Source organism: Bufo bufo, chromosome 2, assembly GCF_905171765.1.
Source record: "Bufo bufo chromosome 2, aBufBuf1.1, whole genome shotgun sequence".
In the NCBI taxonomy this organism is placed as follows: Eukaryota; Metazoa; Chordata; class Amphibia; order Anura; family Bufonidae; genus Bufo; species Bufo bufo.
The window spans coordinates 22,006,604-22,078,692 of NC_053390.1; the positions used below are offsets into that span (position 1 = coordinate 22,006,604).

At 46.1% G+C, this 72,089-nt stretch overlaps 1 protein-coding gene and 1 long non-coding RNA gene across 2 annotated transcripts; both read left to right on the forward strand.

Annotated features, from left to right (window-relative positions):
- The first annotated feature begins 3,876 nt into the window (after positions 1-3,876).
- Positions 3,877-27,561, forward strand: LOC120991204. The gene is made up of 3 exons (XR_005776557.1): positions 3,877-3,934; positions 27,092-27,200; positions 27,506-27,561. It is a non-coding gene; the product is annotated as an uncharacterized LOC120991204 (long non-coding RNA).
- A 277-nt stretch (positions 27,562-27,838) lies between these two features.
- Positions 27,839-58,879, forward strand: LOC120991159 (gastrula zinc finger protein XlCGF17.1-like). The gene is made up of 2 exons (XM_040420069.1): positions 27,839-27,892; positions 57,596-58,879. The coding sequence occupies exons 1-2, from the start codon at positions 27,859-27,861 to the stop codon at positions 58,651-58,653; spliced, it is 1,092 nt and encodes a 363-aa protein (XP_040276003.1). The 5' UTR covers positions 27,839-27,858; the 3' UTR covers positions 58,654-58,879.
- Positions 58,880-72,089: the final 13,210 nt, after the last annotated feature.

Sequence of the window (72,089 nt, forward strand, 5' to 3'; positions counted from 1 at the left end):
GCCCCTCCCAGCAGTGCTGCTCCACCCCCCCCACTCCTCTCTGTATCCTCCCACTGCCCCTCCCAGCAGTGCTGCTCCACCCCCCCACTCCTCTCTCTATCCTCCCACTGCCCCTCCCAGCAGTGCTGCGCCACCCCCCCCCCCCCACTCCTCTCTGTATCCTCCCACTGCCCCTCCCGGCAGTGCTGCTCCACCCCCCCATTCCTCTCTGTATCCTCCCACTGCCCCTCCCAGCAGTGCTGCTCCCCCCCCCCACTCCGCTCTGTATCCTCCCACTGCCCCTCCCAGCAGTGCTGCTCCACACCCACCACTCCTCTCTGTATCCTCCCACTGCCCCTCCCGGCAGTGCTGCTCCACACCCACCACTCCTCTCTGTATCCTCCCACTGCCCCTCCCGGCAGTGCTGCTCCACCCCCCCATTCCTCTCTGTATCCTCCCACTGCCCCTCCCAGCAGTGCTGCTCCACCCCCCCACTCCGCTCTGTATCCTCCCACTGCCCCTCCCAGCAGTGCTGCTCCACACCCACCACTCCTCTCTGTATCCTCCCACTGCCCCTCCCGGCAGTGCTGCTCCACCCCCCCATTCCTCTCTGTATCCTCCCACTGCCCCTCCCAGCAGTGCTGCTCCACCCCCCCACTCCTCTCTGTATCCTCCCACTGCCCCTCCCAGCAGTGCTGCTCCACCCCCCCACTCCTCTCTCTATCCTCCCACTGCCCCTCCCAGCAGTGCTGCGCCACCCCCCCCCCCCCCCACTCCTCTCTGTATCCTCCCACTGCCCCTCCCGGCAGTGCTGCTCCCCCCCCCCATTCCTCTCTGTATCCTCCCACTGCCCCTCCCAGCAGTGCTGCGCCACCCCCCCCCCCCCCCACTCCTCTCTGTATCCTCCCACTGCCCCTCCCGGCAGTGCTGCTCCACCCCCCCATTCCTCTCTGTATCCTCCCACTGCCCCTCCCAGCAGTGCTGCTCCACCCCCCCACTCCGCTCTGTATCCTCCCACTGCCCCTCCCAGCAGTGCTGCTCCACACCCACCACTCCTCTCTGTATCCTCCCACTGCCCCTCCCGGCAGTGCTGCTCCACACCCACCACTCCTCTCTGTATCCTCCCACTGCCCCTGCAGGCAGTGCTGCTCCACACCCACCACTCCTCTTTCTCTTCTTCCTCCCCACCCACTACTCCAGCTCAGTATAATAGCTACACCTATGACATAATCATTCAGAGCCCAGTACTCCAAGGAGCATGCTCAGTTTGTTTCCATATACTAGACCAGGCATGGCTAACCTGAGGCTCTCCAGCTGTTGCAAAACTACAACTCCCATGCTTAGACTGTCTACAGCTATCAGCCTGCAGCAGGGAATGGTGGGAGTTGTAGTTTTACAACAGCTGGAGAGCCGCAGGTTGGCCATTCCTGTACTAGACAGTACACTTCCTTCTTGCCAGTACTCTAGCTGTGTTTTTCACCTCCTCCAGAGCTGTATTCCAGTGATACACAGAGCACTATTCCACTCACAGACATGGTAATCATCATTATGTTAGCAGATATTTCCTATTTTCACTAGTAAGGCTTTTGATCCCCAGCAATGCATAGTAATATAGAGTTATGAAGTAAATTATATATGCACATATGTTATACGGACTATATATGTGTATATGCATTTTATATACCTTATTATACGTCAGATACACACTTGTCTCCGGGATAGCGGTGTTTCCCCGGCTATATGTCAGATACACACTTGTCTCCGGTATAGCGGTGTTTCCCCGGCTATATGTCAGATACACACTTGTCTCCGGGATAGCGGCGTTCCCCGGCTATATGTCAGATACACACTTGTCTCTGGGACAGCGGTGTTTCCCCGGCTATATGTCAGATACACACTTGTCTCCGGGATAGCGGTGTTTCCCCGGCTATATGTCAGATACACATTTATATCCGGGATAGTGGTGTTTCCCCGGCCATATGTCAGATACACACTTGTCTCCGGGATAGCGGTGTTTCCCCGGCTATATGTCAGCTACACACTTGTCTCCGGGATAGCGGTGTTTCCCCGGCTATATGTCAGCTACACACTTGTCTCCGGGATAGTGGTGTTTCCCCGGCTATATGTCAGCTACACACTTGTCTCCGGGATAGTGGTGTTTCCCCGGCTATATGTCAGATACACACTTGTCTCCGGGATAGCGGTGTTTCCCCGGCCATATGTCAGATACACACTTGTCTCCGGGATAGCGGTGTTTCCCCGGCTATATGTCAGATACACACTTGTCTCCGGGATAGCGGTGTTTCCCCGGCTATATGTCAGCTACACACTTGTCTCCGGGATAGCGGTGTTTCCCCGGCTATATGTCAGCTACACACTTGTCTCCGGGATAGCGGTGTTTCCCCGGCTATATGTCAGATACACACTTGTCTCCGGGATAGCGGTGTTTCCCCGGCTATATGTCAGCTACACACTTGTCTCCGGGATAGTGGTGTTTCCCCGGCTATATGTCAGATACACACTTGTCTCCGGGATAGCGGTGTTTCCCCGGCTATATGTCAGATACACACTTGTCTCCGGGATAGCGGTGTTTCCCCGGCCATATGTCAGATACACACTTGTCTCCGGGATAGTGGTGTTTCCCCGGCTATATGTCAGCTACACACTTGTCTCCGGGATAGTGGTGTTTCCCCGGCTATATGTCAGCTACACACTTGTCTCCGGGGAAACACCTCAAACTGTTTTTTTTTATTACAGATAATTTAAGTGCAAGTGCAACCAAGTACAATCATACCCAGTGTCACCCATAGCCAGTCTCCTGCCCCCCTTAATCATACCCATTGTGACCCTTATCCAGTCCCCTGCCCCCTTAATCATACCCAGTGTCACCCTTATCCAGTCCCCTGCCCCCATTTAATGAAAGATATTTGGTAAAAAAACAACAATAAGAACAGGTCCTCCTCACTATTTGAAGTCTTCTGCTCCCTCCCTGTCTGCAGAGCACCAGCCGCAGCCCTCACACATTGAGCGGATCCTTCCGCGGCTCTCTGTGATGGCGCAGCACTTGGACGCTGCGCCTGCGCCCCTAAGCTCCGGAACCTGACCTGGCAGCTGCAGTGGCTCAGCTCGCCATGGCGCCCTGTACAGCCGCACAGCTCGTACACCCCAAAGGCCGGCCCTGGGTAGGTAGATTTTACAGCACAAAATGTTCCATCAGATCTCCCTACCCCTGAGTGCGCGTACGCACAAATCATCAGGAGCAGTTCATCCTTACCAGGGACATCTGATGGAATATTTTGCGCTGGAAAATCTACCTACCCCTAAGTGTGCACGTGCGGTGTACGGTTTCGCGCATGCGCATAAAGTCCTTCTCCCGTGGCGCTGCAATGATTTTTTTTGTTAATCAAGTGGATGTGCGCTTGCGCAGTGCAAACCCTCCTCCAGCTGATTCCGGTGCAGCCGTGTCACTACCGGTATAGAGTTTTCGAAAGGTATAGAAATCTGGCAGAACACTGGCCCTGCACTGATCACATGACAATGATGTCATCACAGGTCTTTCACCACCTCTTATCCTCTCCACTGCTAAGCCCCGCCCCCTGCACTAATCACATGACGGTCATGTCACTCCAGGTCCTCCAGGTCTGGCAGTGCAGCAGATACTGGGCAGGTCCTTCACCACCTCTTATACTCACAACTGCCTAGCCCCGCCCCCTGCACTGATCACATGACGGTGACATCATCCCAGGTCCTTTACCACCTCCTATCCCCACTGTTGAGCCCCGCTCCCTGCACTGATCACATGACGGTGACGTCACCCCAGGTCCTTCAGCTCTGGCAGTGCAGCAGATACTGGGCAGGTCCTTCAGCTCTGGCAGTGCAGCAGATACTGGGCAGGTCCTGGTCGGTAGTCAGGGCTCTTGTTCTCTCTGGTATCAGCCATTCCTCCAGCCTGCAGGTAAGATGAGCTGTGAGGAGACAGTTCCTGACTTGGTACTTTTATTCTCTGGGTCACTGCGATTACAACGAAATCACATATGTATCGTTTTTTAAATTTTTAATACTGAAAAAAATATTAAAGGGGTTCTACAGTTTGTTTTAACTGATGATCGATCCTTTGGTTTGATCATCAGCATCTGACCGGCGGGGGTCCCGGGTGTCGGACCCCCGCCGATCAGCTGTTTGAGAAGGCCGCCGGATAGATCATCAGTTAAAACAAAGTGCAGAACCTCTTTAAAAAGTGAAATGAATGTTTCCTTTGTATTTCCATGTTCTGAGCCACACAAGTTTTTTATTTTTATGTGTACTGAGCTGTGTGGGGCTCATTTTTGGTGAAACGATCTGTATTTTTCATTGATCCCATTCTGGGTTGTGTAAGACTTTTACATCACTTTTTGTTTCATTTTTTGTGGTAGGTAAAGCGACCCAAAAATGTAAAATCGGCCATTTTTACCTTTCTTCAGTTTTGCCGATAGTTTTACATTTGAATTGGCGATGTCCATGATGTTATTTTTTTTGATATTTTTATTTTAATTTCGGGGATGTTTTAATCGTTTCCCTAGGGAACTATAACAAGTAATTAGCAATGGAGTCCATTAGAAATACACTATGGGGAGATTTATCAAACTGGTGTAAAGTAGAACTGGCTTAGTTGCCCATAGCAACCAGATTCCACCTTTCATTTTTCACAGCTCATTTAGAAAATGAAAGGTGGAATCTGATTGGTTGCTATGGGCAACTAAGCCAGTTCTACTTTACACCAGTTGTGGAGCCTCACGTAGGCTCTCCATAGTAACTTGTGTGCAGCAGTCTGAGTACAAGAGCTGCGCACACCGCTTCCTGCTCCCCGATCCTCGCCGAGGGGAGCCCAGAGCACGGCTGGGAGAAAATGCTCCCAGTTTTTACCTGCACAAATGACCACAATTGACCATGGCATCTGAAGGCTTAACCCGTCGGATACCAGAGCCTTAACTATAAGGCAATGGGACCTGTGTCTTAAATCCCACTGCCATACAGCTATCAGCGGCAGGGGTCCGGCAGTCACTGATAGCCCGACCCCTGCTGTATGCATCGGTGCCGGCGCATTATCCTTTGCAATGCCACGGTCTGCACTGACCACGGCATGTGTGGTATCCGTATCGGGTCCCCGCGCTGTTATGACGGGGACCTGATGGCTGGGACGGCAGCCCGATGCCTTCCTTAGGCTTATTGCACACGAACATGTGCGCTCCGTGGCCGTATTGTGGACCGCGTTTGCGGATCCGCAATATACGGGCGCCGTTTCGTGTGCATTCCGCATCACGGATGCGGACCCATTCACTTCAATGGGTCCGCAAATCCAGAGATGCGGAATGGAAGCACGGAACGGAACCCTCCAGAAGCACTACGGAGTGCTTCCGTGGGGTTTCGTCCTAAACTTCCATTCCGCACAAAGATAGAACATGTCCTATCTTTTTACAGAACGGACGGACTTCAATGGGTCCGTGATCCGCTGCAGCTGCCCCACTGTGGGTGTTCGCGCATTGCGGCCTGCAGCACGGCCACGGGGCGCACACGTTTGTGTGTAAGAGGCCTTAGACATCATGCCCGTGAGACCCAGCCCCCTGTATTACACAGAGTAATACACTTGCAGCCAATGCATTACAGTACAGATGTATTGTAATGCATTGTACTGGGGATCAGACCCCCAAAAGTTTAAGTTGAAGAGTGGGACAAATAATTAGTAAAAAAAAGTTTTACACAATAAAAATTTAAAGTTTCAAGAAAAAAAAAGTGTTCTTTTCCCAAAATTAAGTTAAATAAAATTTTTAAAAATATGCCTTGTGACCATAGAGCAGTTTACCACCATATATGTAAACTGCAGAATCAGAGTAATGTATATTGAGGTTTATTTTGCAGTTAACCCTTGCTGTGTTGCAAGAAAAAATTGACTAACAAAAAATCTACAAAAAAAATGAAATTGTAAAATTTCCCTTCCATTTTCCTTTAATTCTTGTGGAACACCTCAAGGGTTAATAAAGTTTGTAACATCGGTTTTCAATAATTTGAGGGGTGTAGTTTCTAAAATAGGGTAATTCATGGTTAGTCTCTATCATGTAAGTCCCTCAAAAATCACTTTATAACTTAAAGGGCTTCTGTCAGCCCACTAAAGCGTTTTTTTTTTTTTTGCTTAATAATAACCCCTACACTGCGATTTATCCATACATAAGTAAAATAATAATTTTGGTTCAGTAGAATTTGCTAAAACCCTATTTTTATAATATGTAAATTACCTTGCTACCAGCAAGTAGGGCGGCTACTTGCTGGTAGCAGCCGCATCCTCCGATGGTAATGACGCCCCCTCCGCTTGTTGATTGACAGGGCCAGCGGACGGGATCTTTCTCCGCTGGCCCTGCCTGTTTTCATTCAATATCTGGCGCCTGCGCCGCGGCCGTACCTATCTTCAATCGGCGCAGGCGCACTGAGAGGCGGCCACTCACTCGGCCGCTTCATCCTCAATGCGCCTGCGCCGATGACGTCACATCTACACCCGGCGCAGGCGCATTGAGGATGAAGCGGCCGAGTGAGTGAAGATAGGTACGGGCGCGGCGCAGGCGCCAGATATTGAATGAAAACAGGCAGGGCCAGCGGAGTAAGATCCCATCCGCTGGCCCTGTCAATCAACAAGCGGAGGGGGCGTCATAACCATCGGAGGATGCGGCTGCTACCAGCAAGTAACCGTCCTACTTGCTGGTAGCAAGGTAATTTACATATTATAAAAATAGGGTTTTAGCAAATTCTACTGACCCAAAATTCTTATTTTACTTATGTATGGATAAATCGCAGTGTAGGGGTTATTATTAAGCAAAAAAAAAAAAAACGGTTTAGTGGGCTGACAGAAGCCCTTTGGTGCTTAAAATTTAGAAAAATTGCTTCTAAAATTCTAAGGGTACTTTAACACTAGCGGCAAGGAACTACGGCAGGCTGTTCCGGCGGGTGAACAGCCTGTCGTATCCGTGCATACGTGCCCCCGGACTACCGCTCCGGCCCCATTGACTATAATGGGGGCTTGACGGAGTTCTAGAGGCAGCACGGCAAACATGCCGAGAGGCGGCTGGACTAAAAGTACGACATGTACATAATGATGCCAACATAAAACAGACATATGGGGAATGTTGATTGACAATAATTGAATAATGGGAAAACCTTAAAACAATCTTTAATTCATCGTATGTTAAAATGATAGGCCCAGTAATTAATCAAACAAAACTACCTAAAGAGGTAGTCATTTACTGCCAACCAGAGTGATATGGTGGAGAGTATAAGCAGCCACAAGGGGCGCTCACTGGCTTACTCAGAGGGTGAGTGCGGGAACAAAGGGAGACAGATACTGGGTCTCTTCCCCTAAAACATCCCTTAATCCTCACTCATGAACAAAAACACCCCTCTCTGTCTGTCCCTTGGTGTCCCTTATAGGCAATATAGTGACTGCCCAGCTTCGTCAGAGTTTAAAGACCAATCACACCCTGGGGCAGACAAACAAACATATATCGTATATACTGTCCCGACGCGTTTTCACTGGCAATGGGCCAGGTCATCAGGGGACCAATGAATATCAAGAAATCAGTAAATACACATAGTGGGCGCTCCTCCAGCATCAGACACTACCAAATATGCCGGCGCCAGCAAGTAAAGAACAATGCTATTAGTGAATAGAGAGTACTTAGCTCGCCATGTGTATAGGATTCCTGGGTCCGCTCCTCTCCTGCGTATGGCAGTGGGGAGCGATTACTCGTGCTGGCGTTCTTTTTAAGACAGCGCAGGTTTAACTCACAGTATAAGAAGATATATATAATGTAGGAATAAAAAACTGTATGTCACTGAATAGTTGTCCTACTAAAACTTAACTTTTAGTTATTAGCATTTAAAATAAGTCCCACATAGGTGTATAGATGACGGCATATGTAAGATACACGGGCTTATGCACATAAAGGCACCGGGTATACAAACAGGAATAGAGAGCACAATTTGGACTAGATAGTCCCCACTCACGGTTTGATGATTTTTCTGTTATGGAGATAGATCGTACCACAGCAGGATGTTCGTGTTTGGGGTAGAAAGGTCCACAGGAACGGTATGGATAGGTGTTCGCTGCAGATATCACAAAAAAGATGTTGTAGTCAACGGCTCTTCTAATGCAGGACGGATGGGTAACTGGGAAGATAGTATCCCTAGCCGACTAGTGAGGCCCTGCCTACAAGCGGAGAGGTCTCCCGCCTAGATGCGGGAGAATCACCCCCAAGGGAGCGACCCCACTTATCGACGGCTATCCCTATTGTCCTGTCCCTAAAAGTGATTTCTCCCAGTGTCAGTGCAGCCAAAAAGAGTAATAGGATGGAGTAATCCCAGCGCAGGTTTAATTGAGTCCGCCCCTAAGATCACGTGATCAGTCACGTAACTGTCAAAAAATAAGGAAGGTCACGGCACTCCAGAAGCAAATCCAATGTGTTTTAATCCACCAGATATTCAGCAGCAACGTTTCGACATCCGTCTTTATCAAGCTACATACACAAAGACGGTTGTCGAAACGTTGCTGCTGAATATCTGGTGGATTAAAACACATTGGATTTGCTTCTGGAGTGCCGTGACCTTCCTTATTTTTTGATGGTCTATTGGGGGTCTCTGAGGCCGAGACCTGACGCCACGAGCACCGCCGCATAGTTGCTTGAGTGTATCCAAGTAAGTGGTGCTGTCCTATCTTACATTTTTGTGTGATCAGTCACGTAACTGGTCACAAGGTACCCGCGTCACAGCTCAGAGTCACATGATCGGGATCGGCACCAACTATGTGTCAGTACTATATACTGCATACTTTGGGTGTTATATACTATATACTATATACTGTGGGGTGTTATATACAATATACTGTGGGGTGTTACATACTATATACTGTGGGGTGTTATATACTGTATACTGTGGGGTGTTATATACTATATACTGCATACTGTGGGGTGTTATATACTATATACTGCATACTGTGGGGTGTTATATACTGCATACTGTGGGGTGTTATATACTATATACTGCATACTGTGGGGTGTTATATACTATATACTGCATACTGTGGGGTGTTATATACTATATACTGCATACTGTGGGGTGTTATATACTATATACTGCATACTGTGGGGTGTTATATACTGTATACTGTGGGGTGTTATTTACTGTATACTGCATACTGTGGGGTGTTATTTACTGTATACTGCATACTGTGGGGTGTTATATACTATATACTGCACACTGTGTGGTGTTATATACTGCATACTGTGGGGTGTTATATACTATATACTGCATACTGTGAGGTGTTATATACTATATACTGCATACTGTGAGGTGTTATATACTATATACTGCATACTGTGAGGTGTTATATACTATATACTGCATACTGTGAGGTGTTATATACTGCATACTGTGAGGTGTTATATACTATATTCTGCATACTGTGAGGTGTTATATACTATATACTGTGGGGTGTTATATACTGCATACTGTGGGGTGTTATACTATATACTGTGGGGTGTTATATACTATATACTGCATACTGTGAGGTGTTATATACTATATACTGCACACTGTGTGGTGTTATATACTATATACTGCATACTGTGGTGTGTTATATACTGTGGGGTGTTATATACTGCATACTGTGGGGTGTTATATACTATATACTGCATACTGTGGGGTGTTATATACTGCATACTGTGGGGTGTTATATACTATATACTGCATACTGTGGGGTGTTATATACTATATACTGCATACTGTGGGGTGTTATATACTATATACTGCATACTGTGGGGTGTTATATACTATATACTGCATACTGTGGGGTGTTATATACTGCATACTGTGGGGTGTTATTTACTGTATACTGCATACTGTGGGGTGTTATATACTATATACTGCATACTGTGGGGTGTTATATACTATATACTGCATACTGTGGGGTGTTATATACTATATACTGCATACTGTGGGGTGTTATATACTGCATACTGTGGGGTGTTATATACTGTGGGGTGTTATATACTATATACTGCATACTGTGGGGTGTTATATACTATATACTGCATACTGTGAGGTGTTATATACTATATACTGCATACTGTGGGGTGTTATACGTTGTGCATTTTCATAAGTACACAGTATTATCTAATGATATTATAGCCAGTATGAATGCTCATTGCCTTTAAGAGTAAAATCAGCTTGAGCCAAAGTTCTGTTATGTGGCTGAAGAGGCCAAGATGAGTTCATGGCAAGAAAACACTAAGGTTTTCTACTAATAGAAGTTTCTCAGAAAAGCTAATGTTATTCCAGGCGTCATTACTCAATAGCTTGGACAGTTAGATATACAAACCCACGGTGCAAGTGTAAGGACCATTGTATTTCTTATCAAGCCCATAAATTCAAGAGTCTGGGAGAATCATGATGGTCCCAGTAAGTCTGGAAAAATTACTTCAGAAATATCCCTCCTCTTTGATATACGTTGAAGAAAGGTTAAAGGGCAGATAATAAAATAAAGCCACATCATATAAGTTTTCACTTAAAAGTCTGATGTTACAACAGTGCCATCTGGAGGCAGATGGACAATATTATATTATTTTACCATTTGTTTTATACCATATCAAGGGTTAATATGACATCATTGTGTTATTAGCATACGAATACACCCACCTTACCTGATTGGTAATCCCTAATCCAGAAGGGGATGATTATTAGATAAGGTGGGGAATAAATACTCGTGTGCAGAGCATCAGCCGACTCAAGTAAACTGTCTCACAAACCAAAAGAAAATCTCACAAAGGAAACTGATCACAAGAAATATACCAAAAGAAACTTGGATTATTTTTTTTGACTACGAAGAAAGTTCTTGAGAACTGGTCCCATCTGAAACTCTGTCTACCTCTGACCCGGTAACGTATATTGTGCTTACTGCTCGTGATATTAATAAGATATTTCTCTCAGTATATAGCCAAAAGTCCCCATACTGTGGGAATATATAGTGTTTGGCGCCTCCATAATGCTGATTATTCTCTTAGCAAAGATGCATATTGTTAATGGAAGATCTGACATTATTTGAAAAGAGGACTAAACCCTTGGAAGTTATATTACGTAGTCTGATTGCCGAGCTGGACATTTTATCATATTAATATCATATATTTTTGATTGGTCATAGGGAAACAGAGTCAAGGGATAACATTTATTTTTCTTATATTAATCCGTGTTTTATTGTTATGGCCTGTTTGGTAAACAGAAGATCCTAAGTTTCTCCTAGTATATAAATCATTGGCCTGCTTGTTAAAAGTTAGATACATTTTAAGGGGTTCTGCAGTTTGTTTAAACGGATGATCTATCCTCTGGATAGATCATCAGCATTTGACCGGCGGGGGTCTGACACCCGGGACCCCCGCCGATCAGCTGTTTGAGAAGGCAGTGGCGCTTCAGCAGCGCCGTGGCCTTCTCACTGTTTACCGCTGGCCCAGTGATGTCACGACTTAGCCCCACCCAGGCAAGTTGATACTAGTCGTGACGTCACTGGGCCGGCGGAGCGCCACTGCCTTCTCAAACGCTGATGATCTAACCAAAGGATAGATCATTAGTTTAAACAAACTGCAGAACCTCTTTAAGTTGTACTGTGCTGGTGGTGTATTTTGGGTATTATTTTACAGCTTCATTGTTTTGTCTTTGCAATCGTATAGTAGAAAATTGGTACCTGGAATTTTACTTTCCTCGAGTCCGAAGGCAGCACAGAATGGGTTAACGTTGACCTCTTTAGTTTCATAGGACCGCCCACCTAGATTTAAACAATCAAACAATTAGTCAATCACATAATCAATACGCCTATAAGGTCTGGTGAATTGCAACTGCCCCTTGTATTAAAAAATAGATCCACACAGTTGCAGAACAAAAAATATAATTTATTAGGGAGGGTAAGCCTGTGCTGCCTTCGGACTCAAGGAAAGTAAAATTCCAGGTACCAATTTTCTACTTTCCCTTATCGTCCTCGGCAGCACAGAATGGGATTTTTATAGATTCCAAAGGGGGGGATTATACTGAAGCTGAACTTAGAATGCCTGTGCCAAAGGCTGAGCTCCTGGACTCGATGTCAAGGCGATAATGCTTTGCGAAGGTGGAAGGAGTGGACCAGGAGGCTGCGCTGCAGATTTCTTGTATAGACACCTGCCCATATTCCGCCCAAGAGGCTGCTGTCGACCTCGTGGAATGAGCCTTGATGGAAAGTGGTGGAGTTTCCCCCTCTAACAAGTAGGTTTCTGTGATGGTGTTCTTTATCCACCAGGCGAGTGAATCCTTGGATGGCGTTCGCCCTCTTCTCGGTCCAGAATAAAGCAGAAAAAGACTTTCGTCTAAACGGAACTCTTCCGTTCTTCGCAAATATGTTTCTACTACTCTTTTCACATCCAGCATATGTAATTGCTCCTGTTCTTCATCCGCCGGATTTGGGAAGAATGTAGGCAAGAAGGTTTCCCTATTAATATTCATAGTGGAAGGAACCTTTGGTTGAAAGGAAGGTATGGTTCTAATCAATATCCCATCAGGAAGGATTCGTATATATGGATGTCTGGAAGATAACGCTCGTAGTTCCCCCAATCTTTTCGCCGAAGTAATGGCTACAAGAAACAGAACTTTGCAGGAGAGATATCTGATGTCCACTTGTTCCAGCGGTTCAAAGGGTGGTCTTGTGAGTCCCCTTAGTACTAGGGATAAGTCCCACACAGGAAAGGGTTCGTGAATCACCGGTCTTAGCCTCTTCAAGGCCTTGAAGAATCTGACTATCAGAGGATGGAACAGATATTTATTCTCTGTCAAGATATTAATGGCAGTCATCTGGGATTTTAAGGTATTCGGCTTCAAGCCCATATCAAATCCTTCTTGAAGGAACTGAAGAATACTGGAGATGTTTATTTCCGTATATCCCTTTCCCGACAACCAAGACCGGAATTTTCCTAATACTTTGGCATATTTCACATTGGTAGAACGCTTGCGGGAATTCATTAATGTGTCAATGACCGAAGCTGGTAGGCCCTCTTCCTCTAATCTGCTTCTCTCAACATCCAGGCCGTGAGGTGCAACCTGTCTAGGTTCTGATGGAATAGACCCTGCTGGAGGAGAAGGTCGGGGGCACATGGAAGCTTCCAATAGTTCCCTTCGGACAGTTGGAGAAGAAGAGGAAACCATGACCTCCGGGGCCAAAATGGTGCTATTAGTATTACTTTGGGTCTTTCTACCGCAATCTTCTGTAGAACCCTCGGTATGAGGGGTACTGGTGGAAATAGGTAGACAAATAGGCGACTCCAAGACATCGAGAAGGCATCTACCACTGTTGGCCCGTCGTGTTTGCTCAGGGAACAGAACTTCTGGAGTTTCCGATTTTGTCTGGAGGCCATCAGATCCCAGGTTGGACAACCCCATCTGGCTATGATTTGCTTGAAGTAAATCGGATTCAAACCCCACTCGCTCGGACTGACTGTCATCCGACTCAGACGATCTGCTTCTATATTGTAACAGCCTCTTATATGAATCGCTCTTAATTGCGAAAGATGTGATTCTGCCCAGGTGAAAATCCGTTTGCATAATTTCATCAAGGACGGGCTCCTCGTTCCTCCTTGTTTGTTCAGATAGAACACCGTGGAGAGGTTGTCTAAGCGAACCAGCACCGATTTTCCTTCCAGGAGGGTTTGAAAATGGACTAGTGATTCCAGAACAGCCTTCATTTCCTTGAAGTTCGAGAACTGTCGCATATCCTGGGGAGACCATTTCCCTTGGATCCATCTGTTCTGCACGTGAGCTCCCCAGCCTCTGGCTGAGGCATCCGTGGTCATTATTATCGGTGACAGATACTGAAATGATTTCCCTACTGTGAGCTTCTCCGTCTGTAACCACCAGTTCAGACTCTGAATAACGGAAGGCCTCAGGCTGATTCTTCTTTCCAAATCGCAATGACTGGTGCGTCTTGCCTGTATCATATTCCATTGAAGGTCTCGCATATGGATCTTCGCCCAGGGGACCGCATCTATGGTAGAAGTCAGATGACCCAAGGTCTTCATCACTGCGTACGGATGGCTTGTGAATGGATCTCAAGGTTCTCACTTCCTCTCTGATCTTCTGACCCTTGTCTGAAGGAAGGAACACTTTCATGCAGCGGGTGTCTATCACCATCCCCAAGAATCTTTTCGACGTCGTTGGGGAGAGCTGAGATTTCTTCCAACTCATTATGAAACCGAGGGACTGGAGAAGCGAGATGACTGTACGGAGATGAAGTTGTAACTGTTCCTCCGTTGCTGCTGCCACTAGCCAGTCGTCGAGGTAAGGATAGACTTGAATGGCCTGTAAGCGTAGATGCACTGCTGCCACCACTGATATTTTGGTAAAAATCCTGGGTGCGGACGTCAGCCCGAAGGGCAACGCTCTGAATTGAAAGTGCAGGATTCTCCCTGCTCTTCTGACGGCCACTCTTAGGAACTTCCTTGAGGAAGATCTTATGGGCACATGCAGGTAGGCGTCCTCCAAGTCCAGGGAGGCCATGAACTGATCTCGCTGAAGAGTGGACACCACCGATCTTAATGTTTCCATCTTGAAATGGATTTTTCTCAGAAAATGATTTAAGTATCTGAGGTCTATAACGAGACGCCAATCCCCGCTTGCTTTTGGGACTAAAAACAACCTGGAGTAGACTCCCTTTTTTTCTTGACCTCTTGGTACCCGTTCTAAAGCTCCTTTCTTTAGAAATTGCTCCACCAGGTGATCTATACGAGGGTCTTCTCTTTGAAACAGAAATCTGCTTCTTGGCTGATGAAGAAACTCTAGCGAGTATCCGTCCCTTATTAGATCCAGAACCCATTTGTCTGTAGTGATTCTCTCCCAGTTGTTGTAGAAGTGGGATAAGCGACCTCCTACAGACTGGCTTTCGACGTCAGAAATCAGCCTTGGAGTTTTTACTGATGTCTTCCTTTCCTCTTGCTTTTTCAGCAGAACTGGGAAGGACTCTTCTGTCTGACCGGCCTCTGCTAGATCGCCCACGATAGCCTGTTCTGCGGTAAGGCTGCCTACCAAAGGGACGAAAATTCCTTGGACGGTTCTTGGTTTTAAACTGAGGGAACTTCAGAGATTTTTCATCCGAATTGGCTTCTAACAGCTTGTCTAGCTGAGAGCCGAACAGTCTCCCAGGCTCAAAGGGTAGAGCGCAGAGGTTGGTCTTTGAGGCAACATCTCCTGCCCATAGCTTGAGCCACAAGGTCCTTCTTATTGAATTTGAGAGGGCCATATCTTTAGCCAGGAATCTCAGCGAATCCACTGGAAAGTCGCACAAAAACTCAGCGGCCACTCCGTCCTCGATGTCCCTTCCTAGGTGACTTAGCCAGATTCTGAGGGCTCGAGCCACTGGTACTGCTGCCATGGCTGCCTTACTTAACGTGGCCAAGTAAGAATGCAGTCTCTTTAGCAAGTTATCTGCCTTTCTGTCCATCGGGTCCCTCAGCAGCGCGGAGTCATCTGCGGGAAAGAAGGACCTTTTAGCCAGCCTTGTTACCGCAGGATCAACTCTAGCGGGGACTTCCCAGCTTGAGGACTCAGCGGAGTCAATCTTATAAATGGAACGGAATCTTGAGCCCGGATCTATTTTCCTCAGGGGACATTTACATTCCTTCTGGAATATGGAGTCCAGAACTGGATGGCTTGGAAGGACTGAAGCTTTTTTCTTTGGGAAATAGAAGAGACTCTCCTTGTCCTGTGCGGCAACAGGGTCTTCCTTAGTCTCCATTATTCCCTTTACGTCCTTGATTGAGCGATTTGCATTTTTCTTATCAAAAAGGAAATTCTCCTCCATATTAGAGACTTCCCAATCCGAGCCTGAGTCTTCGCTCTCAGACGTCAGAGGATGAGGAGATAGGATCGCGCTTTCTCTTTTTGGCTTTCTGTTTCTGCTTTGTCAAAAAGGACTTAAAGAGGCTCATTAGTTTTCTGGACTCTGTGTCAGACTCGTCTTCAGGCTGAGTGCAGGAAGCGCAGATATTGGAGCGTGAATCCTCCGGTAAGGGCTGAATACAGGAGATGCAGCGGGATTGCTTCTTCCTAGACTTTTTTGAACCAGCAGAAGATCTATGAGAATGGACAGAATCCGCTGCCATACAGTTGTCACAGTAGTCCTCTCGCTGTTCATCAGGTAGGGGCTGCTCACATGACAGGCAATATCTGTGTCTGTGCTTCTTAGACCTCTTTCTCACTGAACCAGGAAGCCCAGACATCTGGAGCAGAGAAAAAAGACATACAATGAGCAAAACCAGCAAGGTGATCTTAGTCAGAAGGGCCCCCAGCTGACACAATACCTTAAATTCACAGGAGCTCGGCTGCCAGGCACTTATGGCAGCTTGCTCCAGCCTGCATCCACCTTAAATATTTGAATTTGGCGCCCTGGACGCCGCCTGGTGACGTCAGCCGCTCCTGAGGCTTCCTATTGGCCCAAGAGGGCGCGCTGACTGATGACGTCAGACGCTGCCCGAACCCGGAAGTGCGGCGGCCTCCGATCCTAGGAGAGGCATGCTGGGGATGTCAAATGCCGGGAGCGTCGGGCGCACACTGCGCGAACCATCGGCAGGGCAGCGGCTATCAGACCGCAACGGATCCCTCCTGCCGGTGCGCACATTGTGGATGCGGCATAGTGCCAGCGCCAAGGACACACCCGTGGCACTGCTGGACACTTGGCCTGGAGCCTGGGACACACCCCACGGCATAGGTGGCCGATCTTCACCACACCAGACAGGTGGGCAGATTCCTCAGAAATGAGGACATAAAAAAAAATACAAGGGGCAGTTGCAATTCACCAGACCTTATAGGCGTATTGATTATGTGATTGACTAATTGTTTGATTGTTTAAATCTAGGTGGGCGGTCCTATGAAACTAAAGAGGTCAACGTTAACCCATTCTGTGCTGCCGAGGACGATAAGGGAAAGAAACATAGAAACATAGAATGTGTCGGCAGATAAGAACCATTTGGCCCATCTAGTCTGCCCAATATACTGAGTACTATGGATAGCCCCCGGCCCTATCTTATATGAAGGATGGCCTTATGCCTATCCCATGCATGCTTAAACCCCTTCACTGTATTTGCAGCTACCACTTCTGCAGGAAGGCTATTCCATGCATCCACTACTCTCTCAGTAAAGTAATACTTCCTTATATTACTTTTAAACCTTTGCCCCTCTAATTTAAAACTGTGTCCTCTTGTGGTAGTTTTTCTTCTTTTAAATATGCTCTCTTCCTTTACCGAGTTGATTCCCTTTATGTATTTAAAAGTTTCTATCATATCCCCTCTGTCTCTTCTTTCTTCCAAGCTATACATATTAAGGTCCTTTAACCTTTCCTGGTAAGTTTTATCCTGCAATCCATGTACTAGTTTAGTAGCTCTTCTCTGAACTCTCTCTAGAGTATCTATATCCTTCTGGAGATATGGCCTCCAGTACTGCGCACAATACTCCAAGTGAGGTCTCACCAGTGTTCTGTACAGTGGCATAAGCACTTCACTCTTTCTACTGCTTATACCTCTCCCTATACATCCAAGCATTCTGCTGGCATTTCGTGCTGCTCTATTACATTGTCTTCCCACCTTTAAGTCTTCTGAAATAATTACTCCTAAATCCCTTTCCTCAGATACTGAGGTCAGGACTGTGTCAAATATTCTATATTCTGCCCTTGGGTTTTTACGCCCCAGGTGCATTATCTTGCACTTATCCACATTAAATTTCAGTTTCCAGAGTTCTGACCATTCTTCTAGTTTTCCTAAATCCTTTTCCATTTGGCGTTTCCCTCCAGGAACATCAACCCTGTTACATATCTTTGTGTCATCAGCAAAAAGACAAACCTTACCAGCGAGGCCTTTTGCAATATCACTTATGAAGATATTAAACAAAATCGGTCCCAGTACAGATCCCTGTGGAACCCCACTGGTAACATTACCTTGTTTTGAATGTTCTCCATTGACTACAACCCTCTGCTGTCTGTCACTCAGCCACTGCCTAATCCACTCAACAATATGGGAGTCCATGCTCAATGACTGCAGTTTATTGATAAGTCTTCTATGTGGGACAGTGTCAAAAGCCTTACTAAAATCTAGATATGCGATGTCTACTGCACCTCCACCGTCTATTATTTTATTCACCCAGTCAAAAAAATCTATAAGATTTGTTTGACATGATCTCCCTGAAGTAAACCCATGTTGTTTTTCATCTTGCAATCCATGGGATTTTAGATGTTCCACAATCCTATCCTTTAATAGGGTTTCCATTAATTTGCCTACTATTGATGTCAGACTCACTGGTCTATAGTTGCTCGATTCCTCCCTACTACCTTTCTTGTGAATGGGCACGACATTTGCCAATTTCCAATCTTCCGGGACGACTCCTGTTACTAATGATTGGTTAAATAAATCTGTTAACGGTTTTGCCAGCTCACCACTAAGCTCTTTTAATAATTTTGGGTGTATCTCATCAGGCCCCTGTGACTTATCCGTCTTCACCGTATTCTTGATTTGTATCGTGTATAATAAATTACATATATATTTTTGCATAGACAATTGTCCCCTTATTCACTGCTTGCACAAATCAAATTAAGATACTCGATAAAAGAACTTGGAGGCGATTATGTCCGCCTGAAGGATCATATAATTTTTATATATATTTTTTAAATCCTTTCTTTTATATGAAGATTCTTTTTATATATCAGATATTCAACATATATACTATATACTGTGAGGTGTTATATACTATATTCTGTATACTGTGGGGTGTTATATACTGCATACTGTGCGGTGTTGTATACCTTGGGGTGTTATATACTGTGTGGTGTTATATACTATATACTGCATACTGTGAGGTGTTATATACTATATACTGTGAGGTGTTATATACTGTATACTGTGGGGTGTTATATACTATATACTGTGAGGTGTTATATACTATATTCTGTATACTGTGGGGTGTTATATACTGCATACTGTGCGGTGTTGTATACCTTGGGGTGTTATATACTGTGTGGTGTTATATACTATATACTGCATACTGTGGGGTGTTATCTCATATATATATATATAAAAATGAGTTTCTGTCTGTCTGTCTGGACGTTCTTTATGCCCGACCAAACGACTGGACCGATCTTCACCAAATTTGGCACACAGGTACATCAGGTGTCCGGGAAGGTTTTAGGTCTCAGCTCTATAGGACGTACCGTTCCTAAGATATTCCCAAAAAATTATCCACATTAGCCAATACAAGCCTGCAAGTCTTTCTCTTCAACTGCCATAAACACAGTTTTACTCCAGGTTTCCATAACAACCCAGCCATTTTTCTTTACTGCTTAAAGGGGCAGGCACTGTGGAGGTCACTGTTATTAAATGGGCGGGCACTGTGGAGGTCACTGTTATTAAATGGGCGGGCACTGTGGAGGTCACTGTTGTTAAAGGGGCGGGTGCTATGAAGGTCCCTGTTAAAGGGGCGGTCACTGTGAAAGTCACTGTTAAAGGGGTGGTCACTGTTAAAGGGGCAGTCATTGTGAAAGTCACTGTTAAAGGGATGGCCACTGTTAAAGGGGTCGTCAGTGTGAAAGTCACAGTTAAAGGTGCGGTCACTGTAAAAGTCACTGTTAAAGGGGCGGTCACTGTTAAAAGGGCGGCCACTATGAAGGTCACTGTTAAGGGGGTGGTCAATGTGAAAGGGGCAAGCACTGTGGAGGTCACTGTTAAAGGGGCAGGCACTGATAAAGGGGCAGGCACTGTGAAGGTCATTGTTAAAGAGGCGGGCACTGTGGAGGTCAATGTTAAAGGGGCGGGCACTGTGGAGGTCACTGTTATATGGGAAATTGTCGATATCGTTTTACGACACACGGAAACATAAAATGAAATAGATGAAATATACCTGTGCGAAGCCGGGTCCTTCTGCTAGTATACTATATACTGCATTCTGTGAGGTGTTATATACTGCATACTGTTCGGTGTTATATACTGTATAATGTGAGGTGTTATATAATATATACTGCACACTGTGCGGTGTTATATACTATATACTGCATACTGTGGGGTGTTATATACTCTATATTGTATACTGTGTGGTGTTATATACTATATACTGCATACTGTGGGGTGTTATATACTATATACTGTGGGGTGTTATATACTATATACTGTGAGGTTTTATATACTATATACTGCATACTGTGAGGTGTTATATACTATATACTGTGGGGTGTTATATACTATATACTGCATACTGTGAGGTGTTATATACTATATACTGCACACTGTGAGGTGTTATATACTATATACTGTGGGGTGTTATATACTATATACTGTGGGGTGTTATATACTATATACTGTGGGGTGTTATATACTATATACTGTGGGGTGTTATATACTGTGAGGTGTTATATACTATATACTGCATACTGTGGGGTGTTATATACTGTATACTGTGAGGTGTTATATACTATATACTGTGAGGTGTTATATACTACATACTGTGAGGTGTTATATACTATATACTGCATACTATAGAACAAATTTGCAAAACGGCCACACCTTCACCAAGCATTATAGGGTTGGTGTATTCGCCAATGAGGACATGGCCTTTGGACGCAAGGACCTAGGTGCTGTTGTCCCCTCCCTAAAATTTACTTTGTTAGTTCTCAGTGTGTGCTGTCATGGAGACGACTGCGGAAATGAGTATTACACTCACCGGTAATCCGGTTTCCTGGAAGTCTCCATGACCGCACATATATTCCCACCCTTTTGTTGATAATGTTACTTTAATTTATGTTCTACCCCTTTTCATGGTTCCGGTAAAATACACTGGCGATGAGGGGAAGGGGTGGGGTTTTTAAACCTCTCTGTGTTTTTTCCTGTCCTATCAGAGGAAGTCAATCTCAGTGTGTGCTGTCATGGAGACTTCCAGGAAACCGGATTAGCAGTGAGTGTAATACTCATATACTGTATACTGTGAGGTGTTATATACTATATACTGTGGAGTGTTATATACTATATTGCGTCGTGACGTCACGCAGGCGCTCACCGGGGCATGCCCAGTGGACAAAAAGAGGGCAATGACGGTTGGAAAATGGCACCCAGCGGATCTTCACCCCTGTCATTCCTCTGGCGTTTCTGGTGGACGGGACCTGTGCAGCATGAGTGCCCCTACCACACCTGGCTTAGGATCTGAGCCCCCCACTACCCAGGGTCCAGTGAGTTAGGCACCCTTCATGTACTGTTGTTGCCCTGTAGTGGTTGACCCTTCTCTCCCTTATATAATTTCAGGGAGAAAAGGAGTCTTCCTCCTCTGTTAAAGTTAAGACCATGAAGTGCAGCATGTGTTTAGAGCGTCTGCTCTCTTCTGGGTCTAAACCGCTGTGCAAGGAGTGTACTGCTTCAGTTGTAAAATCTGAGTCCTCTAGCCTGTTGGAGGACATCAAGTCTATGGTTAGAGAGGAGGCTCAATCAGCCCTGGCCTCACAAAGGAGGGAATCTTCCCCAGGCCCTTACTTCCTAGACCGGGAATTTCTAGAGATCTTTTTAGTGTGGGAAGTGATTCCGATTCAGTAAATCCTGATCTTTCGGATCCTGAGATCTTGGATATGACCCAGGAGTCCAATGAAGATAACGAATACAGAAGGTTTCTGTTTAACCCTGCAGACATTGAAGAGTTAATCAGAGCCATAAGGGCCACGATCAAGATGGAAAATCCTAGGAAGCCTAGAACAGTTTAGGAGGAGATATTCAGGGGATAATGTACAGAAGCTGATTAAAGCTGAATGGGATAAACCTGAAAAATGGTTCCTTCATTCCCCGTGGCATTAGGAGGCGGTATCCCTTTAACGAAGCAGATTGCACAGACTGGGAGTCCATCCCTAGAGTCAATGCTCCTGTGGCCAAGGTCGCAAAACGCACGGTCCTTCCTTTTGAGGATGCCGCACAGCTAAAGGACCCTATGGACAGGAAGGCGGAGAGCCTTCATAAGAACACGTGGGAAGCTACGGTAGCCCTTTTAAAACCGGGGGTAGCCGCGACATGTGTGGCCCATACCCTAAAAGTATGGCTGGAGCAGTTAGAGTTACACTTAGTTAATAAAACTCCAAGGGAACACATCTTGGACAGCCTTTCCCTACTGAAGATGGCCACTAGCTTCCTAGCAGACACCTCAGCGGAGTCTGTAAGACTATCCACCCGTACGGTGGTCCTGTCTAACACAATTAGAAGGGTCCTTTGGCTGAAGGCCTGGTCGGGGCATATGATGTCCAAGAACAAGTTGATCTCTTTTCCGTTGCATGGCCAGTATGTATTCGGTCCCTACTTGGATAAAATCCTAGAAAACGCCACTGACCGCAAAAAAGGGTTTCCCGAAGACAGATCTAAAAAGAGCAGGCAGTTTTTTTCGTAACAAACCACAACCTCAGGATACCAAAACAGATAGAGGGAAATCAGGGAGGTGGAGCTATACAAAAGGGAGGAAAGGAATACATTTCCTCTTCAATCCCAATAAAGGGGATCCTTCCCCTTCTTCATCCAAGTAATGACGCCATCAGGGTTGGGGGAAGACTTGGCTCCTTCATAGATACCTGGGAGCGTGTCAGTGCAGACCCTTTTATTATCAACATTATAAGAGAAGGTTATGCGATAGAACTAGAATCTCTTCCACAAAAATTCACCTTAACCCTGCTCCCCTTATCTCAAATGACCTTTCTGTCATACTGCATAAGAGAGTTATTATGCCTAGGGGCAATAGAATGTGTTCCCAGCTAGGAAGTAGGAAAGTGTCACCATTTCCCTTTATTTTTAGTTCAAAAACCAAGTGGCAAGTTCAGGACTATTATAAATTTGAAGCCACTGAACAAACATATCATCTGCCGCAGATTTAAAATGGAAACAGTGAAGTCTGCAGTGAAACTCATCAAGAAAGTGGCTATGATGGCCATGATAGACCTCAAGGATGCGTACTTCCACTTCCCTATCCATCCTCAATCCAGGAAGTATCTAAGATTCGCGGTACAGCTGGAAGGAAGGGTTCATCATTATCAGTTCAACTGCCTTCCTTTCGGAATATCTTCTGCCCCTCGCATCTTCTCCAAATTTATGGCAGAAGTAGTGGCCTCCTTAAGCCAGAAGGGAATCGTTCCATATCTGGACGATCTGTTAATCATAGCAGAAAGTACAGATCTGCTTCAATCACATATCCAGGTGGTCAGGTGCTCATCTTCATAATCTTGGCTGGATAGTCAATTGGGAGAAGTCCAGCCTTCTTCTTCCAGAGTTTTTCTAGGCATCCTTCTAGATTCCATACTCCAGAAATTAGGGATCGACCGATATTGATTTTTTAGGGCCGATACCGATACCGATAATTTGTCAACTTTCAGGCCGATAGCCGATAATTTATACCGATATTCTGGGTATTTTTTTTTTTGAGAAAAAAAAAAATTTCCTACACAAATCTGCTGAAAATTAATATGTTTATTGTTAACGTGTATTATTATTTAATTTTTTTGTAAATCTTTTTCATTTATACTTTAATATTTTTGTGTTTTTTTTTACTAACTTTTAGCCCCCTTAGGGACTAGAACCCTTGTCCTATTCACCCTGATAGATCTCTATCAGGGTGAATAGGATCTCACACTGTCCCTGCTGCTCTGTGCTTTGTGCACACAGCAGCAAGGTTACTGACTATGGCAGCCAGGGCTTTAATAGCGTCCTGGCTGCCATGGTAACCGATCGGAGCCCCAGGCTTACACTGCTGGGGCTCCGATCGGAGGAGCAGGGGAGAGGGGATCCTGTGGCCACTGCCACCAATGATTAATACTGGGGGGGGGGGGCGCACTGCGCCACCAATGATTAATACTGGGGGGGGGCTTGGGTGGGGGGGCGCACTGCGCCACCAATGATTAATACTGGGGGGCTTGGGGGGGGGGGCGCACTGCGCCACCAATGAAGATACCTCTCTCATTCATATACAGGAGGCGGGAGCTGGCTGCAGAATCACATAGCCGGCTCCCGACCTCTATGAGCAATAGCTGCGATCCGCGGCACCTAAGGGGTTAACTACCGCGGACCGCAGCTGCCGTTCATAGAGGTCGGGAGCCGGCTATGTGATTCTGCAGCTCCCGCCTCCTGTATATGAATTAATGAAAGACACATCTTCATTGGTGGCGCAGCGGCCACAGCCCCTCCCCTCCTCTTGTCTTCTCCCCTCTCATTGGCGGCAGCGGCAGCAGCAGCACAGGGGAGAAGGAAGCAGTGTCTCCCTCCCCCTGTGCTGCTGCTGCCGCTGCCGCCAGCGGTGGGAACACGGAGAGCGCTGACAGCAGCGCGTTCTGTGTTCCCATTACGTTATCGGTATATCGGCAAAATAGATGCCGATACCGATAACTGTCAAAATCCTCAATAGATCCCTACCAGAAATCTTTCCTACCCTCCCTAAAGGTCCAGGATCTGAAGGTCAAAATCCATCAATTCCTCAGAGGTCTGGCTTTCTCTGTAAGAGAAGGCATGAAAATGCTGGGTCATCTCTCATCATGTATCGCTGCGGTTGCCTGGGCTCAACACCACATGAGACCCCTGCAAGATCTGATCCTCAGAAAATGGAACAGGTTTCAGCTAACTCTGGACCCGAAGATCTATCTACTGAGGGACTTAAAAATCTCTTTACAGTGGTGACTCAGAGACAAAAATCTACAGACTGGGGTCTGCTGGAATCAGAAGGAAGTTTTCTCATTGACAACAGACGCCAGCTCCTGCGGTTGGGGTGCCCTTGGAGCCTGCAATTCTTTCCAGGGGACTTGGTCCGAATATCAGAGGGGGATTTCATCCAAATACAGGAAGCTTCGGGCAATATGGGAAGGTCTAAAAGCAACACAGAGCCAGTCAAGAAACCAGCATGTATTGGTCCACTCGGACAACTCCACAGCAGTGGCCTTCACCCGTCATCAAGGGGGTACAAGGCATGGTCATCTAAAGAGTCTCTCAAGACAGATATTCTTGTGGGCAGAAAATAATCTAATATCCCTTACAGTGGTACACTTAAAGGGCTCCCTCAATCTAAGGGCAGATTTTCTCAGTCGACAGAGACTAGATCCAGGCGAATGGTCTCTTTCTCAGACAGCCTTTCGGAAGATCCAGGTTCAGTGGGGCAGTCCGAGTCTGGATCTGTTCGTCTCATAGAAAAACCACAAGGTTCCTCATTACTTCTCCCTCAGTCCAAGGGAGCGGTAGATGCCTTCACTCAGGATTGGACGTCGGGTCTCGTCTATGCCTTTCCACCAATCCCGATGATCCCGAAGGTCCTGAAGAAATTACTGACAGAGAAGTGTACACTAATCCTGGTGGTCCCCTTTTGGAACATAAGGGGCTGGTTTGGTCTTCTGAGATCCCTCAGCTGGGAGGATCCAATCCTGTTTGCCCTGATGGAGGACCTCCTAACGCAGGGCCCAATTAGCCATCCGAACCCCAGGCTTCTTAAACTATCAGCCTGGTTACTGGACAGTCCATGTGGGTTTATCTCAGAGGGTGGTAGGTACCCTAATGCTCAACAGAAAGTCCAATACCTCCAGAGCATATCTTAAGGTGTGGAAAAAGTTTGCCTCTTGGGAGGGGGCAGGTTTATCCAGTCCACTCCCAATATCCCTTTCATTTTGGAGTTCCTCCAGGATGGGTTGGATATCTGTCTCTCCCCAAACACTCTAAGGGTGCAGGTGTACGCCCTGGGTGCCCTCTTCAACACTAGTCTTTATGATGTCCCCTGGCTTGCTAGGTTTTTGAAAGCTGCTAGATAGGCTAAAGCCTAGAAGTAAGAATTTGGTAGCCCCATGGAACCTGAACACAGTTCTTTTAGGCTTGTCAGGTCCCCTGATTTAGATTTTCTGTCTATCAAGTGGCTTATTCTTAAGACTGTTTTCCTGGTAGCAATATCTTCTGCTAAGAGAGTTTGCGAGCTTCAGGCCCTATCCATCCAGAAGCCTTTGCTTAGGGTATTAGAGGATAAGTTAATATTTAAGTTGGACCCCAATGTCCTCCCAAAGGTAGTATCCACCTTTCACAGGTCCCAATATATCGTCATTCCCTCTTTCTGTGCCAATCCCAGGAATGAGCAGGAAGAAAAATTCCATAACTTAGATGTTAGAAGGGCAGTTCTTCGTTATATTGACGCTACCAGGGAATGGAGGATAGACGAAAATTTATTTGTGCAGTTTTCTGGCCCTAATAGAGGTAGGAAAGCAGCTAAGAGCTCCATATACCGGTGGATAAGGATTGCTATTACGGAAGCGTATACAGCCTCTGGGAAAGAGCCTCCTCCTTCTCTCAGAGCCCATTCACCTTATCAATTTCATATTACCGCCATCTACTCCGTCCGAATGTCCCGCACACGTGCGTACCAAACATGGCGATGGTAATGGCAGAATACCTGGAGTTATCGAATTGCTTCCTGTTACTTATCTGAGATCTTATTTGGTTATGATGCCATGGAAGCATATACATGGCCGGAGTTCTCAGGAGGAAGCACCCGGACCAAACATGGATTAGGTCACGTATTTCTTTGATGTATATTGTACGATAGGGGTTTCATGTGTGACTTCGGCTGGAAAGGACACTAGCCTTTTTCTGACCCCTCTAACGGTTCTGGTCTGTATAAAGCTGGTACCTGACATCTGCACATTTTATGATAGGGGTCTCTGGTCTCTGTGAAGTTGTTCCATCTTTCTGATTTTATGTCTAAAATCTCCTGGCCTGGAAAGGACATTGAAAAGGTTATGACCTAATCCTGGAATGTAAAGGGAGGGGTGCCTACTCCTAACAATAATTTTGATAACTGGATCCCTCTATCACCACAAGCTTAGATACACACTGAGCTCAGAGTCTCCTTCCTCCACACACTGCATTGCCAGGAGCTTAGATACACACCGAGCTCAGTGTTTTCCCATCAGTGCAGATTTATGAGGGTCTGAGTTTTTTAGGATGATTTGTACTTTTTTTTGGACTTGTTATAGGGGACATGAGACTCACTGATTAACCTTTATTCCTTTTATTGGAAGGAGGATGAAGAAAACCAGCAATACGACCCTTCTCCTGAATGACCCCCCAAGGATGGACAGGAGAATATTAGACCTCACCTTGGAGATCATCTCCCTGCTGAGCGGAGAGGTAAACTTTTCTAGATTTCTCTCCTCTTTATTGTATTCTGTAACAAGTCAGACATCGGGAAGGAGAATCCATCATAGGAAGTGATAGGAAGAGTCCAGGGTCCTGGAGAACGGCCTCCAGCCCTTCTAAGTGACTGAGAATCTGAAGATCAGCCCCAAATATGGTGAGTGTATCCTGTGACCAATAGTCATGTTGTAGGAGCCATGAGAAGGTAAGTAGGCACGTTGTACCCAGGAGGAGAGGGCCGGAGGAGAGCACATGGCCCCTGAAGGGTTTATTCCCTAAGTGTCTCTCTCCATTCACAGGAGTACACAATAGTGAAGAAGACATCGGGGGACTGTGTGACTCCCATCATCCATCTCCAGGAGTCAGGAGGGCTGAGCAGGACCCCTTCCCCCATCACAGAGCCTCCCCCTCACCCCCTGATACATGAGCAGAAGATCCTAGAGCTCACCCACAAGATGATGGAGCTGCTGACTGGAGAGGTGACACTGCTGGGAATGCTGGGAAATTCTCCAGTAACAGCACTGGAGGGGTCTGGGTGATGACGGTGTCATTGTGTTGTCAGGTTCCTATAAGGTGTCAGGACGTCACTGTCTATTTCTCCATGGAGGAGTGGGAGTATATAGAAGGACACAAGGATCTGTACAAGGAGGCCATGATGGAGGAGCACCAGCCTCTTATATCACAAGGTAAGAGCCGTCATGTGCAGTGTATACACGTGTGTGCAGTGACATGTAATGGAGGAGCACCAGCCTCTTATATCACAAGGTAAGAGCCGTCATGTGCAGTGTATACACGTGTGTGCAGTGACATGTAATGGAGGAGCACCAGCCTCTTATATCACAAGGTAAGAGCCGTCATGTGCAGTGTATACATGTGTGTGCAGTGACATGTAATGGAGGAGCACCAGCCTCTTATATCACAAGGTAAGAGCCGTCATGTGCAGTGTATACACGTGTGTGCAGTGACATGTAATGGAGGAGCACCAGCCTCTTATATCACAAGTTAAGACCCGTCATGTGCAGTGTATACACGTGTGTGCAGTGACATGTAATGGAGGAGCACCAGCCTCTTATATCACAAGGTAAGAGCCGTCATGTGCAGTGTATACACGTGTGTGCAGTGACATGTAATGGAGGAGCACCAGCCTCTTATATCACAGGGTAAGAGCCGTCATGTGCAGTGTATACACGTGTGTGCAGTGACATGTAATGGAGGAGCACCAGCCTCTTATATCACAAGGTAAGAGCCGTCATGTGCAGTGTATACACGTGTGTGCAGTGACATATAATGGAGGAGCACCAGCCTCTTATATCACAAGGTAAGACCCGTCATGTGCAGTGTATACACGTGTGTGCAGTGACATGTAATGGAGGAGCACCAGCCTCTTATATCACAAGGTAAGAGCCGTCATGTGCAGTGTATACACGTGTGTGCAGTGACATGTAATGGAGGAGCACCAGCCTCTTATATCACAAGGTAAGAGCCGTCATGTGCAGTGTATACACGTGTGTGCAGTGACATGTAATGGAGGAGCACCAGCCTCTTATATCACAAGGTAAGACCCGTCATGTGCCGTGTATACACGTGTGTGCAGTGAGATGTAATGGAGGAGCACCAGCCTCTTATATCACAAGGTAAGAGCCGTCATGTGCAGTGTATACACGTGTGTGCAGTGACATGTAATGGAGGAGCACCAGCCTCTTATATCACTAGGTAAGAGCCGTCATGTGCAGTGTATACACGTGTGTGCAGTGACATGTAATGGAGGAGCTCCAGCCTCTATTACTAGGTAAGACATGTCATGTGCAGTGATATACCGGTGTCTGTACACCTCTTTATAAGAGGGAACCCTATTTTTTGGGCTTGTGGAAGGCACCTCTGAGTCTAGAAGTTGTGTACAGGGGGCGCTCTGTCCTGTGTGTACAGTTGGCCATACGCCCCCCTCGGTAGGGGGTGGGAAGGCTGGCGCCCCCTCAGATTGTAAAGACCCGTTACTAATATAGTGATTATCATGGTGTCTGATGGGACAGGCCCATGCAGTAATGAAGGGGTTAATATGCATTTGTTGTATTCACCAGGGAAAGGCTTTGTAAAAGTTACTATAACGGCCAGGATTGCAGGTGCGGGGTGTGGAGCCCAGCTATAAGGCATGGAAGGAGTTACATGGTCATCTCTATGGGTTTGATCTGGTCGGGGGATGGGAGAAGATGTACAAGACGTCTGTGACTCCCTGGATGTGGAGGGAGGGGATGGAAAGCCAGTTAATGGAGGTCTGGACAGGAGTGGCCGGGGGAAGGGGGGACGGTGCTTCCACCTCCCTCTTCAGTTCACACCGAAGGGGATCCTTGTAAAAATCCATTTGAATGAAGAGCAGAATTTACCGGAGAGAAGCTTTCTAGGATTTAGTAAAGAATAATAAATAAAATAAAAAGTGTCCATATACAATAAATTACCCTCGGCCAATGTTGGCGGATTTGGCCGACTATCTGATGTGTATGGGGGGGCTCCTGACTGTAGCCAAAAAAGATTATGTGAGGGTAAAGAAGGATCAGGCATATTGAATTCAGCGTGCCCATTCCTGTCCACCGCTAGTGGTGTCCGGCAGCAGCTCACGGCCCTATCCCAATCCAGAAGACATGGAATCTGACCCTGGAGTATTTGTATGAGGAGCTGGACGAAGAGCTTCCAGGAGAAGAAAGGTTAATCCCACCGGTGTTGAAGGTGTACGGCCGCCTTAGGCCTGATTCACAAACGTGGATTCTCCTCCGTGTGCGATCTGTGTGTAGAGTGGACTTTGTGGTACAAGTCACAGACCGGGGGGCCCTGCCCAGAAACTCAGGACATGTCTCCTGCACTGCCAGGAGTTAGATACACCCGGAGCTCAGGGTTTTCCCATCAGTGCAGCTTTATGAGGGTCTGAGTTTTGCAGGATGAGTTGTACTTTTTCTCGGCCTCATTATCGGGGACATTACTGATTAACCTGTATTCCTTTTTTTTTTTTTGGAGACGTCATGATGAAAACCACCAATATGACCCTTCTCCTGAATGAGCCACCAAGGATGGACAGGAAGGAGATCAGCAGAAGAATATTAGACCTCACCTTGGAGATCATCTCCCTGCTGAGCGGAGAGGTAAACTTTTCTAGATTTCTCTCCTCTTTATTGTATTCTGTAACAAGTCAGACATCGGGAAGGAGAATCCATCATAGGAAGTTATAGGAAGAGTCCAGGGTCCTGGAGAACGGCCTCCAGACCTTCCAAGTGATGGAGAACCTGAAGATCAGCCCCCAGTATGGTGAGTGATGTGTCATGTGACCAATAGTCATGTTGTAGGAGCCATGAGAAGGTAAGTAGGCACGTTGTACCCAGGAGGAAAGGGCCGGAGGAGAGCACATGGCCCCTGAAGGGTTTATTCCCTAAGTGTCTCTCTCCATCCACAGGAGTACACAATAGTAAAGAAGACATCGGGGGACTGTGTGACTCCCATCATCCATCTCCAGGAGTCAGGAGGGCGGAGCAGGACCCCTCACCCCATCAGAGAGCCTCCCCCTCACCCCCTGATACATGAGCAGAAGATCCTAGAGCTCACCCACAAGATGATGGAGCTGCTGACTGGAGAGGTGACACTGCTGGGAATGCTGGGAAATTCTCCAGTAACAGCACTGGAGGGGTCTGGGTGATGACGGTGTCATTGTGTTGTCAGGTTCCTATAAGGTGTCAGGACGTCACTGTCTATTTCTCCATGGAGGAGTGGGAGTATATAGAAGGACACAAGGATCTGTACAAGGAGGCCATGATGGAGGAGCACCAGCCTCTTATATCACAGGGTAAGAGCCGTCATGTGCAGTGTATACACGTGTGTGCAGTGACATGTAATGGAGGAGCACCAGCCTCTTATATCACAAGGTAAGAGCCGTCATGTGCAGTGTATACACGTGTGTGCAGTGACATGTAATGGAGGAGCACCAGCCTCTTATATCACAAGGTAAGAGCCGTCATGTGCAGTGTATACACGTGTGTGCAGTGACATGTAATGGAGGAGCACCAGCCTCTTATATCACAAGGTAAGAGCCGTCATGTGCAGTGTATACACGTGTGTGCAGTGACATGTAATGGAGGAACACCAGCCTCTTATATCACAGGGTAAGAGCCGTCATGTGCAGTGTATACACGTGTGTGCAGTGACATATAATGGAGGAGCTCCAGCCTCTTATATCACAAGGTAAGACCGTCATGTGCAGTGTATACACGTGTGTGCAGTGACATGTAATGGAGGAGCACCAGCCTCTTATATCACAAGGTAAGACCGTCATGTGCAGTGTATACACGTGTGTGCAGTGACATGTAATGGAGGAGCACCAGCCTCTTATATCACAAGGTAAGAGCCGTCATGTGCAGTGTATACATGTGTGTGCAGTGACATGTAATGGAGGAGCACCAGCCTCTTATATCACAAGGTAAGACCTGTCATGTGCAGTGTATACACGTGTGTGCAGTGACATGTAATGGAGGAGCACCAGCCTCTTATATCACAAGGTAAGACCCGTCATGTGCAGTGTATACACGTGTGTGCAGTGACATGTAATGGAGGACACCAGCCTCTTATATCACAAGGTAAGACCCGTCATGTGCAGTGTGTGCAGTGACATGTAATGGAGGAGCACCAGCCTCTTATATCACAAGGTGAGACCCGTCATGTGCAGTGTATACACGTGTGTGCAGTGACATGTAATGGAGGAGCACCAGCCTCTTATATCACAAGGTAAGAGCCGTCATGTGCAGTGTGTACACGTGTGTGCAGTGACATGTAATGGAGGAGCACCAGCCTCTTATATCACAAGGTAAGAGCCGTCATGTGCAGTGTATACACGTGTGTGCAGTGACATGTAATGGAGGAGCACCAGCCTCTTATATCACAAGGTAAGAGCCGTCATGTGCAGTGTATACACGTGTGTGCAGTGACATGTAAGCTCGGGTTCTGCTCCATCTCAGAACGTATTATCACTGCGCTGTAACTCCAGGCTGGGGTCAGTCAAGTGACCTGGCGCTAAGATCGGAGACCTGGAGGCCATTGTCAGGTCGTAATTCGTAAGGATTAGCTAATCAGCTGTTTAACCACTTTTCACCATATGATGTAATAGTACGTCATAGTGGGAAGTGACTTGTGGGAATCAGAGCCCTGTTCAGTGCAGGGGCCGGGCAGTCACTGATAGCCGAGCCCCTGCTGAATCCACCATGCTGTAAAAGCAGATGCCGGCGGATTATCCCCTTCTATGCCACTGTCAGCACTGACTGCGGCATAGAAGGTACTTGCGGTCAGTCAGGGTTTCCATCGGGACCTGCCTTCTATGGAAGCCTAGGAGATCCAGCCCTTAATTGGGTCTTCTAGGCAACTGTTAGTGGGGTGACACGAAAAGTAGTTGATTGTGATATCTAGTAGTCGAGTCATTATTGTACAGAAAGCAGTGGTGTAGGCCGATCTGCTTCAGATGTGTTGACTGTTAGAAGATCGAATTCAGGTCTAAGGAGTTTATATTTTTTTTTTTGGGGGGGGGGATTACTTGGGAACAGTCTTTTTTGGAAAATTAATAAGCTTGCCTGAAAAGATGTGTTTTTAAGGCACATTTGAAGGTATGGCGGTTGGAAATTAACCTGTTATTCAAGGGCAGAGCATTCCAGAGAGTAGATTCAGCTTAAGAAAAGTCCTGAAGACCGGAGTGAGAGGTACAAATTATAGTGCATTTTACACCAGGTCACTAACAGAACGGAGGGCACGAGTAGGGTGGTAGACAGAAATGAGAGAGGACATGTATAGATGTGCAGCACTTCAGAAAACTTTGTGGGTGAGGGCTTTGAACTGCATTCTGTGGTGGATGGGGAACCAGTGACTGGCACAAGCTAGAGGAGTCAGTGTAGCGGGTGCATAGATAGATGAGCCTGGCTGCAGCATTTAGGACAGTCTGAAGGGATGAAGGTTTAGTGAGCGGGAGAACGATTAGTAATGAATTACAGTGATCAAGGCAACAACAAGAGTTTTGTCCTATTCCACTATAAGAAAAGGACGGATTCTGGAGATGTTCTTGAGTTGCAGACGAGAAGAGCGAGTAAGTGATTGGATATGGGGAACAAAGGAAAGATCAGAGTCAAACGTGGCCCCAAGTCAGCCGGTGTCCTGCCCAGGAGTTATCATAGTGCCACAGACTGAAATTGAAAAATCAAGTTTAGGTGGGTTGGTAGATGGGGAAAGACGAGAAGTTTTTTGAGAAATTCAGTTTAAGATACACAGAGGACATGTTGTTAGAGACAGCTGCCAGACAGTTACTGGTGTTTTGGAGTAAAGCAGGGGTGAGGTTAGGGGATGAAGTGTATAGTTGGGTTTCGTCAGCATAGAGATGGTATCGAAAGCCAAATCTACTGATAGTCTGTCCGATGGGGGCTGTATAGAGGGAGAAGAGTAGAGGACCTAGGACTGAGCCCTGAGGAACTCCAACATCAAGAGGAAGAGGAGAAGAAGAAGAGCCAGCGAATGATACACTAAAGGAGGGGCCAGAGAGATAGGAAGAGAACCAGGAGAGAGCAGTGTCCTTAAGGCCAATTGAGTGGAGCATGCGTACGCAACTTCCTCTTTATTACACTACACTTTGTCTTGGAAGTGCAGTGAAATAAAAGCCCCGGCTCCATTCAAGTGAAAGGAGCGAGATCTTGTAATTACACTACGCCACCGCTCCACTGGAGACAAGACAAGTAGTGTAAAGACCATGAAGCGGTGCTCGCATGGAGCCCTCCTCCTCGTCTCACAGCTGATCAGCGGGGGTGTTGGGTGTCGGATCTCCACCGATCAGATATTGATGACCTATCCAGAGGATAGGTCATCAGTTTTAAGGGTTGGACAACCCCAATGTCTATGCCAGTGGACATCTAAATTCAGGAGAGCAGCACCCACACACATACTGTGTCGCTACACTTGTTACCTCTGTGTGTCATCAGGCATCCAGTGAGAGGAGGAGCAGACACAGCTATATGTATCACCTAATTAAAAGCACTTGTGGAATGGATGGAATAATAGGAGCGCATTCAGACTTAGAGGAGGCCACACTTCCAGGTATTGTGAAGAAAGAAGCTGGAGTGTAAAATAACCTCAAAAGAATGGACTTGTACACAAGCGTCAGACACCAATAATCCTTAAATTACTGCTGTCTTTCTGAAACAATTCTGATGCGTATCGGGGGGTTACTGATTAGGGATGAGCGAATTTTATATTTTGAAATTCGAGTTCGGGTTGTAGTATAATCTGAATTGCGTTATGGATTCCGTTACCACGGACCATAACGCAATTCTATGATGGAATGCATAACAAAATGCCCTTAGAGGCATTCTGTCATAATAGAAGTCTATTGCCTGCATAATGGATCCGTCCAGTTTATGGTTATGCTGGAGTCCTCTCCTGCATAACGTAAACCGGACGGATCCGTTACGCATGCCATAGACTTCTATTATGATGTAATGCCTCTAAGGGCATTCCGTTATGCATTCCATCATAGAATTGCGTTATGGTCCGTGGTAACGGAATCCAGAACGCAATTCAGATTATACCACAACACGAACTCAAATTTCAAAATATGAAAGTCGCTCATTCCTATTAACCCTTTCTACCCCGGTCCAGTTTTCACCTTCCTGACCAGGCCATTTTTTGCAAATCTGACCAGTGTCACTTTACGTGGTGATAACTTTAAAACGCTTTTACTTATCTAAGCCATCCTGAGTTTTGTTTTCTCGTCACATATTGTACTTCATGACAGTGGTAAAATAGAGTCAAAAAAATTTGGTTTTATTTATAAAAAAATAATACTGTTTACCCCAAATTTTTAAAAATTAGCACATTTCCAGATTTGAATTTCTTTACTTTTATAATAGACAGTAATACCGCCAAAAATAGTTATTACTTTACATTCCCCATATGTCTACTTCATGTTTGGATCATTTTGAAAATGGGACGTTAGAAGGTTTTAGAAACAAATCTTAGAAAAAAATTTTTTTTCAACTTTATTTTTATTTTTACTATACATGTAAAAGTTTACATTAAGATATCGTAAAAGTATCCGTAAGTGACATAACAAACCAAGGCACAGGATATTTTTTGTACCAGCTTACAGGATAGTTAACAAACTGCCAATTGGCATGTATAGAGAAAGTTTGAGGAAAAATAAAAAAGGAGGGGGTGGGGGGGGGAGGCATAAAAAAATAAAAACCCTCTCCTACACTCTAAGTGTAAGTCAGCATGATGAGTATGCCATAGGGACCAGATCTGCAAAAACATGTCTACATTCCCCTGCGACAAAGCCATATAATATTCCAAGGAGCGCATCTCCTGAATACAAGAGTAATAATCAGCTTTAGATGGAGGAGTAGATCTTTTTTCAGAAAAGTGCTATCAGACATTTTGCCGCGGTGAGCAGCCAGGAGACGAGTCCTCTCACACCTCTAGGTGGAACATTCAATAGGTAGGCCATTGGATCCCACATTATTTATTACCCCAGAACTTCCTGTATTACAGAGGCCACCATATCTCAAAAGGGCACCACTAAAGGACATTCCCAGAAGATGTGATAGATTGATGCCTTATCAGCATCTCCAGCAAACATTAGGGATATTTCTGTTTAAAGTGATCAGCACTTCAGGGGTATGATACCAGTGCCTCAACAACTTTAGTTGGTTTTCTTTATAGGTTACACAAGAGGAACTAGTGAAAGCCCTTCGACCATATCACACTCCAAAGATCCGGTGGGATTTCTCTGCCCAGCCATTTTTCCAATTTTTTTCATATATAGATGTCTTCCTTCTATTAGATAATTCTGGGAGGAGAGTAAATCATATATAGCAGAAATGAGAGATTAGCTGACGGACCTCGTAGGCATAGCCTCTCAAATGGGGTCGGGGCGGTATTAATCTAGAGTGAGTGGCCAAATGACAATAATGGGTTATTTGTTGATAGTGAAATGCGGAGGAGGAGGGAAGACCATATTCATTTTGTAATTCTGTGAATTATAAGAGGCGGTTTGTAAGAGGATTTTGTAGATCGTGGAAATGAAAAAGTCCTCTTTCAATCCAAGGGCCAGCCATGACTGATTCACTACTATTGCCTAAGTGTGGAGTGAATAGAAACGGCGTCAGAGAGGAATGTAAAGTGGAAAGGTTAAACTTAATCTTACAAGTTAACCATAAGCTTCTAGTGAAAATCATGGGACCTAATAAGTTTCGAGGTGTGATGTCCGCCGGGCAACCCCATATCATAGCGCTCATATGAACCAGGGCCAGCCAGAGCCGCTCTGCTTCAGTCCATTTATTAAAGGAGTGTAGTGTAGTCCAAGAAGCTATGTGTCTGAGGTGTGTGGCATAATAGTAAAGGGCTATGTCCGGCAGCGAAAGACCGCCTTGAGTTTTTTTAGAGGTCAGGACCGATTTGGCAATACGGTGTCGTTCATTATTCCACACAAATGTGAGGAAGGCAGACTGGACTTGGCGTAGAATCCCCATCGGCACTCTGATTGGGAGCGTCTCAAATAAATATAGGAGTTTAGGTAAGACTGACATCTTGATTGCAGCTATGCGGCCTAATAAGGATATATGTAGAGATCTCCATTTACTGAGAAGCGTGTTAATATTAGCTATTACCGAGGGGAAGTTAGGGCCGTATAAAGCAGGGTAAGGAACAGTTTTTTGCCAGGAGTATTTAAAGGACTGTTGTAAAACCTTTAATGTTTGCGGTGGAATATTTAGGGGTAATGCTTCCGTTTTTGTATTGTTGATTTTGTAACCCGAGGGTCTGCTATATTGAGCAATAGTGGCATTTAGATTAGGAAGCAAGATGACTGGCTTCGTTAGTGTTAAGAGAACATCATCTGCAAATAAAGAAATTGTGAAGGATCGATCTTTTATTCAGATGCCCTTAATGTCTGGGTTTGCTTGGATCCGAGCAGCCAGGGGCTCAATATTCGGTACATACAAAAGCGGGGATAAGGGGCAGCCCTGCCGGGTTCCATTTTTAATATGGAACGTAGAGGAGCATGCTTGGGGTAAATTAACACGTGCCGCAGGAGTCTAATAAAGACCTTTTAAGTTCCTGTAGAAATGGGCCTGTAAACCCAAATCTCTATAGCATATGGAACATAAAAGACCAGTTAAGACGGTCAAAAGCCTTTTCTGCATCAAGGCTAAGGAGAAGGGCTTCAGTCGACTCCTTATTGACCGCATCAATCAGATCAATCACTCTTCTGGTATTATCACCCACCTGTCGGAAATCGAACAAACCCCAGCAGTTTATCCAATTTGCCAACAGTTTAGTGAAGATCTTAAGATCTGAGTTTAGTTGACTAATCGGGCGGTAGCTGGCACACTCTAAAGGATCTTTTCCTGGTTTAGGTAACATAGTAACATAGTACATAAGGCCGAAAAAAGACATTTGTCCATCCAGTTCGGCCTGTTATCCTGCAAGTTGATCCAGAGGAAGGCCAAAAAACCCTGTGAGGTAGAAGCCAATTTTCTCCACTTTAGGGGAATAAAAAATTTCTTCCCGACTCCAATCAGAATAACTCCCTGGATCAACGACCCCTCTCTAGTAGCTATAACCTGTAATATTTTTACACTCCAGAAATACATCCAGGCCCCTCTTGAATTCCTTTATTGTACTCACCATCACCACCTCCTCAGGCAGAGAGTTCCATAGTCTCACTGCTCTTACCGTAAAGAATCCTCTTCTATGTTTGTGTACAAACCTTCTTTCCTCCAGACGCAGAGGATGTCCCCTCGTCACAGTCACAGTCCTGGGGATAAATAGATGATGGGATAGATCTCTGTACTGACCCCTGATATATTTATACATATTAATTAGATCTCCCCTCAGTCGTCTTTTTTCTAAAGTGAATAACCCTAATTTTGATAATCCTTCAGGGTACTGTAGTTGCCCCATTCCAGTTATTACTTTAGTTGCCCTCCTCTGGACCCTCTCTAGCTCTGCTATGTCTGCCTTGTTTACAGGAGCCCAGAACTGTACACAGTACTCCATGTGTGGTCTGACTAGCGATTTGTAAAGTGGTAGGACTATGTTCATATCACGGGAATCTATGCCCCTTTTGATGCAACCCATTATCTTGTTGGCCTTGGCAGCAGCTGCCTGACACTGGTTTTTGCTGTTTAGTTTGCTGTTTATTAAAATTCCTAGATCCTTTTCCATGTCAGTGTTACCGAGTGTTTTACCATTTAGTATGTACGGGTGACTTGCATTTTTCCTTCCCATGTGCATAACCTTACATTTATCAGTGTTAAACCTCATCTGCCACTTATCTGCCCAAGCCTCCAATCTATCCAGATCCCTCTGTAGTAGTATACTGTCCTCTGTAGTATATATACAGTATACTGTCCTCTGTAGTATATATACAGTATACTGTCCTCTGTAGTATATATATATACAGTATACTGTCCTCTGTAGTATATATACAGTATACTGTCCTCTTCAGTGTTAATTACTTTACACAGTTTAGTGTCATCTGCGAAAATTGATACTTTACTATGCAAGCCTTCTACAAGATCATTAATAAATATATTGAGGAGAATAGGGCCCAATACTGACCCCTGAGGTACCCCACTAGTGACAGTGACCCAATCTGAATGTGTACCGTTAATAACCACCCTCTGTTTTCTATCATTGAGCCAGTTACTTACCCACATACAGATGTTTTCTCCCAGTCCGAGCATTCTCATTTTATATACTAACCTTTTATGTGGTACAGTGTCAAATGCTTTGGAGAAGTCCAGATATACGACATCCATTGATTCGCCGCTGTCAAGTCTAGAACTTACCTCCTCATAGAAACTGATTAAATTAGTTTGACATGACCGATCCCTCACGAAGCCATGCTGATATGGCGTTATTTGCTTATTTTACGGTTATAAAAGATTGAAGCATGGTCTGTGGTATAGGTTCACCTGCTAGGAAAGAGTTGAATAGAGAACCATGTGTGGAAGCAAAATCTCATTATATGTTTTAGAATACTGGTAACTAAGACCATCTGTATCACTTCCGTCCGCTCTTCCAAAGTAATCTGCTGGTTGAGGTGCAATAAGGCCTCTGGAGGAAGGGTAGGCAAGGCACAGTCAGATAAATAATTATCTAACCTCTGGGACCTACTCTCAGGATCACTAGGAAGTTCCGAAGGAAGAGAGGAGAGAGAGGCATAATATGAGTGGAAAATGTCTGCAATCTTTTCCGGATTAAAATATTGAGTACCCATGGAATCTTTAATAACCTGGGGGGGTTGATGCGATTGCACGGTCGCATAGCTGTTCGGCTAACAGAGTATGGTGTTTATTACCAAATTCAAAGAAACGCTGCCTAGAGTATCTTAGGAGCTTCTCTGTTTTATTAAGTGAGAGGTTTTTTAGTGTACGGTGTGGCAGCTAGATCTTGTTCGGCCTGGTGTAATTCTACCATACACTTTCTATGGTGACTATCTCTATCTTTTTTAATCCGAGAGGCTGTTGAAATGCAACATCACCAGAAATCCACCTTGTGGACTTCCCACAATATCCTGCCTGAGGATATTGACAGCTCGTTAATCTGGAAGTAATTGATTAAGTGAGTTTGCAGTTCCTCCCTAGTATCTACATTGGTTAGAAGGGTTTCAGTCAAACACCAGTTGGTGCGTTTCAGAGGGGAAGCCGCCAAGTCCAGATCTACATTTAGAGGGGCATGATCAGACCAGGTGATAGGGCCTAGCATTGCTGTAGACAGTAATTGGAGGGTCAGTATGTGGCCGAAGAAAAAATCTATTCTGGTGTGGGTGGGAGAAGAATGAGAACTGACGGGCGGTGGGATTATCTATTCTGCATAGATCATATAGGGAGTGAGAATATATAAGTTTACGAAAGTTCCGAGACAAGCGGGAAGAAGCTTGGGAGAGAGGGGTGGGGCGTATGGCTAACCTATCAGCTGTGTCGGAAAAATGGACATTGAAGTTTCCTCCTAGTGTTAGAGCAGAATTATGGTATGCCTCCAAGGTTGACAAGACAGAGGAGAGAAAAGAAATTTGACCTGAGTTAGGAGAGTATATGTTGCATAAAGTTGATTTCGTGCCAGATAAGGCGCCATCAAGAATGAGATAGCGACCGTTTGGATCTACCTCTGTCTTCTCAATCCGCAATGGGCAAGTTTTTGCTATTAGTATGGCGACACCTGCTGTTTTAGTTGAGGCATTCACCATGTAAGATGTAGGGAACCAATGTTTTGCAAACTGTAGTGACCCCGTCCCTGAAAGATGTGTCTCTTGGAGGAATATTATCTCTGCCTTAGATCTACGCATTTCTTGAAGTACAAGTCTCTGTTTAGAGGGTGAATTTAGTCCTTTAACATTTAAGAATAAGAGCTTAACCATAGTGACTAAAAGAGGACCTTAATAGCGAGTGATGAGGGGGTATGTATTCAGCATCTTGTATTCCTGATCCCGACGGGGGCTGCTCACTTCTCCGGCGGCTGACAGGCTAGAAATGGACTTCTGGACAGTGGAGGAGAGAATAAAACATAAGGTGGAATAAATCGTAGGAGAGAAGACTACATAACATAAAAAAAACAAACATCCTGAATGAAACCACTATTACAAAGCACAGTAAAAATAAATTACAGAGAAAGATCCAGATTAATCTTCTCAGCATAGGGTTTCTGTCGGAGTCTAAGACTAAGGCCTTGAAACAGCAGTAGGCCAAAGACAACTAATAAGACTCTTATTGGGAACATGGCAGGAACCAGGGAGAGTACCACTAATTATCAACTAGAGCCGTGCCTAGCAAGACTCCATAATACTAAGGTAAAATGGAAACCCTCAACAGTAAGAAAGTAGAATGAGGTTATTGAAGCCATCATGGGGATAAAGGAGAAATAATACTCAAGCAGTAGTCCAGGGATCATGTGAAGTCTCTGGGCAGCCGACACTCCTGGATATACCCCTCATTGGGTCGCTGCTGATGATTTCAGACGACTCTGGCAGGGACCAACTGTGGTCCAGGTCGGCGGAAGCAGAGGAAACTCCGTCGGGGCCTCCCAATCAGGTAAAGAGGGAGGTTGGAGGGCCAGGTGTGCGCAGAAATCGCGTAGGTCTTCAGATGAACGCAGAACTGTGGTAGATCCGTTCTTCCTCTCTGTGAGACTAAAGGGAAATCCCCAGCGATAAGGAATATCATGCTGGCGGAGTAGATCAAGTAGCAGTTTCAACGCTTTGCGTTTCTGGAGAGTTATCCATGATAGATCTTGGTAAATGGACACTTGGGAGCCTCCGAAGTCTAAGTTGCGAAGGGAGCGAGCTTTAGACATTCTCTCCTCACTCAGGGTAATGTCATTAACATAGCATATTATATCTCTCGGAAGTCCTCCCATAGTTTTAGGGCGGAGAGCCCTGTGAGCTCGATCCATCTTAATGGAGTGTGTTGCTTGGCGACCCAAGATAGCATTAAAAAAAGGTGATTTAATATAGCAGGAACATCTTAGTTTTCTTGAAATTCAGGGACCCCTCTCACCTGAATATTGTGGCGTCTGCCTCTGTTATCCAGGTCTTCCACATGCCTTTGTAGGTCACGTAAGAGAATAGACTGTGCGGTCTTGGACATGTCGTATCACTGAAAAATACAAAAAATACAAATGTGATAGCACTCTACATCCAGCAATTTGCCTCCATGCTGGATGAGGCATTGGTGTACATTTTGGCCAAAGCGTAGTAAGCCACTCACCACGTCAAGGTCGCCTCTATTTGAGTGGTCCCTAACACTAGTTCCTACCTGTTCATGGGCCATGACAGCCACACAGGTAGGAACTAGTGTTAGGGACCACTCAAATAGAGGCGACCTTGACGCTTTGGCCAAAATGTACACCAATGCCTCATCCAGCATGGAGGCAAATTGCTGGATGTAGAGTGCTATCACATTTGTATTTTTCGTTTGTATATGTATTTCGCCATAGTGATGTGCACCACATACAGGTTGTGCTGACCCAATTGCCCACATGTCGTATCACTGACCTGGCAGCATTGTGATCTTCTTCTAGCTGATTGAGGCAGAGGCCTATATTCTGGACATCTTTTTGAATAGCCATCACGTCCGCTTTAAATGTGTCTTTAACTTCTGATATAAGGGCTCGAAAGTCCTGTTTCGTTGGAATCTGTTGGATATGGGACCACCAGTCAGGAGGGGGGGACTTGGGGGGGATCCAGATCTGTGGAGCTTGAGAGTGAGAATGACCTGTGTCTAGAAGGGGAGCGAGAACGCAAGATCTGTGAGACATCTAGGCAATCTGCTGGTTGGAGCATGGGCATCTTCTCAGGTGTACCCTCTGTGTAACGACCCAACCTGGAAACCCTCTGTGGCAGCGGGGTTGCCTTCTGTGGAGACGGTTCAGCGTCTGAGTGACCCTGTGGAGATAGATCCCCTATATGGGTTAATATGGGTGTCCCCCCTGAGAAGCCAGGTGTCTATTAAGGATGCTTTGTGGTGAACCTGGAGCAGGGAGGGCCAGTGAAGTCACCAGCAGTCGTGGCGATGCCGTCCCTGGGAGGGGGTTCAGGAGCTGTCCCTGGAGGTTTCCCTGTGCGGGGGATGGAGCAGCTTGTGACGCGGCCCAGAGTGATCCAGGTACCTCCCCCATCGTCGCGGGCTCCAGCGAGACTGATCGCTCCCTTACCTCCAGGTCTGGCAGAGGGATGTCAGTGTCTGTAGAAGGGAGCTCCGGCTGGTGCGCGGTATGTGGTCCACGAAGCATGGAGAGCGAGGTAGGCGACGAGAGTGAAATTGGCCGTGAGGCGATCCCGAACGCGCCCTGAAGCTGTGCGACGTGGTGATGGGAGGGCGCCATCTTGGATTCAGGTTCGTCCCTCTCTCTGTGTATGAACGCATCCATGGTCAGGGACACCGAGGTGTTCTGGAGTTCCGTGTTGTTTTTGGATGTCTTTACAGTCCTTTTCTTCCCCGTGTCAATGAGGGATAAACTTATTTTAGGCCTAATGGAGCTTGCTGGCTACGGAGCTCAGAGATCAAACGTCTCGCGCCATTGACTTCCGGCTACGCCCCCCCCCCCCCCCCCCCAATCTTATAATTTTTAAGAACATTTCCAAACCCCAATTTTTTCTGAACCAGTTTAGTTATGAAGTCACTTTCTGGGGCTTACATATTAGAAACCACCCATAAATCACCCCATTTTAGAAACTACACCCCTCAAGCTATTCAAAACTGATTTTACAAACTTTGTTAACCCTTTAGGTGCCCCACGAGAATTAAATAATATTGCGGATTTTAAATTTTAACCTATTTTTTCTGCAACCCATAAAGGGTTAACAGCCAAGCAAAACTTAAAATCTATTACCCTGAATATGGAGTTTGCAGAAACACCCCATGTGTAATGCAAAAACTTCAGAATCGACTTAAATCTATTCAGGGCCATCAATTACTGAATATTAAAGTGTGGTACAAGACATCCACACTCCAATACTATCTAATTTCAGTTTTTTTAACAAGCCCCATTTGCAGCACAAGCCCCCAGAAGATTTTCATTTCTACCACTGTAACTGGGGTCCAACCAAGGGGTCTTGCGTATGGCGATGTGGGGTTCTGGGTAATAAACTGCTGGGCATATAAATTTGTTTGGGCCACGATAAAATTTACTAAATCTTCACTGAAAAAGATTTTGAAAAAATCTATTTCTGTGAAGCCCGTGCAGTCCATTTGGATTCCAGAGTTTCCCACAAACTCTGGAATTTGGGGCTGATAATCATCATGGGGTGGTGTCCATAGGGGATCACTCTGGGAGCTGCCTCCGCTGCTACCCTGGGGCACCTTCTAGAGGGTCCCTTATCAGCAGATGATGATGATAATGATGAGGGGGTAGAGAGGAAAGTGGCATCCTCTTCTCCCTCACTGGCAGACTCAGTATCGGAGGCAAGCCTGGCGTATGCCTCTTCAGCTGAGTATACTCGTTGGGACGGATGGGACATTTTTATTTTATTGGGGTGTGAAATGTGTAAACCTTTATTTAGTGTGAGGGGTGTGTATGTAGTGTTTTCACATGTGAAGGGGGCTTGTAATAAATTTGAAATAAAATTTAGAAGAAAAGTTGTTAAAAAAAAAAGTGTTTTCTGCACAAATTTAAACTTGCAGTGCAAACTGAGCAGACGCGATCAGTAATGGACACTACTGATCGTGCTCAGTGGTTGCAAAATGCACGCACGCAGATGGTGTGTTCGTGCAAAAACCTAAACTGACACTAACTGAAATTTATATATATATCTAACTAACTACCACTAACTGTAGGTCTTTTTTTCACACAAAAAAAAAAACCTCAAAAATGTGCAGATGCTACTGAGCACACTACTGATCGGTCCTCTGCAGCACGCTCGCACACAGATCGTGCGTGCAAAAATTGTAGTATAAAAATTCACTACAGTGCTCTGCAAAATGCACGCACGCAGATGGTGCATTCGTGCAAAAACCTAAACTGACACTGACTGAAATTTTTATATACCGTATTTCTCGCCCTATAAGACGCACCGGCCCATGAGACGCACCTAAGTTTTTGAGAAGGAAAATAAGAAAAAAATATTTTTAACCAAAAGGTTTGCTTTTGGTGGGTTTTGAACTAATGATGGTCTGTGTATGACACTGTTATGGGGGGATCCACATATGGCACTGTTATGGAGTGGATCCGTGGATGGCACTGTTATGGGGGGATCCGTGGATGGCACTGTTATGGGGGGATCCGTGGATGGCACTGTTATGGGGGGATCCGTGGATGGCACTGTTATGGGTGGGGTCTGTGGATGGCACTATTATGGGGTGGAGGATCTGTGAATGACACGGTTATGGGGGAGATCTGTGGATGACACTGCTATATACAGTTGCAAGAAAAAGTATGTGAACCCTTTGGAATGATATGAATTTCTGCACAAATTGGTCATAAAATGTGATCTGATCTTCATCTAAGTCACAACAATAGACAATCACAGTCTGCTTAAACTAATAACACACTAATAATTAAATGTTACCATGTTTTTATTGAACACACCATGTAAACATTCACAATGCAGGTGGAAAAAGTATGTGAACCCTTGGATTTAATAACTGGTTGAACCTCCTTTGGCAGCAAAAACTTCAACTGAACGTTTCCTGCAGATCAGACGTGCACAACGGTCAGGAGTAATTCTTGACCAATCCTCTTTACAGAACTGTTTCAGTTCAGCAATATTCTTGGGATATCTGGTGTGAATCTCTTTCTTGAGGTCATGCCACAGCATCTCAATCGGGTTGAGGTCAGGACTGTGACTGGGCCACTCCAGAAGGTGTATTTTCTTCTGTTTAAGCCATTCTGTTGTTGATTTACTTCTATGCTCTGGGTCGTTGTCCTGTTGCAACACCCATCTTCTGTTGAGCTTCAGCTGGTGGACAGATGGCCTTAAGTTCTCCTGCAAAATGTCTTGATAAACTTGGGAATTAATTTTTTCTTTGATAGCAATCCGTCCAGGCACTGACGCAGCAAAGCAGCCCCAAACAATAATGCCCCCACCACCATACTTCACAGTTGGGATGAGGTTTTGATGTTGGTGTGCTGTGCCTCTTTTTCTCCACACATAGTGTTGTGTGTTTTTCTTCCAAACAACTCAACTTTGGTTTCATCTGTCCACAGAATATTTTGCTAGTACTGCTGTGGAACATCCAGGTGCTCTTGTGCAAACTGTAAACGTGCAGCAATGTTTTTTTTTGAAAGCAGTGGCTTCCTCTGTGGTATCCTCCCATGAAATCCATTCTTGTTTAGTGTTTTACGTATCGTAGATTCGCTAACAGGGATGTTAGCATATGCCAGAGACTTACCGTGGACTGATGAACAGCAAGGCTTTTGGAGATACTTTTATAACCCTTTCCAGCTTTATACAAGTCAACAATTCTTAATTGTAGGTCTTCTGAGAGCTCTTTTGTGTGAGACATCATTCACATCAGGCAATGCTCCTTGTGAAAAGCAAACCCAGAACTGGTGTGTGTTTTTTATAGGGCAGGGCAGCTGTAACCAACACCTCCAATCTCCTCTCATTGATTGGACTCCAGTTGGCTGACACCTCAGTCCAATTAGCTCTTGGAGATGTCATTAGTCTAGGGGTTCACATACTTTTTCCACCTGCACTGTGAATGTTTACATGGTGTGTTCAATAAAAACATGGTAGCATTTAATTATTTGTGTGTTATTAGTTTAAGCAGACTGTGATTGTCTATTGTTGTGACTTAGATGAAGATCAGATCACATTTTGCGACCAATTTGTGCAGAAATTCAAGTAATTCCAAAGGGTTCACATACTTTTTCTTGCAACTGTATGTGTCATCCGCAGTCCCCCCATAACAGTTTCCCCCAATACACCGGGCCCCGCCGCTCACTACTTTATGAATAAGGCAGGCGGAGCAGGTGCGCGACGTCAGTGAGTGGCGTTACGCTGCCAGCCGCTCTGCCTGCTACGGATGCTTGTTAGTAAGTGCTGATACAGGGGAGAGCATAACTTTAGTTAAAGTTATTAAGAGGTTAAGGATTACTGTTTAGAAATACTGCTGTGAGCGGCGGTGCCCGGTGTAAGAGTACAGTGACTGCACTGGGCCCCGCTGCAAGTTCCCGGACTCCATTTCCTCCTCGCTGATACATTGTGGGCTGCGATACTGCAGCATCGCAGACTGCGATGTAAAATGGCAGCATCCGCCCCATAAGACGCAGGGGCATTTCCCCCCCCCCCCCCACACACACACTTTTGGGGGGGGGGGGGAGCGTCTTATGGGGCAAAAAATACAGTATATACAGTCAGGTCCATAAATATTGGGACATCAACACAATTCTAACATTTTTGGCTCTATACACCACCACAATGGATTTGAAATGAAACGAACAATATGTGCTGTAACTGCAGACTGTCGGATTTAATTGAGGGTATTTACACCCAAATCAGGTGAATGGTGTAGGAATTACAACAGTTTGCATATGTGCCTCCCACTTGTTAAGGGACCAAAAGTAATGGTACTTAATAATAATCATAAATCAAACTTTCCCTTTTTAAGACTTGGTTACAAATCCTTTGCAGTCAATTACAGCCTGAAGTCTGGAGCGCATAGACATCACCAGACGCTGGGTTTCATCCCTGGGGATGCTCTGCCAGGCCACTACTGCAACTGTCTTCAGTTCCTGTTTGTTCTTGGGGCATTTTCCCTTCAGTTTTGTCTTCAGCAAGTGAAATGCATGCTCAATCGGATTCAGGTCAGGTGATTGACTTGGCCATTGCATAACATTCCACTTCTTTCCCTTAAAAAACTCTTTGGTTGCTTTTGCAGTATGCTTTGGGTCATTGTCCAGCTGTACTGTAAAGCGCCGTCCAATGAGTTCTGAAGCATTTGGCTGAATATGAGCAGATAATATTGCCCGAAAAACTTCAGAATTCATCCTGCTGCTTTTGTCAGCAGTCACATCCTCAAAAAATACAGGAGAACCAGTTCCATTGGCAGCCATACATGCCCACGTCAAGACACTACCACCACCATGCTTCACTGATGAGGTGGTATGCTTAGGATCATGAGCAGTTCCTTTCGTTCTCCATACTCTTCTATTCCCATCACTCTGGTACAAGTTGATCTTGGTCTCATCTGTCCATAGGATGTTGTTCCAGAACTGTGAAGGCTTTTTTTAGATGTCGTTTGGCAAACTCTAATCTGGCCTTCCTGTTTTTGAGGCTCACCAATGGTTTACATCTTGTGCTGAACGCTCTGTATTCACTCTGGTGAAGTCTTCTCTTGATTGTTGACTTTGACACACATACACCTACCTCCTGGAGAGTGTTCTTGATCTGGCCAACTGTTGTGAAGGGTGTTTTCCTTAACAGGGAAATAATTCTTCGGTCATCCACCACAGTTGTTTTCCGTGGTCTTCCAGGTCTTTTGGTGTTGCTGAGCTCACCAGTGCGGTCCTTCTTTTTAAGAATGTTCCAAACAGTTGTTTTGGCCACGCCTAATGTTTTTGCTATTTCTCTGATGGGTTTGTTTCGTTTTTTCAGCCTAATGATGGCTTGCTTCACTGATAAGGACAGCTCTTTGGATCTCATCTTGAGAGTTGACAGCAACAGATTCCAAATGCAAATGTCACACTTGAAATGAACTCTGGTCTTTTTATCTCCTCATTGTAAGTGGGATAATGAGGGAATAACACACACCTGGCCATGGAACAGTTGAGAAGCCAATTGTCCCCTTACTTTTGGTCCCTTAACAAGTGGGAGGCACATATGCAAACTGTTGTAATTCCTACACCGTTCACCTGATTTGGATGTAAATGCCCTCAAATTAAAGCTGACAGTCTGCAGGTAAAGCACATCCTGTTTGTTTCAGTTCAAATCGCTTGTGATGATGTATAGAGCCAAAAATCTTAGAATTGTGTCGATGTCCCAATATTTATGGACCTGCCTGTATGTGTGTGTGTGTGTGTGTGTGTATATATATATATATATATATATATATATATATATATATATAAACTCTATTTATATAAAGCCCTAACTACAAGTTCTTTTTTATTAACCCCAAAAAAAATAAAAATTGGCAAAAGAATCAGCACAAATAATCCCCAGGTGCTGATCGAGCAGGTACGCACTGAACAGCACTTGGTGGTCACAGCTCGCATGCAGAAAAAGTGGTGCAGAGCTGGAAAATAGTAAAATATATATATATAAAAGACCAAAAAAAGTGCACAGACCAAATGGCGCCTGTAGGACTAGGGGCGGGAAGGGACAGGGACAGAGGTTGGTTTAGGGATCTGGAACAGCTGCAAATGAAAAAAATTTATCTGTGCAACAATTCCAGATGTTCTTCTTCTTTTCAGCAGGGAAGGTGTTAAAATCGCAGTGGTGTACACCACAAGTTCCAGCAAGCCACAAGCAGCACAGAAAGGCACAGAAGAACCTCTCGGTATGCAGTCACCAGCTAGAATGGCTGCATGCAGGGAAGTTCAGCCTCTTCCTGTGCAGCTATAGCGCTGCCATTGGCTGGAGCGTTGTTCCAGCCAATAGCAGCGTTGGCAGTGGAACCAAAACACTGGTGTCCCCTGCCTGACCTAGGAGGAGACAGGTGCTGACTTGTTCAGCATCGGTCATCTCCAGATCAGGTCATAGTGACATTTTTCTCACACTTTTGGGGGACAAAGTGTCTCTTTTATACAGCAAAAAAAAAAGAGAATGAAATGAAGGGCAGAAGGTGTCACAAACTATGAATCCGATCGGTCCGGATCCCACAGCTCTGACGTAGTGGTCTGTGACGGAGTCTGCGCACACACAGAGACCTCACGTGACCGGGGTATTACCATCCGGCTAACACCCCCCCACTACACTTTGGTAACTGCCACCACGTGGGTTCCCGGTCCACGAGCCGACTATCCGGGTCATTCACTATCACACAGATCAGTGGATGAACCGGATATCACTTACTGACCAACCGCAGTCAATCAGCCCCAGCTACAATTCCTAAATGCAATTTAACTAACTACCTGGTAACGTCTCTTCAAAGGCAAGGTACGTTGTTCAGCAGCTTAGAATATGGAAGACTTGGCCATTTAGATTTTATAATCTTTAATAAGAGGTAAAAAGCAGTGCATACAAATCTAATGAAAATGACTATAAATCTACAGAATAATAATAACAATATAAATAATCACGACAGTTCAAATGAAAGGGAAAAAGATGAAAGAATACTTAGTTTCTCTGGAGGGTTTCAGATGGTCGTTCATATGTCCTTTTTGAATCCTTGCAAACCCCGTTCAGTATGTATCAGGGGAGACCCTCAAAGTTCTTCTGATACAGGGATATGCTGTCAATGTCCAATTAAGTGTCGGGTGATGTTCCATGGGTCTCTCTCTCTGTCCTTGTGCACGGATCTTTATCAACTCTCCCATGGGCAGGAGACTTACTCCTGTCAGCCAATGGCAACAGAGTGACTGTGAAGCCTAGGGATTGTTTTATGACCCCCTCAAAGTTCAGTTCCTACAATGAGGATTATACTTAAGCCCGTATCTCCCTGATACATCGGCATATTTTTATACAGAATACATATTTGCGATCCTTATTTATTTACATACAGAATGAGACCACACACGGTAATGCTGGGACCTGTAGTTCTTCTACCACCCATAGGTGAGCTACAGAATCACATCCTCTGGTCATATTTGATACCCAATTAATCACAATACTCTGTAGAGCCTGGATCTGGTGTCAGAAAAGGCATAAGTTGATTCATAACTGAAATATGAAAGTGGACTGGTTTTATGCCCAGAGCTAATTAAGGGCTATTAGCTCTCCTCAAACCAGACCTGGAAATTAATGACGTCACGCTCCAGCCAGGCTTGACAGCGAGCTGATCTTTATCTTATAGGACAAGATGAGCTGGGCCTGGTATAGCCTTTATGACCTTTTATAGCCGGCCTCACAGAGTAGTGGTAATAAAAGTGTCCATCCATATCATACTTGACCCAGGCTTCAGGAAGATGAGAGTTCACTGTTCTTTTACATAGGCCAGAAGCATACAAAATGGCTACCCAGAGGAATTATGTATGTATGCCGGCACACCTCCCTCTTTTAAAAGGTTGCCTGGGGAAATGGCCACAAGCCTATTCTACAGCAACCCAGCCGTCTCCGGCCGATTCTCCCTGCCGCGACAACCCGTCGGCATTTCCATGTAAACTACCTTTTCTGTGCTGCACGGTGAAGTTGTACTGCTGCAAAATCAGGCTCCATCTCAGCAGTTTCGCATTGTCTCCTGCGAGACGTGCCAACCAGCTGAGGGGATTGTGATCGGTGATCACTGTGAAATTGCGTCCATACAGGTAGTGTTGTAGCTTTTGCAGGGACCACACAATAGCTAAACACTTCTTCTCTATTGTGGAGTAGCTGGTCTCCCTGGCCAGTAACTTACGGCTCAGGTATAGTACAGGATGCTCCTCCCCGGCCTGGTTCACCTGACTCAGGACTGCACCCAGACCAAAGGCGGAAGCATCCGTGTGGACCACAAACTTCCGAGTGAAATCTGGGGACTGAAGCACAGGAGAACTGGCTAGTGCATCCTTCAGGGCCTGGAAGCCTTGCTCGCATTCTGGCGTCCATGACACCATCCTGGGCAGCTTCTTCTTGGTCAAGTCTGTCAGAGGCTTGGCCAGGGCGCTATAGTTCGGGATGAACTTCCTATAGTACCCGGCCGTTCCCAAGAAAGACATGACCTGTTTCTTGGTGAGAGGTGTTGGCCATCTCGTAATGGCTTCCACCTTCTCTATTTCAGGCCTCAGTGTGCCTCCTCCTACTCTGTGGCCTAAGTAAGTGACCTCATTCATGCCCAGCTGGCACTTGCTAGGCTTAACAGTTAGTCCAGCCGCAGCAAGTTTGTCCAGTACTTGCGACAGGTGCACCAGGTGCTCCTTCCACGTGGGGCTATACACGGCAATGTCGTCTAAATAGGCGACAGCACATTCTTCTAGTCCTTCCAGCAAGTCATTCACAAGCCTTTGAAAGGTGGCTGGTGCATTCTTCATCCCAAACGGCATTACAGTAAATTCGTGTAAGCCGAAAGGGGTGATGAAGGCCGACTTCTCCTGAGCCTCCGAGGTCAGGGGAATCTGCCAATACCCCCTGCTCAGGTCCATGATTGTCAGGTAGCTGGCTCCTGCCAACTTATCTAACAGTTCATCAATCCTGGGCATGGGGTAAGCATCCGAGGTTGTGATGGCATTCAGTTTCCGATAATCCACACAGAACCTGGTTGTCTGACCAGAACCACCGGTGAGGCCCAAGCGCTGTGGGATTTCTGAATGACCCCGAGCTGCTTCATCTCCTCGATCTCCCTCCTGAGGTCTGCCTGGACCTCCATTGAGACTCGGTAGGCGGACTGCTTTGTGGGAGCATGTGTACCTGTGTCCACATGATGGACTGCAAGGTGTGTTCTCCCGGGTTTCCCTGTAAAAGTGTCACGGTGAGCCGTCAACACTTCTAAGAGCTGAGATCTCTGCTGGGACGAGAGTTGAGGGTTGAGGGTTAAGTCCACCTCCAACTCTCGAGTGTCAGCTAGCAGATCTAGTAGGGGGTCGGCCTCCTCCCTTTCGGGCAGGCTGCAAACCGGCATAACATGTGGCGTTCTCTCGTGATGCTCCTTGAGCATGTTGACGTGAAACGTCTTCTGTCTTCTACCTCCCTCTCCAAGGCCCACCACATAATTTACCTTACTCAGACGTTTGACAATGGGGTACGGCCCTTCCCATGCAGCTTGCAGTTTGTTTTGCCACATCGGCAGCAGGACATAGACCTTCTGCCCCTCCTGGTAGATTCTCTCTCGGGCAGTGCGGTTATACCACTGCTTCTGTTTGCTTTGGGCCTGCACCATATTCTCCTGTACCAGACCTACAAGCGACTCCATTTTGTCTCGGAACCTGAGGACATAGTCTACTACAGATACTTCCGTTCCGGCAACCTTGCCTTCCCAAGACTCTCTGATTAGGTCTAGGGGACCTCTTACTCGTCGACCATACAGGATTTCGAAGGGCGAAAACCCGGTTGACTCCTGGGGAACCTTTCTGTAGGCAAATAGCAGGTGAGGTAGATATCGTTCCCAGTCCGTCCCTTGCGCCTCCACGAACGTCTTCAGCATCTGCTTCAACGTCCCGTTGAAGCGCTCACAGAGGCCGTTTGTTTGTGGGTGGTAAGGGCTGGCTACGATATGGTTCACCTGTATTTTCCTACAGAGCCCCTGCATTAGTTCAGACATGAACTGAGGTCCTTGGTCGCTGAGAAGCTCAGCTGGGAACCCCACTCTCGTGAAGATCCCCAGCAGGGCGTCCGCAACCTTGTCCGCCCTAATGGAGGATAACGCCACTGCTTCTGGGTAGCGCGTCGCGTAATCCACCAGGGTTAATATGAACCGTTTACCCGAACTGCTGGGGATGGCCAGTGGACCAATGATGTCCACGGCCACCCTCCTGAAGGGTTCATCAATTATCGGTAAGGGATTCAATGGAGCTCGGTGACGGTCTCCTGCTTTGCCAACTCGCTGACAGGTGTCGCAGGACCTGCAGTACTTGGCGACATCTGCCCCGAGGCCAGGCCAGAAAAAATTCTGCATCACCCGGGACTTTGTTTTGGTTATTCCCAGGTGACCAGCTAAGGGGATCTCATGAGCCACTTGCAGTAATTGTTCCCTGAACTGCACAGGTACAATGAGCTGCCTCTTGAGTGGCCCCACCCCACTGTCACTGTGGGAGATGTCCTCCTTATACAGTTTCCCATTGTCCCAACACACTCGGTATTTGTCTCCCTCAGTGTGAGGGCTAGCAGCTAACCCTCTTAGCTGCTCCAAGGTAGGGTCATCTCGCAGGGCCTGCCCAAAGGCGGCACTACAAGTCCCAGTCAGCTGTCCTGTGGCGAACAGGGACAGTGGCTGAGGCTCTGACGCGGTTAAGTCCACGGGGTCCGAACCAGTGGAAGGGGACACTTCCACTTGCTCTTCCCCAATGGAGCGTTCCGCTGCGGCTTTTGCAGCCCTGCGAGTGACGGGCAACACAGGCACAATAATGTCATCACATTTAACATTTGCACAACTTGAATCAGTTAAACACATGTCAGCTACCTGTGTACATACACCCGCCATCCCCTCTACATCTCCTGTCGTAGGAGAACTGCTCCCACACACCCCACCTCCCACCTCCCACGGTCCATCCCCAAGGTTATCGGATGTTACACAAACATCCTTGCACAGTACCTCGGTATGTCCAGGGACCTCCATAGGGACGGGTGAGTCCTGTATGCTACCAGGGGGCACGTAGCACGAGACCAATCGTCCTAGGTCAGTGCCTAATAAAACATTTGTGGGGATCTCCGCAGAGACTCCCACCTCCCTTACTCCACTCCCAGCCCCCCAATCAAGGAAAACACGAGCTAGGGGAACATTAGGGCTCACCCCCCCCAACTCCCGTGATGGTGAGGCTTTTGCCGGGAATAAGGTCTGCGTCATCCACTAGTTCAGGCCGAACTAGTGTGACTTCGGCTCCTGTATCGCGGAAGCCTGTGGTGCACCGGTTGCCCACAGTAACCGACTGTAGGTTGTCTGCGGTGTGTCTTGCAGCTCCATTCACCAACAGCACAGATGATGGGTTGCGGGCAAGCTTGCCAGGGGGTGCTGTCTTCTTCTCCGGGCACGAGTGGCTGAGGTGTCCTGGCTTGCCGCACGCATAGCATTTGCGCACATCTGTCGGTGCTGGCTTGACTCCTTCGGGTCTTTGTGCAGGCCTGTGAAAGGGTCGCTGGACCGGAACCGACAAAGCTGGCCGGGAGGAAGAAGCAGATGAAGAGGTTCCTCCCAGGCGGGACAGAGTGTCTTTGAATGCCCGAGTGCTGGGCATGGCGACGTATTCATCGGCTAGCTCGGCCGCCTCTCGCGCACTCTTCGGCTTGTGCTCACATACATATTTTTGCACATCTGTGGGGCAATTGGAGACAAACTGTTCTCGGACCATCAGATCCGCCAGGGACTGCTTGGTGTCCTCTGTGAGGGGATCAGACCACTGTTGGAAGGTGGTCTGCAACTTGCCCAGATGGTCCGTAAAAGTATCTCCGGGCCCTCTCCGCAGGGACCGGAACCGTAAACGGTAAGTCTCTGGAGTCAGCTGGTACTTGACCAGAATAGCCTTTTTGATGACCGTGTAACTAGTACGCTCTGCTAATGGTAGTCCGACCAGGGCCTCCATAGCTTTGCCCTTCAGTGCGGACATTAGATGTCCCGCCCACTGCGGCTCTGGTACCTGGTACTGCTGGCATGAGGTTTCAAAAGCATGCAGGAAAAGATCAATGTCACAGTTCTCAGACTCCATCACAGGCAGTTTTGGCTTGACCATCAGGGATGGGCCTGTGGATGTAGCATGCCGGTCGGACCCCTGAAGCTGTACTCGGGCCATGTCCAGTTCATGCCTGCGGACAGCTTCCCGTTCTCGTTCTGCAGACTCGCGCTCAGCCTGGCGCTCTGCCCGACGTGCCTCCAGCAGCCGAAAATATAATTCCGGTTACTGAGCATTAGTTGGTCCAGACCATTTTGGGATGGCATAGAGACAGAGTTATGTCCAGCTAGAGGACTGCAAGCCCCAGCAGGCTGTCCTCCTCCCAGTTCATCATCCTCATTCTGGAAGGGGTCACCTGGCTCAGGGGCCCCTGAGTGTCCTTCATTCTCTGAATCCTGCAGGGATGACTCTTGACTCCTCTGTGCACATAACTCCTGGATAAGGACAGTCTTATTTTTCCCATATACTTGGAGGCCTTTGTGCTCACACAGAGCTGTGATATCAGACACGCTCATGGCGTCATAATTCACGGATTCGGACATTATTGCCAAATAAAAGATAGGACAGAAAACAAGAGAGAGGGGAGGGTACTGTCGTGAATTATTATTCAATCAAAACTAATGCACTGTGCTTCGTCTTCCAGAATTTTTCAATCCTTTAGTACAGAGTTATGGACATAACTTCATGCACTAATATTCTAAGCATACAGAATCCCACCGCTGCCACCAGAAAATGTCACGAACTATGAATCCGATCGGTCCGGATCCCACAGCTCTGACGTAGTGGTCTGTGACGGAGTCTGCGCACACACAGAGACCTCACGTGACCGGGGTATTACCATTCGGCTAACACCCCCCCACTACACTTTGGTAACTGCCACCACGTGGGTTCCCGGTCCACGAGCCGACTATCCGGGTCATTCACTATCACACAGATCAGTGGATGAACCGGATATCACTTACTGACCAACCGCAGTCAATCACCCCCAGCTACAATTCCTAAATGCAATTTAACTAACTACCTGGTAACGTCTCTTCAAAGGCAAGGTACGTTGTTCAGCAGCTTAGAATATGGAAGACTTGGCCATTTAGATTTTATAATCTTTAATAAGAGGTAAAAAGCAGTGCATACAAATCTAATGAAAATGACTATAAATCTACAGAATAATAATAACAATATAAATAATCACGACAGTTCAAATGAAAGGGAAAAAGATGAAGGAATACTTAGTTTCTCAGGAGGGTTTCAGATGGTCGTTCATATGTCCTTTTTGAATCCTTGCAAACCCCGTTCAGTATGTATCAGGGGAGACCCTCAAAGTTCTTCTGATACAGGGATATGCTGTCAATGTCCAATTAAGTGTCTGGTGATGTTCCATGGGTCTCTCTCTCTGTCCTTGTGCACGGATCTTTATCAACTCTCCCATGGGCAGGAGACTTACTCCTGTCAGCCAATGGCAACAGAGTGACTGTGAAGCCTAGGGATTGTTTTATGACCCCCTCAAAGTTCAGTTCCTACAATGAGGATTATACTTAAGCCCGTATCTCCCTGATACATCGGCATATTTTTATACAGAATACATATTTGCGATCCTTATTTATTTACATACAGAATGAGACCACACACGGTAATGCTGGGACCTGTAGTTCTTCTACCACCCATAGGTGAGCTACAGAATCACATCCTCTGGTCATATTTGATACCCAATTAATCACAATACTCTGTAGAGCCTGGATCTGGTGTCAGAAAGGGCATAAGTTGATTCATAACTGAAATATGAAAGTGGACTGGTTTTATGCCCAGAGCTAATTAAGGGCTATTAGCTCTCCTCAAACCAGACCTGGAAATTAATGACGTCACGCTCCAGCCAGGCTTGACAGCGAGCTGATCTTTATCTTATAGGACAAGATGAGCTGGGCCTGGTATAGCCTTTATGACCTTTTATAGCCGGCCTCACAGAGTAGTGGTAATAAAAGTGTCCATCTATATCATACTTGACCCAGGCTTCAGGAAGATGAGAGTTCACTGTTCTTTTACATAGGCCAGAAGCATACAAAATGGCTACCCAGAGGAATTATGTATGTATGCCGGCACAGAAGGTGGTAATAATATCAATGTATAGAACTAGGGGATATAAGAATGTGTAAATAGGGAGGAATATGAAGATGTATATAGACAGACATATTGAGGATCCTCAGGATAGGTCATCAGTATTAAAGTCTCCTTAAGCTATATTTGTGTAATAAGTGGTACCCAGAAGTGGACCAGAATCCTGAACATTGTCAGGCAGTCCTATAGAAAGCTGTGCAAGGCTGAAATGACATATGCAGTGTTTCAAACCTAAGCCAGAAATGAATTAAAATGAAAGATGTATTGTAAACCTTTTAGTTTTTGCTTGATCAAATTCCGGCCTAATAGGAATGTTATAAGTTTGTCTACTCAAAATGATTTAACAAAAAAAAAATCACAAATTCCAATTATTATCTCTGCAGATAATTCCAGTAAAGATTTTAAAGGAAACTTCTTGCTAAGACCAAATTATAAAGTAGAACATGAAGATCTCATGCAGCACTCTTCAGGAGGCAACCATGTTAATCTTAATGTACTTTCAGGACTTCCTATTACAGATATATCACATAATCCCCCTAATCATGAGGAACCTTCTGTTAACCAATCACAGATTGTTACCGGAAGTGCAGGTCAAAAAGCGCTCCAGCCCGGTAAAGAGTTTACAAAGAGATCAAGTCACAGAACTACACACAGAAGAATTCACAGTGTGGAGAAGCACCATTCATGTTTAGAATGTGAGAACTATTTTACGGATAAATCAAGTCTTGTTAAACAAGAGAGTAGTCATAGAGGAAAGAAGCCATATTCGTGTTCAGAATGTGGGAAATACTTTGGCTCTAAATCAATTCTTGTTCAACATGAGAGAAATCACACAGTAGAGAAGACATACTCATGTTCAGAATGTGGGAAATGTTTTGCACAAAAATTTGAACTTGCTTACCATAAAATACGTCACACACGAGAGAAGCCATATTCATGTTCAGAATGTGGGAAATTTTTTGTAGATAAATCATATCTTGTTATACATGAGAGGATTCATACAGGGGAGAAACCATATTCATGTTCAGAATGTGAGAAATGTTTTGCAGATAAATCAAGTCTTGCTAAACATGAAAGAATTCACACAGGAGAGAAGCCATATGCATGCTTAGAATGTGAGAAATGTTTTTCAGATAAATCAAATCTAGTTACACATGAGAAAATTCACACAGGAGAGAAGCCATATTCTTGTTCAGAATGTGGGAAATCTTTTATACTTAAATCACATCTTACTAGACATAACAGAATTCACACAGGAGTGAAGCCATATTCATGCTCAGAATGTGGAAAATGTTTTGCACGTAAAACAAATCTAGTTAGACATGAGAGACTTCACACAGGAGAGAAGCCATATTCTTGTTCAGAATGTGAGATATCTTTTATACATAAATCAAATCTTACTAGACATAAGAGAATTCACTCAGGAGTGAAGCCGTATTAATGCTCAGAATGTGGAAAATGCTTTACAAATAAATCAAGTGTTGTAGCTGAGAGAATTCACACTGGAGAGAAACCACATTCATGTTTAGAATGTGAGAAATGTTTTGCAGATAAATCAATCTAGTTACACATGAGAGACTTCACACAGGAGAGAAGCCATATTTTTGTTCAGAATGTGTAAAATCTTTCAAAAATAAATCATATCTTATTAGACATAAGAGAATGCACACAGAAGTGAAGCTGTATTCATGTTCATAATGTGAGAAATGCTTTAGCTATAAATCAAGTCTTGTTAAACATGAGAGAATTCACACAGGAGAGAAGCCGTATGCATGCTTAGAATGTGGGAAAAGTTTTAACCAAAAATCAGAACTTTTTTTCCCATGAGATTTATCACACAGGAGAAAAGCCCTATTCATGTTCAGAATGTGGGAAATGTTTTGCAGATAAATCAGGTTTTGCTAAACATAAGAACAGTTTTGATGTTTTGTAAGGCATTTAAATTGTAAAATTCATTAGATCAGAAGAAATTATTTTTTGAAATTTGGGAAAATGCTATAAGACAGGGATGCTCAACCTGCGGCCCTCCAGCTGTTGTAAAACTACAACTCCCAGCATGCCCTGCTGTAGGCTGATGGCTGTAAGCTGTTCGGGCATGCTGGGAGTTGTAGTTTTGCAACAGCTGGAGGGCCGCAGGTTGAGCATGCCGGTGTCACGGATGGTGTACAGGAAACAAGATGATACAATACAAACGATGACTCACTGGATCCACAACTAAGGAACAAAAAGGGAGACCCCTGCAATCGACCTGCCGCTCTCCCTTATTGCTCAGCCTATGCGACCACCCCAAAGGTGAATGGGCGCATATCCACGTACCTCGGCTATCTTAAACCTGAAGGCCCTACAATAGTGAGGGGACACGACCACCGGCTCCCTACACAGACACGGAGGGAGTCAGGGTCACCTGGATCCAGACAACAGAAAATCATAAATACATAAACAGAACTTATCTGCAGACGACTGTGGACTGGGAACTGGGAGCTGTGAACAGCATGCACACACATTCCAGGAAGTTGTATCAGCCGCACACAACTGCCTTATGGGGAGGAATTTAAAGGGAAGTGATCAGTGCGACTGCATGACAGCTGAGATAGACTAACGAGGTGAGTAACAGAAATCAAAACAAAGAAACTCAAGGAGGAGGATCTGGACGGCTCCTGTCAGAGCTTCTCAGCTGTCTGGTTGTGACAGTACCCCTCCCTCTAGGAGTGGACTCCGGACACTCAGGGCCCACCTTCTCAGGATGGGACCTATGGAAAGCCCTGATGAGACGAGAGGCCTTAATGTCCGTCACTGGGACCCACATCCTCTCCTCAGGACCATAACCCTCCCAATGAACGAGGTACTGGAGGGAACCGCGGACAAGACGAGAATCCACAATCCTAGATACCTGAAATTCAAGATTTCCATCAACAATAATCGGAGGAGGAGCCAAAGGCGAGGGTACAATAGGTTGAACATAAGGTTTCAATAAGGACTTATGGAAAACGTTATGGATCTTCCAAGTCTGAGGAAGATCAAGACGGTAGGCAACAGGATTGATGACAGACAGGATCTTGTAAGGCCCAATAAACCTAGGACCCAACTTCCAGGAGGGAACCTTCAATTTGATATTCTTGGTAGACAGCCACACCAAATCATCAACATTCAGGTCCGGACCAGGCACACGTCTCTTATCCGCCACACGCTTATATCTCTCACTCATGTTCTTTAGATTATCCTGAATCTTTTGCCAAATAGATGACAAAGAGGAGGAGAATCTGTCCTCATCAGGCAAACCAGAAGAGCCCTCTCCAGAGAAAGTCCCAAACTGCGGATGAAACCCATATGCACCAAAAAATGGTGACTTATCAGAGGACTCCTGACGACGGTTATTTAAAGCAAACTCAGCAAGGGACAAAAAAGAACACCAATCCTCCTGATTCTCCGCCACAAAACAGCGCAGATATGTCTCCAGATTCTGATTGACTGGCCATTCGACTGCGGATGGAAAGCAGAAGAGAATGACAAGCGAACCCCCAAGCGAGAACAGAAAGCCTTCCAGAATCTGGAAACAAACTGCGTGCCCCTATCAGAGACTATGTCTGAAGGAATCCCATGCAATTTGACAATGTGGTCAACAAATGCCTGCGCCAGCGTCTTAGCATTGGGCAAACCAGGAAAAGGGATAAAATGCACCATTTTGCTAAAACGGTCCACCACCACCAGAATCACAGACTTCCCCGAGGAACGAGGCAAGTCCGTTATGAAGTCCATGGACAGATGTGTCCAAGGACGGGAAGGAATGGGCAAAGGAAGGAGAGGACCTGATGGCCGTGAATGAGGGACCTTGGCACGAGCGCAAGTCTCGCAAGCTGCCACAAAACCCTCAACCGACTTACGAAGCGCAGGCCACCAGAATCTCCGAGCAATGAGATCCAGTGTGGCTCTTGTCCCCGGGTGCCCAGCAAGGACCGTATCGTGGTGTTCTTTAAAAATCTTGTGTCTCAAAGCGAGAGGCACAAACAACCTCCCAGGAGGACAAAGATCAGGAGCTTCTGACTGGGCTGCCTGTACCTCTGCCTCCAATTCAGGAAAAAGAGCAGAGACCACCACACCTTCAGCCAAAATGGGACCCGGGTCTTCAAAATTCCCACCTCCCGGGAAACAACGTGATAGGGCATCTGCCTTCACATTCTTAACCCCAGGGCGGAACGTAACAACAAAATTAAACCTTGAAAAGAACAAAGACCATCTGGCCTGTCTCGGGTTCAGACGCTTGGCTGACTCCAAGTAGGCCAGATTTTTATGATCAGTAAACACGGTAATAGGGTGTCTGGCTCCCTCTAGCCAATGGCGCCATTCCTCAAAAGCCAACTTGATGGCCAACAATTCCCTATCTCCCACATCATAATTTCTCTCTGCGGAGGAGAGCTTCTTTGAGAAAAAGGCACACGGTTGCCATTTGGCAGGAGAGGAACCCTGAGACAAGACCGCACCACCCCTACCTCAGAAGCATCAACCTCAACTATGAAGGGTAACGAAACATCAGGTTGTACTAGGATGGGAGCGGAAGCAAAACTCTCCTTGATATTAGAAAAGGCCTTACGCGCCTCGACCGACCAGGAAGAAAAATCTACCCCCTTTCTGGTCATATCAGTGAGTGGTTTAACAACAGAGGAATAATTCAAAATAAATTTCCTGTAATAATTAGCAAAGCCCAAAAAACGCATCAGCGCCTTCTGATTCTCAGGAAGCTCCCACTCAAGCACAGCGCGAACCTTCTCGGGGTCCATGCGAAAACCAGAAGCGGAGACAAGAAACCCCAGAAATTGGATCTCTGGAACCGCAAACACACATTTTTCCAGTTTCGCGTATAATTTATTCTCCCGCAGGATGAGTAAGACCTGACATAAGTGTTCCTTATGAGTCTTGAAATCAGGAGAAAAAATCAAAATGTCATCCAAATACACTAATACAAATTTTCCCATTAAATGATAAAAAATGCTGTTGACGAAATGCTGAAAAACGGCTGGAGCATTCATCAAACCAAAAGGCATAACTAAATTCTCAAAATGGCCCTCAGGGGTATTGAAAGCCGTCTTCCATTCGTCTCCTTCTCTGACCCTAACCAGGTTGTATGCCCCTCTTAGGTCTAATTTGGAAAAGACTTTCGCCCCAACAACCTGGTTAAACAAGTCCGGGATCAGAGGAAGCGGATAAGGATCACGAATAGTGATACTGTTCAGCTCCCTGAAATCCAGACAAGGTCTTAAAGAACCATCTTTTTTCTTAACAAAGAAAAAACCAGCGGCAACAGGTGACTTCGAGGGTCGTATGTGTCCTTTTCTCAGACTCTCAGAGATATAAGCACGCATAGCGACCCTCTCAGGTTGGGAAAGATTGTATAACCGAGATTTAGGCAGCTTGGCGCCTGGGATGAGATCAATAGGGCAATCATACTCCCTGTGCGGAGGTAAACCCTGAACTCCACTCTCAGAGAAGACATCCAAAAATTCAGAGAGGAAAGGTGGTACAGTCTTAGTAGAAACCTCAGAAATAGATGTTATGAGGCAATTCTCTCTGCAAAAGTTACTCCAACCATTTATTTGCCTCGCTTGCCAATAAATGGTGGGGTTATGTTTAGTGAGCCAGGGTAGCCCCAACACTAGAGGAGTAGGCAAACCGCTAAGGACGAAACATGACACATCCTCAACATGAGCATCATTCACAATTAAACGGATATTGTGAACTATGCCCTTTAATGATTTCTGAGAAAGTGGAGCTGAATCAATAGCAAAAACAGGAATATCTTTTCCCAAAGTGCATACCTGGAAACCATGAGTTATTGCAAATTGATTATCAATGAGGTTGACAGCTGCTCCACTATCCACAAAAATCTCACAAAAAATGCTCTTGCTCTCTAGCGCCACCCTAGCAGGCAGGACAAAACGGGAACTACAAGCAAAAGGAAAACCTTCAATTTCCGCCTCAACCCTGCCAATAGTAACAGACGGAACATTCTTAAAAGATTTCTTCCTTTTTGTCTCTTTATTACTCCCAGAAAACTGCCTGAATCTCCTAGAGGGACAAACATTTGCCAGATGATTTATACCTCCACAACAAAAGCAAACCCTCCCCTGCGGGCTGAATCTTCTATTGTCAGAGGCAATCAACCCCAGCTGCATGGGCTCCTGCTCAGAAGGGGCTGACAGCGACTGAGACCCCTGTGCACAGAATGACACCGCTGCACTGTCCCGGGACTGAGTATGACAGGAAGGAGAGATCTCTCCTCTCTCTCTAAGACGCCTGTCAATACGAACAGCCTGAGACATAGCAGAATTCAAGGAGGTAGGTCTTTCATGAAAGGCAAATGCATCTCTCAATCCCTCTGAAAGACCATAGCAAAATTGACTTCGGAGTGCAGCATCATTCCAACCCGTATCTGCTGCCCATCTCCGAAATTCTGAGCAGTATATCTCTGCGGATTGTTTACCCTGGCATAACAGACGTAGTCTAGACTCAGCCAGAGCAATACGATCCGGATCATCATATATCTGACCCAGGGCTAAAAAGAATTCATCCACTGAACGGAGGGGCCGTGCCCCCTCCGGCAGCGAAAAGGCCCAGGACTGAGCATTACCCCTGAGCAGCGATATTATGATGCCCACCCTTCGTTCTTCATCACCGGAAGAATGGGGAAGAAGGCGAAAATGGAGTTTGCAAGCCTCTCTAAAACGTACAAAATTCTCACTACCCCCGGAAAACGTATCCGGGAGCGAAATCTTAGGCTCAGCACAAACTCCATGAACGCAAGCTGAACCGGTCACTTGAAACTGAGAAAAAGTCTTACGGAGATCAGCTACCTCCAAAGCAAGACCCTGAAAGCGTTCAGCCAAAAGTGTAACCGGATCCATGCTTGAGACGGTTTCGGCGGCTGATAATGTCACGGATGGTGTACAGGAAACAAGATGATACAATACAAACGATGACTCACTGGATCCACAACTAAGGAACAAAAAGGGAGACCCCTGCAATCGACCTGCCGCTCTCCCTTATTGCTCAGCCTATGCGACCACCCCAAAGGTGAATGGGCGCATATCCACGTACCTCGGCTATCTTAAACCTGAAGGCCCTACAATAGTGAGGGGACACGACCACCGGCTCCCTACACAGACACGGAGGGAGTCAGGGTCACCTGGATCCAGACAACAGAAAATCATAAATACATAAACAGAACTTATCTGCAGACGACTGTGGACAGGGAACTGGGAGCTGGGAACTGGGAGCTGGGAACAGCATGCACACACATTCCAGGAAGTTGTATCAGCCGCACACAACTGCCTTATGGGGAGGAATTTAAAGGGAAGTGATCAGTGCGACTGCATGACAGCTGAGATAGACTAACGAGGTGAGTAACAGAAATCAAAACAAAGAAACTCAAGGAGGAGGATCTGGACGGCTCCTGTCAGAGCTTCTCAGCTGTCTGGTTGTGACAGACTGGCCATTCGACTGCGGATGGAAAGCAGAAGAGAATGACAAGCGAACCCCCAAGCGAGAACAGAAAGCCTTCCAGAATCTGGAAACAAACTGCGTGCCCCTATCAGAGACTATGTCTGAAGGAATCCCATGCAATTTGACAATGTGGTCAACAAATGCCTGCGCCAGCGTCTTAGCATTGGGCAAACCAGGAAAAGGGATAAAATGCACCATTTTGCTAAAACGGTCCACCACCACCAGAATCACAGACTTCCCCGAGGAACGAGGCAAGTCCGTTATGAAGTCCATGGACAGATGTGTCCAAGGACGGGAAGGAATGGGCAAAGGAAGGAGAGGACCTGATGGCCGTGAATGAGGGACCTTGGCACGAGCGCAAGTCTCGCAAGCTGCCACAAAACCCTCAACCGACTTACGAAGCGCAGGCCACCAGAATCTCCGAGCAATGAGATCCAGTGTGGCTCTTGTCCCCGGGTGCCCAGCAAGGACCGTATCGTGGTGTTCTTTAAAAATCTTGTGTCTCAAAGCGAGAGGCACAAACAACCTCCCAGGAGGACAAAGATCAGGAGCTTCTGACTGGGCTGCCTGTACCTCTGCCTCCAATTCAGGAAAAAGAGCAGAGACCACCACACCTTCAGCCAAAATGGGACCCGGGTCTTCAAAATTCCCACCTCCCGGGAAACAACGTGATAGGGCATCTGCCTTCACATTCTTAACCCCAGGGCGGAACGTAACAACAAAATTAAACCTTGAAAAGAACAAAGACCATCTGGCCTGTCTCGGGTTCAGACGCTTGGCTGACTCCAAGTAGGCCAGATTTTTATGATCAGTAAACACGGTAATAGGGTGTCTGGCTCCCTCTAGCCAATGGCGCCATTCCTCAAAAGCCAACTTGATGGCCAACAATTCCCTATCTCCCACATCATAATTTCTCTCTGCGGAGGAGAGCTTCTTTGAGAAAAAGGCACACGGTTGCCATTTGGCAGGAGAGGAACCCTGAGACAAGACCGCACCACCCCTACCTCAGAAGCATCAACCTCAACTATGAAGGGTAACGAAACATCAGGTTGTACTAGGATGGGAGCGGAAGCAAAACTCTCCTTGATATTAGAAAAGGCCTTACGCGCCTCGACCGACCAGGAAGAAAAATCTACCCCCTTTCTGGTCATATCAGTGAGTGGTTTAACAACAGAGGAATAATTCAAAATAAATTTCCTGTAATAATTAGCAAAGCCCAAAAAACGCATCAGCGCCTTCTGATTCTCAGGAAGCTCCCACTCAAGCACAGCGCGAACCTTCTCGGGGTCCATGCGAAAACCAGAAGCGGAGACAAGAAACCCCAGAAATTGGATCTCTGGAACCGCAAACACACATTTTTCCAGTTTCGCGTATAATTTATTCTCCCGCAGGATGAGTAAGACCTGACATAAGTGTTCCTTATGAGTCTTGAAATCAGGAGAAAAAATCAAAATGTCATCCAAATACACTAATACAAATTTTCCCATTAAATGATAAAAAATGCTGTTGACGAAATGCTGAAAAACGGCTGGAGCATTCATCAAACCAAAAGGCATAACTAAATTCTCAAAATGGCCCTCAGGGGTATTGAAAGCCGTCTTCCATTCGTCTCCTTCTCTGACCCTAACCAGGTTGTATGCCCCTCTTAGGTCTAATTTGGAAAAGACTTTCGCCCCAACAACCTGGTTAAACAAGTCCGGGATCAGAGGAAGCGGATAAGGATCACGAATAGTGATACTGTTCAGCTCCCTGAAATCCAGACAAGGTCTTAAAGAACCATCTTTTTTCTTAACAAAGAAAAAACCAGCGGCAACAGGTGACTTCGAGGGTCGTATGTGTCCTTTTCTCAGACTCTCAGAGATATAAGCACGCATAGCGACCCTCTCAGGTTGGGAAAGATTGTATAACCGAGATTTAGGCAGCTTGGCGCCTGGGATGAGATCAATAGGGCAATCATACTCCCTGTGCGGAGGTAAACCCTGAACTCCACTCTCAGAGAAGACATCCAAAAATTCAGAGAGGAAAGGTGGTACAGTCTTAGTAGAAACCTCAGAAATAGATGTTATGAGGCAATTCTCTCTGCAAAAGTTACTCCAACCATTTATTTGCCTCGCTTGCCAATCAATGGTGGGGTTATGTTTAGTGAGCCAGGGTAGCCCCAACACTAGAGGAGTAGGCAAACCGCTAAGGACGAAACATGACACATCCTCAACATGAGCATCATTCACAATTAAACGGATATTGTGAACTATGCCCTTTAATGATTTCTGAGAAAGTGGAGCTGAATCAATAGCAAAAACAGGAATATCTTTTCCCAAAGTGCATACCTGGAAACCATGAGTTATTGCAAATTGATTATCAATGAGGTTGACAGCTGCTCCACTATCCACAAAAATCTCACAAAAAATGCTCTTGCTCTCTAGCGCCACCCTAGCAGGCAGGACAAAACGGGAACTACAAGCAAAAGGAAAACCTTCAATTTCCGCCTCAACCCTGCCAATAGTAACAGACGGAACATTCTTAAAAGATTTCTTCCTTTTTGTCTCTTTATTACTCCCAGAAAACTGCCTGAATCTCCTAGAGGGACAAACATTTGCCAGATGATTTATACCTCCACAACAAAAGCAAACCCTCCCCTGCGGGCTGAATCTTCTATTGTCAGAGGCAATCAACCCCAGCTGCATGGGCTCCTGCTCAGAAGGGGCTGACAGCGACTGAGACCCCTGTGCACAGAATGACACCGCTGCACTGTCCCGGGACTGAGTATGACAGGAAGGAGAGATCTCTCCTCTCTCTCTAAGACGCCTGTCAATACGAACAGCCTGAGACATAGCAGAATTCAAGGAGGTAGGTCTTTCATGAAAGGCAAATGCATCTCTCAATCCCTCTGAAAGACCATAGCAAAATTGACTTCGGAGTGCAGCATCATTCCAACCCGTATCTGCTGCCCATCTCCGAAATTCTGAGCAGTATATCTCTGCGGATTGTTTACCCTGGCATAACAGACGTAGTCTAGACTCAGCCAGAGCAATACGATCCGGATCATCATATATCTGACCCAGGGCTAAAAAGAATTCATCCACTGAACGGAGGGGCCGTGCCCCCTCCGGCAGCGAAAAGGCCCAGGACTGAGCATTACCCCTGAGCAGCGATATTATGATGCCCACCCTTCGTTCTTCATCACCGGAAGAATGGGGAAGAAGGCGAAAATGGAGTTTGCAAGCCTCTCTAAAACGTACAAAATTCTCACTACCCCCGGAAAACGTATCCGGGAGCGAAATCTTAGGCTCAGCACAAACTCCATGAACGCAAGCTGAACCGGTCACTTGAAACTGAGAAAAAGTCTTACGGAGATCAGCTACCTCCAAAGCAAGACCCTGAAAGCGTTCAGCCAAAAGTGTAACCGGATCCATGCTTGAGACGGTTTCGGCGGCTGATAATGTCACGGATGGTGTACAGGAAACAAGATGATACAATACAAACGATGACTCACTGGATCCACAACTAAGGAACAAAAAGGGAGACCCCTGCAATCGACCTGCCGCTCTCCCTTATTGCTCAGCCTATGCGACCACCCCAAAGGTGAATGGGCGCATATCCACGTACCTCGGCTATCTTAAACCTGAAGGCCCTACAATAGTGAGGGGACACGACCACCGGCTCCCTACACAGACACGGAGGGAGTCAGGGTCACCTGGATCCAGACAACAGAAAATCATAAATACATAAACAGAACTTATCTGCAGACGACTGTGGACAGGGAACTGGGAGCTGGGAACTGGGAGCTGGGAACAGCATGCACACACATTCCAGGAAGTTGTATCAGCCGCACACAACTGCCTTATGGGGAGGAATTTAAAGGGAAGTGATCAGTGCGACTGCATGACAGCTGAGATAGACTAACGAGGTGAGTAACAGAAATCAAAACAAAGAAACTCAAGGAGGAGGATCTGGACGGCTCCTGTCAGAGCTTCTCAGCTGTCTGGTTGTGACAGCCGGCTTCAAGAGCAAAAATAATTTAACCCAGTTATTCACAGACTGATAAATAACTGGCTACATGTTAACGTGTCCGTGCAGACAGCAATCCTCAGAATAGTTGCACAACTTGCTGTCATTTAGCTATTTTTAGAGCTGAGATTTGGGTTAAAAGAATGCTAAATTATAGATAGGTCAAGTTGAATTGGCAAGTGATTTGCATGTTGTGTTGGATTTTTTTTTTGTGACCGCTGTGGCAAGTCACATTGACCGTTATGAATTCATATCATAAGGAAATAATACATGGACCCTATCTGGGTATTGGTATACTTAAATTAACATAAAAAAGCCGTGTGGGTGAATGCCTAAACTTGACCCATATATAAATCCTTATAAAACGTAACTTTTAATAATCACACTAAAATATGCTACGTAAGCACACACAAGAGGTTAAAACCTGTATATTTCAGTCCATATGTATGGAATGGTCCTGTGATGTGACACTTGTAGCTTTAGGGGGGCGTGCACTTCCCCTATCAAACTACCTGAACGCTGTTGCTAGTGACAAAACTAGCCCTAAGTACAGCAATGTTACCTCAGCTATTCACTGACTAACCATACACTGGTTGCATCACTATTTGTGAGCCCTTGTAACACCATAAACTGGTTACAATTGAAATGAATGATTACATAGGACCGAACAAAGACAACCAAAAACCAACTATCTGCCCCCTGACATGTTTCACCAGAAGGACTGGCTTCATCAGGGGTTGGCAGCAAATGAGGTATAAATGACCTGATGATTGAATTTGACATTTAAATGAACCAAAAGGGGAAGCGCAAAATTATTGCACTGACAAATCCTATTGCAGGTACATCATTCTGCCATTGGTGACGCACCACTACTTATCCTATCAGGGCCTGTCAAGGAGGGGGTGATGTGATATAATGTGCAACATGTCTATGCGCACTGACTTACCATAAAGTTCACCTTTCCGCCGGTCACTGAGAGTCTGCGCGGAGACTTAGACACCGAAACAGTTCCGTGGTGACTACTGCGCATGTCCTGTGTATAGACGAGATGCGCAAGGACATAGCGCTCTGCAGATATGCAGATGTCCCAGATGTGCCACTTATATATGCACGGATGGTAGATAGCCATTGGCGCTCAGAGTGTGGGGGATAGCTCTAGTGTGATGAGCTAGTGAATCAAGAATACTTAAATGTATATCGGTACCATACTGTATAACTATGAAACAGAAGTGGTGATCATAATGGTCTCGAGGAAGCAAAGATAAGTATATATATATATATATATATATACATATTATGGTCGTGGCTATGGATACTGGCGCTGGCACAGTGGTGCCCTATGCCCAGGAAAGACCTATCCGTACTGCTAACTAAGTAGGCCTGGATTGTGCCCATAGCCGCGAACGTGGGTAGCCTATAAGGGGGCATACCCTGAGGAAGCCCTTGAAAAAGGAGAGAAAGGGTGAGGCACAGGATGACGCCAGCGCTAGATGACTGTGGGAGGGGAGCTTATAAAGCCTACGCCCCTCCCACAATAACAGGCTGCAACAGCCTTGACAATTATGGTCGTGGCTACGGATACTGGCACTGGCGCAGTGGTGCCCAGGAAAGACCTATCCGTACTGCTAACTAAGTAGGCCTGGATTGTGCCCATAGCCGCGAATGTGGGTAGCCTATAAGAGGCCAAAAAGTCAATCAAAGGTGGATTTTGTATTTTTTATTGAATTGTACATGGTTTACAATGCAAGCTTGCGGAAAACTTCTGAAATTTCCTGATGCGGATTGGGAATGTACCTGGTGAAGCAAGATGATTCCCAACGTCCCATTTTGCGGATGATATGACTTGGTACATTGTGCTTGGATGCTGCGGAAGCCGCCCCGATCCGAAAGGAGTGTCCTGATATGGTTTTGGGATCAAAACCTAGGCCTGAAACTAGTAGACGAATGTGGGAAACAAATTGCGCGGTCGTGAGGGGCTTGGATTTGAAGGGCAGTAGCGGGCTGTCTGGGGAGGAATGGCCCAAGGAGTTCATTAATTGGTTGACCTGGACTGGGCACCATTTATTGAATAATTTAAAGTATTTGACTTGGACTGGAGGCCCTGATTGCGACGTTTTGGTGGAAGGCAGTAGCAAGATGAAATGGTCATGATTCCAGGCTAGCTGGCTCTTGGTCAGCTAGCTAGCCTGGTCGCAAAAAAAACATAGAAACCTAGATACATGGCTGCCTTGATAACGGTGCTGGGATGGAGCCCAAAAGGGTTGCTGTCTAGGGAATTGGAAAGCTTCCTAAACAGATCCCCTGAAACTAGTTGTCTGATTGGAGTGCATGGTTGGCTAGTTTTTTGAATCCCACTAAGGACGGCTTTGATTGCGAGGACGGCCCTGATACGCGAATATCGCCCTACTATCGGGGTGTTTTAGGGTGGAGTGGTATTGCACCCCTGCCATGTACAATCAGATGGAATTATTGCCAAGTTTGAGGTGATGGTGACAGTAAGCTAAAATTGCCATCAAATAGGTGGTCCTAGTATGAAGAAGTGAAAATTTTTGGAAGCTGTTCTAACCGGTTTTATAGTTTCTAGCTGTATTGGCCGATAGTGATTTTTGTATGAGGGATTTGGCGGATGAAATGATGTGCGCTAGTCCATGCGTAGGGTGTTGAACTCTGGAGGGGAAATTCCTGCTGGCTCCACCTCTGGCATGACCTGGAAAGAATGTTGAAAATGGAAGCGTGACAGTGCGTCAGCCGCGGAATTCTGGACATCCTGGATGTGTCTGCATGATACCTGAAAATTGTGCTGTAGGGAGAGCCAAACTAATTTGCGGACAAAAGGCATGATGTGACGTGATTTTGACCTGCCCTTGGTGATTATGTCCACTACCGTCTGATTGTCCGTGATGAATTTTACCAGGGAATTTGCCCACTGCCTGCCCCAAACTTGTGCGGCCGCTACGATTGGGTAGATTTCTAGGAGGGGGGAGGATCTGAGGTACTCTCTGAGATACGAGATTTCGGGAGGCCACTGGCCTGCGAACCACTGGTTGTTGTAGATGGCCGCGAAACCTTTGGAGGCGGCTGCGTCAGAAAAAATGGTGGTAGGAGAGGGACGCCATTGGGGACAAATAAAGAGATCCCATTCCAGTAGGTCAGGAAGGAATTTCACATGGATAAATCGGCCATCGCTTGGGTGTCCAGAACTATCGGGGAGTCCTGCTCTGTGGCTGTCGGGAGCAGATCCAACAATCTGGATAAAAAGGCCTTGCCCTGGGGCATGATTCTGGCGGCGAAGTTCAGCATACCCAGCAGGGATTGTAATTACTGCTTCGAGATTACCCTGCAACCCACAAATCTGGAAATGATTTCCTTGATTTC

Coding starts and splice junctions, on each gene's coding strand:
- LOC120991159 (XM_040420069.1), top strand. CDS start 27,859: ATGATGGAGGAGCACCAGCCTCTTATATCACAAG. Junction 27,893..57,595: donor CCAGCCTCTTATATCACAAG/GTAAGAGCCGTC, acceptor TTATCTCTGCAG/ATAATTCCAGTAAAGATTTT.